Genomic DNA, 72,089 nt, shown 5'->3' with positions numbered 1-72,089 from the left:
AAAAACTGTCAGGAAAAGCAAATTCAACTGAAATGCCTGAACCACTCCCCCTCTGGTCACACTAGGCTGTCACTGACAGCATTCCCTACGGTCATAGCCCAAGCTATAAGCCCCAGTAGGAACCTTCATACACTACATAAAGTCCTACCCAGGCCGCTTGGTAGCATCAACACATATCCATATTCCCCTATCCCCTCGACATCAGCGAAGTTAAAACGCTGATGTCGATGAATATTGGGTCGAATATGGATTCTTCCATGCCCTCTCGATCTCTGTAAGAAGATCAGGAAGGAATGGAAGGTTCATCTGAGCTGATGATTTATGGCCAAGGAGAAATCGATCGTGCAATCTATCACGAGCGATCTCTCCTCTAACGCGCCAACATGGCAGCCGCAGCCTGCCTGCAGCACGTTCCATAACATTCATCAGCTCAGCATACATACTGGGGGCCAAGAAGCTAGCTCTGGGAAAACCCAGTCTCTTCGTGTATAAGCGAAAGACGGCCTAAACCCGCCCCACGACCACTGGTGCTATCAATTCTGCCTCAGCACCAACCTGCATTACTCAAAAGACCCCAGAACACAGAGAAGGGGGCGGGCCTTGGCCGGACGACTCTCAAATGAGAGGAGGCTGCCATTAGGGATGCTAAAAGCCTACATTCACTTAGTGAAGGGCCCGGGGCAACAGCGCTTTAACGAAATGCCTCCTGCAAGCATAGATCTTTACTCAAGGCTCGGAGGAGCAGCATCCTCACATGAAAGGAGGCACTCGGGCAGGAAGTGTCCGAAGCCCCGGGTGGGGCTGGACATAGATCTAACTGAAGTTCAAGCATTGGTCTGCACATACACTCTCCGATGTCTTTACACTGAGAGGAGACAAACAGCTTTACCCTGAGGTGGCTACCAGCCCAAAAGGCCTAAAGAAAAAACCTGCTGGAAACTAAGCGGCGGCATCAATCTTCCAATTTAGTCTAGGAGAACATCCACTCGCCTAGCAATGTGCTACAAACCAGCAGGAATGAGCGGTGGCCTCAAAACTACTCTCACACTGAGAAAAGGCCTATTCACTTGCGCACAGTGAACAGAGCGGCGGCAAGATCTCTACTAGCAATTCTAACAAGGAGTGCCAACCACTCAATATGGAGTTTTTTTTTTCTTCCCATGCAACTGGTGCTACTATAAATCGTTCTAACCACCTAACAGGGGAACTTCAGTGCCCTATTTCTTTAAAACATCCTCCTAAACGATCCAATGATCCAACAATCCCCACAACCCTATACAGGGAGCATAAGTCCTCATATAAATATTGAATAATATCTTTCACTCAAAGGCTTACCAGCTCACCTGCGGCGTGCAAATGACAATCACCCAAAAGCTTTATTCCTATCATATATGCTTAGGTGCGCCACTACTACAGGCCTGAAATGGGGCACTCTCACAGACCAAGCCAGATGGGCCCTAGAATATAATTTCCACTCTTCACGGGCCCACCACCGGCCTGATGTAAGAAGCGCCTGGGGAGGCGACGAAGAAGAGAAGTGAGGGTTAGTGTTATCCTTAGTTCACCCACAGGGAGGAAACCCATCACTGATGCTGACCGCGTTTGTAATGCACAGCTCCTTCAACTCATCCTTCTTCCAGGAGTCCGCCTCTTTGCGACCTACACTCAGCCGAGGGTCACCAGGCTGACCTGCTGTTGTGTATGCCCTACCATTTAAGCGAAACATCGTTTGAAAGGCTTAGATGGCAGGGTTGGAGCTCTCAGTGTCCTCGCCTACCCAGACAGGAGATTGCAAACATCCCGTCAATCAGTGGCGATGACACATACCCATATTCCCCTATCCTCCCGACATCAGCAACATCCCTAAGAGCACTTGCTCTCGTCAGCCGCCAGATCTTCTGAGTCAAAAACACCCTGTCACGACGATTGGCGAGCTTCATCCGAGGAAACCCATGATGTGCGTCAGCGCTTAGCCTCGCCGTGAGCGGACCGCATCACCAGTCTGAGATGCCAAACGATGTGGAGGAGCAGCGGCTCTACTCCGAGTTCCTCCCGAGTGACTGAGCTTCTCACCCTATCTCTAAGGGAGCGCCCAGCCACCCTGCGGAGAAAGCTCATTTCGGCCGCCTGTATCCGGGATCTTGTCCTTTCGGTCATGACCCAAAGCTCATGACCATAGGTGAGAGTAGGAACGTAGATTGACCGGTAAATCGAGAGCTTCGCCTTACGGCTTAGCTCTTTCTTCACCACGACAGACCGGTACATCGACCGCATTACTGCAGAAGCTGCACCGATCCGTCTGTCAATCTCCCGTTCCATCCTCCCCTCACTCGTGAACAAGACCCCTAGATACTTGAACTCCTCCACTTGAGGCAGGAACTCTCCACCAACCTGAAGTGGGCAAGCCACCCTTTTCCGACTGAGGACCATGGCCTCGGATTTGGAGGTGCTGATCCCCATCCCAGCCGCTTCACACTCGGCTGCAAACCGTCCCAGTGCATGCTGAAGGTCCTGGTTAGAAGGGGCCAACACGACAACGTCATCCGCAAAGAGCAGAGACGAAACCGTGTGGTCCCCAAACCTGACACCCTCCGGCCCTTGGCTGCGCCTAGAAATTCTGTCCATAAAAATTATGAACAGAACCGGCGACAAAGGGCAGCCCTGCCGGAGTCCAACATGCACCGGGAACAAGTCTGACTTACTGCCGGCAATGCGGACCAAACTCCTGCTTCGGTCATACAGGGACCGGACAGCCCTCAGCAAAGGACCCCGGACCCCATATTCCCCCAGCACCCTCCACAGGACGCCGCAAGGGACACAGTCGAATGCCTTCTCCAAATCCACAAAACAAATGTGGACTGGTTGGGCAAACTCCCATGAACCCTCCAGCACCCTGTAGAGGGTATAGAGCTGGTCCAGTGTTCCACGACCAGAACGAAAACCACACTGTTCCTCCTGAATCCGAGGTTCAACTATCGGCCGAATTCTCCTCTCCAGTACCCTGGCATAGACTTTCCCGGGGAGGCTGAGAAGTGTGATCCCCCTATAGTTGGAACACACCCTCCGGTCCCCCTTTTTAAAAAGAGGAACCACCACCCCGGTCTGCCATCCCAGAGGCACTGTCCCCGACCGCCACGCGATGCTGCAGAGGCGTGTCAGCCAAGACAGCCCCACAACATCCAGAGACTTAAGGTACTCAGGGCGGATCTCATCCACCCCCGGTGCCTTGCCACCGAGGAGTTTCTTGACCACCTCGGTGACTTCAGCCCGGGTGATGGACGAGTCCTCCTCTGAGCCCCCAGCCTCTGCTTCCTCAATGGAAGACGTGACGGCGGGATTGAGGAGATCCTCGAAGTATTCCTTCCACCGTCCGACAACATCCCCAGTCGAGGTCAACAGCCGCCCATCGCCACTGTAAACAGCGTTGGTAGGGCACTGCTTCCCCCTCCTGAGGCGCCGGACGGTTTGCCAGAATCTCTTCGAGGCCAGCCGATAGTCCTTTTCCATGGCCTCACCGAACTCCTCCCAGGCCCGAGTTTTTGCCTCCACAACCACCCGGGCTGCAGTCCGTTTAGCCTGCCGGTACCTGTCAGCTGCCTCAGGAGTCCCACAAGCCAGCCAGGCCCGATAGGACTCCTTCTTCAGCTTGACGGCATCCCTTACTTCCGGTGTCCACCACCGGGTTCGGGGATTGCCGCCTCGACAGGCACCGGAGACCTTGCGTCCACAGCTCCGAGCAGCCGCTTTGACAATGGAGGTGGAGAACATGGTCCACTCGGACTCAATATCTCCAGCCTCCCTCGGGATCCGGTCGAAGCTCTGCCGGAGGCAGGAGTTGAAGATCTCTCTGACAGGAGACTCGGCCAAACGTTCCCAGCAGACCCTCACAGTACGTTTGGGTCTACCGAGTCTATCCAGCTTCCTCCCCCGCCATCGGATTCAACTCACCACCAGGTGGTGATCAGTTGACAGCTCCGCCCCTCTCTTCACCCGAGTGTCCAAGACATACGGCCGCAGGTCAGATGAAACGACCACGAAGTCGATCATTGACCTACGACCTAGGGTGTCCTGGTGCCATGTGCACTGATGGACACCCTTATGCTTGAACATGGTGTTCGTTATGGACAAACTGTAACTAGCACAGAAGTCCAATAACTGAACACCACTCGGGTTCAGATCAGGGGGGCCGTTCCTCCCAATCACGCCCCTCCAGGTTTCACTGTCATTGCCCACGTGGGCGTTGAAGTCCCCCAGTAGAACGACGGAGTCCCCAGTCGGAGCACTCTCCAGCACCCCTCCCAGGGACACCAAGAAGGCCGGGTACTCTGCACTGCTGTTTGGCCCGTAGGCACACACAACAGTGAGAGACCTATCCCCGAGCCGAAGCCGCAGGGAAACGACCCTCTCGTTCACCGGGGTAAACTCCAACACATGGCGGCAGAGCTGGGGGGCTATAAGCAAACCCACACCAGCCCGCCGCCTCTCACCATGGGCAACTCCAGAGTGGTGAAGAGTCCATCCCCTCTCGAGAAGTGTGGTTCCAGAGCCCAAGCCGTGCGTGGAGGTGATTCCGACTATCTCTAGTCGGAACCTCTCAACCTCACGCACAAGCTCAGGCTCTTTCCCCGCCAGCGAGGTGACATTCCATGTCCCAAGAGCCAGTTTCCGTGTCCAGGGATCGGGTCGTCTAGGCCCCCGCCTTCGACTGCTGCCCGATTCGCTTTGCACCGGCCCCTTACGGTCCCTCCCGTGAGTGGTGGGCCCACGGGAAGGTGTCCCCACGTCGCTCCTTTGGGCTGAGCCCGGCCGGACCCCGTGGGGGAAGGCCCGGCCACCAGGCGCTCGCATACGAGCCCCAACCCCAGGCCTGGCTCCAGGGTGGGGCCCCGGCTGCGCCATACCGGGCGACGTCACGGTCCTCCTTTTATTTGGCATCATAAGGGTTTTTGAACTGCTCTTAGTCTGACCCGTCACCTAGGACCTGTTTGCCTTGGGAGACCCTACCAGGGGCATATAGCCCCGGACAACGTAGCTCCTAGGGTCATTCGGGTACTCAAACCCCTCCACCACGTTAAGGTGGCAGTTCATGGAGGAGCACGGCATACAATTTCGTGTGCATACAATTATGAATTTGGATTACCTTAACTTGAAGCATTCAGACAGATCAGTCCCTGAAGATGAAAAGATAGCGTCATGTTTGCAAGGCACCCTTATATACTTACTGGTCACACATTGATGACACCATAGGCTGTCGCCGGTCAATAGGATTGCCGTGATTCGATAGTAGTTCAGCGCCCTGTCACGCTGGAGGAGTTCCCCATATGCGTTCTAGGACGCAGTGCAAGTACCCTTTCGAAAGGGAACTAATCATAGCATTTGTGTTCCTGTCTTCAGACATGAGATGCATATTTATTTGAAAATAATGTCAAACTCACTTCAACTGAAAATCATTAAACATTTGGATTTGTATATTTAAATATTTGTTATATTTAATTTATATCTATTCTTTTATTTTGTCCCATTGTAATCACAGGAACTACTTATTTACAGGTTGAAGTCCTCACAGGTAGATCCTTCAGGGTATCTTGGAGGAGAAACTTCTGTCACATGAACCAGCCAATGGTGTATGTCAAGTCAAGTCACCTTTATGTATATAGCGCTTTTTACAATACATATTGTTTCAAAGCAGCTTTACAGTGATAACAGGAAAATAATGGAACAAAATATGTACAGCCGCTCTGGAGAAAACAGTGATGTCATCATCCAGCTCAGTTCAATTCTCATACAATGGTGTCTATGCAGGCAGATCAGTAATATAGTTGAATAAGGTTCAGTATTTGGCCCCCTCATTTTCTTAATGTACGCAACAAATTGGAGAAGACCCTTCTGTCACATGAAACAAACATTGATGCACCTCAAGGTTCAGTATTTGGCCCCCTCATCTTAATATACACAACATCTTGGAGAAGACCCTTCTGTCACATGAACCAACCAATGATGCACCTCAAGGTTCAGTATTTGGCCCCCTCGTCTTCTTAATATACACAACATATTGGAGAAGACCCTTCTATCACATGAACCAGACATTGATGCACCTCAAGGTTCAGTATTTGGTCCCCTCATCTTAATTTACACAATATCTTGGAGAAGAAACTTCTGTCACGTGAACCAACCAACAGTGCAACTCAAATTTCAGTATTTGGCCCCCTCATCTTCTTAATATACACAACAACTTGGAGAAGACCCTTCTGTCACATGAACCAACCATTGATGCACCTCAAGGTTCAGTATTTGGCCCCCTCATCTTAATATGCACAACATCTTGGAGAAGACCTTCTGTTACATGAACCAAACATTGATGCACCTCAAGGTTCGGTATTTGGCCCCCTCATCTTCTTAACATACACAACATCTTGGAGAAGAACCTTCTGTTACATGAACCAACCAACAGTGCACCGCAAGGTTTGGTTTTTGGCCCCCTCATCTTCTTAATATACACAACATCTTGGAGAAGACCTTCTGTTACATGAACCTAACACTCATGTACCTCAAAGTTCAGTATTTGGCCCCCTCATCTTCTTAATATACACAACATATTGGAGAAGACCCTTCTGCCACATGAACCAAACATTGATGCACCTCAAGGTTCAGTATTTGGTCCCCTCATCTTAATTTACACAATATCTTGGAGAAGAAACTTCTGTCACATGAACCAACCAACAGTGCAACTCAAATTTCAGTATTTGGCCCCCTCATCTTCTTAATATACACAACATCTTGGAGAAGACCCTTCTGTCACATGAACCAACCATTGATGCACCTCAAGGTTCAGTATTTGGCCCCCTCATCTTAATATGCACAACATCTTGGAGAAGACCTTCTGTTACATGAACCAAACATTGATGCACCTCAAGGTTCGGTATTTGGCCCCCTCATCTTCTTAACATACACAACATCTTGGAGAAGACCCTTCTGTTACATGAACCAACCAACAGTGCACCTCAAGGTTTGGTTTTTGGCCCCCTCATCTTCTTAATATACACAACATCTTGGAGAAGACCTTCTGTTACATGAACCTAACACTCATGTACCTCAAAGTTCAGTATTTGGCCCCCTCATCTTCTTAATATACACAACATATTGGCACATGGCACAACACAACACAACTGTCACATGAACCAAACATTGATGCACCTCAAGGTTCAGTATTTGGTCCCCTTATCTTAATTTACACAATATCTTGGAGAAGAAACTTCTGTCACATAAACCAACCAACAGTGCAACTCAAATTTCAGTATTTGGCCCCCTCATCTTCTTAATATACACAACATCTTGGAGAAGACCCTTCTGTCACATGAACCAGCCAATGGTGTATGTCAATGTTCGGTATTTGGCCCCCTCATCTTCTTAATATACATAACATCTTGAAGACCCTTCTGTCACATGAACCAAACATTGATGCACCTCTAGGTTCAGTATTTGGCCCCTTCCTCTTCTTAATATACACAAAATCTTGGAGAAGACCCTTCTGTCACATGAACCAGCCAATGGTGTATGCAAATGTTCGGTATTTGGCCCCCTCATCTTCTTAATATACATAACATCTTGAAGACTCTTCTGTCACATTAACCAAACATTGATGCACTTCAAGGTTCTATATTTGGCAACCTCATCTTCTTAATATATACAACCTCTTCATACAGATTTTCCTACCACTACTATACTGCCAACTCACAGTTTTACAACTTGCTGTCCCTTTTTTTTTGCTGTGACGGAAGTGATGAGTAATGACTCACTGTTCTTTTCAGAGAATAAAATGTCTATGTCCCGATATATTACATTAATGCATGTAATTCGTTTCTGCTGCTGCTTATGTACGATGCACCCTTCAAGACAGAATGAATTACAATGGTAAGAAAAAAATCTTCTTAGTGAATGCCTTTAGAAATGACCGTTCCACTGAAATTACAATGAATGTGATAAGTCAGTGGTGATACAATTTTAAAAACTACAATTCATTGCTAATATTAGGAGAAAAAGAAAAGCAATCTAACAGATTATTTTGTTTCATTAACTGAAACCCTGATGGAGACCAACAGGTGATTTCTCCTGGATCTACTCAGTTTTTACATAACCATGTGTTCGATATATATGCATGTCTGCATATGTAGATGTTTTATCACCACAAAATAATAAGAAAAGAGGTCTATTCAATTTAAAGCTTTAAAGAATTTCTATGTACAGTATAGGGTCAGTATGAGGTGTTTCCGCTCAAATTGCTTTGGAGTCTGCTCAGCAAGAACAAAAATTAGAGGGATAATAATTAACATGGGTCACAGTCAATTAGACATGGATCTGTAGGGAGGCTTCTTTGAACATTATTCATGCATATAAAGATGTCACATCCACACCCTGCATTTTTCACATGCTGTACACCTCCAAAGTCATTGGTTTCTATAACAACGTGCATATCTGTTTCTAATTAGCTAAATACTCAGATGACAAATATTTTTTTACTCTTTAGGTTTGATCACACAAGGCTTTGAGCATGAGAAATTACCTCAGAGACCACGACAATTACAGGCAACATGATATGAAAGTTCTTAAACATCTGCTCAAGATGGGTTATATTGGGTTTGATTCCCAGGGAATGCATGAACTAATAAAATGTACACTGCTTAAAAGCAATATTAGAGCACCAAAATGTGTTTCCAGCTCTCCCCCAATCATATGCATATGAATGGAATACAATACATGTAAACTTCTGCTAATCTTCATAGACTTCTTGTGCTTTTTTCTGGATTCTCTAACAAATATCTATTATTCCTATTATTTCCTTTAGCCATCGATCCTTGATGCTTTATAAAATCTTTAATGGTTTCCAATTCTTACACAATTGTCCTTCACAGCTAATGCAGTTCGATTTTTTAGTTTAAAAAGAAAGTTATTTTAGCGTTCTGTCAGAATCTATGAATTTCATGTCTTTGGCACTAGAGGAGGATGGCAGCACTCAACATCCTGTCATTTCAATGGACATGTTTCAGAGACATGGGCGGAGGGCAAGGTCAACTCTGCCTCAAATCTTGTCGAAACCACCAAGGCAATGGTGTATAGTGAATGTGTAGTGCCAAACATGAAATTATAGTTCATGAGATTTCAATGTCTTTCAATTATAGCAAATGCTTGACTACTTTAAATAAATAACAGAGGCTATTAGGGGCACTTTTAGATTCTCACTCCCTAGCATTATCTCCAAGTGAGAGGGCAGAGAACCTGTAATTGAGCTAGTAAGGGACTGTTCACACTGAACACGTATTTGTATTCCACTTTGCTGCTTTTTTAATGTGTTAGGCGAGACAGTGTTTGACCGTTGTGCTCAGATCTCGAATCTTTTGCAGCGTTTCACGTTAAAAACATAAGTTAATAGTATCCTTTACCTATAAATCTCTATGAATCGTGAGTTTTTTCTTTCCAATGCCTTGCATCTCATGTTTTAATCACAAAAACGTTCTAAGTGATTGTGGTGCTTGTAGGGAATATTTTATTATAAAAAGTATGTTTACATTTCAACAGATTTTTATATATATATTTTTTCCACCCATCATTTCAATGTATTTTCTTATTATATAAAAATAGGTCATAACAAATGGATAATGTAAGGGCCCACAAAAGCATTTTTGCATTTAACCCTTAAATGCATGAATCATTATTATGTATGAATGTTTCACTAATCAATATTACATATTCAGGTCTTTAGCGACCCGGCTTTATATCTAACACAGATGAATCTCTAACTGCCGCAGTAATATAAAACTCTCCCTCCACTAAAACTCTTTCTCCACTAAAAAGCAGATGTTTTTTACCATCATCACTGTCTTCGTCAGATCTCATTTCCCAGTACATTCAGCATATGCTCATATTTGCCATCTCAAACATAACTCAAACATAAACATCTTCAAAACCAATATTCCGATTGCTGAAGCCTTCTTAACCAGATCCACCATTAAATGACTGTGATACTATTATCTGATTGCGTTCAGAACTTGAGGTACAGTAAATCACTGAGTGTTTTCTGACGATCCTTCCTATTCTTTTGTTTTCTGCCTGCAGTAACTATGAGTGAAACGTCACTTCATCATTATGTATCAGACAACAAAAAAGCACTTGAATTGCACTTATTCAGTCATCAAAGATTCAATTATTGTTGTGCAGAAAAATATACTACACTATTACACACCTCGGGTCATTAGTGACCTATTCAAAAAAATTATAAAACAGACTTTATTATTTATTCTTTTTTTTTTTAAATGTTATATTGTTTATAATGAAGATATTTAGGGATTCTAAGAAGGTTGATGTCTAATTTTTAAAAATGAATGAGGGGGAGGGTAATGAATGATGTCCTGGGTCGATAAAGACCCGAGGTATTTTAAGGGTTAATAACGCGAGATGCAGGGAATGATGCATTTAGCCTATTTAAAAGATAAACTTTTTTAACTTGAGCACTGCATTTTTATAATGCTTTGACATGCGTGAGATGCGTCAAGACACAAGTGCAATGGTCAAACATGTCCATTTAGAGTAAGCTTACATTTAAAAAAAACTATGGAAAAAGAAGTGTAGAGAAATACAAAAACATGTTCCAGCGATCTAAATCCCTCCTGCGCGGGGACGATCTGTTTATATCTGCTCTGACGAATAGATCTGTAAAGCCTTGGTGGTGAGAGGTCAAACAGAGTAGAGATAGCCCTGGTGTTCCTGTCCAGGAAGATATGTCTATAAGGGTAATGTTGAAATGCACAGTTACCTGACAACTATATTTTAAGCACTCCCTCCAGTGCGAGGAAGACCCGTTTAGATCTGCTCTGATGGGTAAAACATTCTGAGATAGCCCTCCATTTAGGCCAAGAAGATTTGTCTGCAAGGGTACTGTTTAAACGCACAGTTACCTGACAAATATTTTTAAAGTAAACCTGACTCTCCATTTTCTTCCACTCCAGATAGGGGTTATACTATATATTCTTGTTTTATTTTATTCACTTACGAATATTTTAATTCCATTTCTGTGTAAAGCACTTTGAATTGTCACTGTGTATGAAATGTGCTATATAAATAAACTTGCCTTGCCTTGCCATTACAAGGCCATTCACACAATGCATTTTTTGCATTTTAAAAGGACAAAAGCAGTGCAGTTGAATGCAAAAACATGTTCTCTGCCAATCGAACAGAATGTGTTTCTGCATTTTAACCCTTAAATATCTAACACGGATGGATCTCTAACTGCCACAACAGTATAAAACTTTGTAATTAATGCGTTTGGGGAGTGGGATGAAAAAACAGGCCCTCAAACTGTATAATTGTACATGACTTTCATAATATGGGCTGAAACATTCCTAAAAATATCTTCTTTTATGTTCCACAGAACAAAAGAAAGAAAAAAGTTTGGAACAACATGAGGTTGAGTAAATTATACTTTTTTGGTTGAACTATCCTTTTAAGCACATGCTTTTGTTTCGCATTTGATTTGAATGAGCTCGGCTGAATCAGATGATCGGAAATAATTAGGGAGAATCAAATTTCCATTTTTCTTTCTGAATTTTCTAAATGCCATTGAAACGGATAAGATCACAGACAGACAAGAATGAAGGAAACAATGGCAGATGCTCATTATCTTTTGAGCATCGTTATCATCAGGGAAACCAGAGGTATGCTTCACCGTGAAGAGGGATCTTAATCTAATTAGCTCGCTAAATTCATTTTAGTTATCCAGCTTAATTAAACAGATATCTGCTGATGGTACAACAACACCATAGATTAAATTAGATTCTTAGTTACTGTGTTTGAGTAATCATATGAATGGATGAATGTGAGCAGACTGAAAGATGAAAAAAGACCAAACAAAATGCTCAATGCTTGTATAGGGTTAAACAAGACTTGCAATGACAGAAGGGGCAGAGAGAGAGAGAGAGAGAGAGAGAGAGAGAGAGAGAGAGAGAGAGAGAGAGAGAGAGAGAGAGAGAGAGAGAGAGAGAGAGAGAGAGAGAGAGAGAGAGAGAGAGAGAGAGAGAGAGAGAGAGAGAGAGAGCATATCTATGTTTCTCTGTATAACCAAGGAAACACTCCCATAATCTTTTAAACTAGAAGAGCAGTTGACCTGCAGCTATGGGCTTCTGAACTGTCAGTTTTCATTTCAAGTGTAAGCTGGTGTTTGCATTGTAAAAGGTAAGCGTTTTGTTAATGTTGCTGTATTCAGTGTTTGTGCGTTTCTATTCAAATACTTTTCATATTATTATTGCTCTAGGCATCTTGTCAGATACTGGAGGCACAATGAACATTGATTTGAGATGTTTCCTTTTAATTTAATTCTCCAGGGAATAAGTGTGTAAATTAGGTTTCAGACTCAATAAAATCCATTCTCAGGGAAAAATAAGTCAAATAATGGCTTCTTTTAATTGTATTGTTTTTTTTCAAATATCTGACACACTTGTTGATGCCTCATAATGATTATGCAGAATTATTGTTTGATTCATGCAAGCACTTGGCTATAAGTATGTGTTTGGTGTTACCAGTCAATGGAAATACAAACAGCAGAAATTAATAAATATGTTATTATATTGTGTTTACTTGCATATACCTCAGCCTGTTGCCAGGATTGAATTCGTGATTGTGTAACTCATTCATGTAGCAGAAGTGCACTTAATTTTATTGAATGTGCACTTTTTTAAACTGTACTTGCAGATAATGTAATGAATAAAAGGTAAGGTAACACTTTAGAATAATGGTCATCAGTTAAAATTAGTTAATGTATTACCTAACATGAACTAACCATGAGCAGTTCATTTGTTACTGTATTTGTTCATCTTTGTTAACGTTAGTTAATAAAAATACAGCTGTTCATGGTTTGTTCATGTTAGTTCACAGCGCATTAACTAATGTTAACAAGATTTGAATAATGTATTAATAAATGTTGAAATTAACATTAACAAAGATAAAGAAATGCTTTATAAGTGCAGTAACAGTGTAGTTAACTAATGTTAAATAATGACCATTATTCTAAAGTGTTACCAAAGGTAATATACACTCACCTAAAGGATTATTAGGAACACCTGTTCAATTTCTCATTAATGCAATTATCTAATCAACCAATCACATGGCAGTTGCTCCAATGCATTTAGGGGTGTGGTCCTGGTCAAGACAATCTCCTGAACTCCAAACTGAATGTCAGAATGGGAAAGAATGGGCCGGTCTGAGTATTTCACAATCTGCTCAGTTACTGGGATTTTCACGTACAACCATTTCTAGGGTTTACAAAGAATGGTGTGAAAAGGGAAAAACATCCAGTATGCGGCAGTCCTGTGGGCGAAAATGCCTTGTTGATGCTAGAGGTCAGAGGAGAATGGGCCGACTGATTCAAGCTGATAGAAGAGCAACTTTGACTGAAATAACCACTCGTTACAACCGAGGTATGCAGCAAAGCATTTATGAAGCCACAACACGCACAACCTTGAGGCGGATGGGCTACAACAGCAGAAGACCCCACCGGGTACCACTCATCTCCACTACAAATAAGAAAAAGAGGCTACAATTTGCACGAGCTCGCCAAAATTGGACAGTTGAAGCCTGGAAAAATGTTGCCTGGTCTGATGAGTCTCGATTTCTGTTGAGACATTCAGATGGTAGAGTCAGAATTTGGCGTAAACAGAATGAGAACATGGATCCATCATGCCTTGTTATCACTGTGCAGGCTGGTGGTGGTGGTGTAATGGTGTGGGGGATGTTTTCTTGGCACACTTTAGGCCCCTTAGTGCCAATTGGGCATTGTTTAAATGCCACGGCCTACCTGAGCATTGTTTCTGACCATGTCCATCCCTTTATGACCACCATGTACCCATCCTCTGATGGCTACTTCCAGCAGGATAATGCACCATGTCACAAAGCTCCAATCATTTCAAATTGGTTTCTTGAACATGACAATGAGTTCACTTTACTAAAATGGCCCCCACGGTTACCAGATCTCAACCCAATAGAGCATCTTTGGGATGTGGTGGAACGGGAGCTTCGTGCCCTGGATGTGCATCCCACAAATCTCCATCAACTGCAAGATGCTATCCTATCAATATGGGCCAACATTTCTAAAGAATGCTTTCAGCACCTTGTTGAATCAATGCCACGTAGAATTAAGGCAGTTCTGAAGGCGAAAGGGGGTCAAACACAGTATTAGTATGGTGTTCCTAATAATCCTTTAGGTGAGTGCATGTGTACTTAAAGACACACAACTAAGTCCTTTTTTTTAAGTTATCTTTATAATAATGTAATTACATTTAAATCACTATATTTTAATAATCTTTTGTGTAGGTTAATATATTAAGTGTACTAAATCAAAACTTTATCGTTATAAATGTGTAATTACATATATGTTTAAATACTTGACATACTAGTTTCAATAGAAATGCCATTAAAGTGTTTGTCAGTACATTCAGCAGTAACTTTAACCATATTTCAAAAGCAAGAAGTTACTATGAAATAAGTGGTTAAAAAAACACTATAAAGTTCAACTAACTGCATATAATATAAGTATACTATGATACGTTTTCATTTAATTGCTGTTAACATTATATTCAGTTTGTACTTACACATAGTCTTTTAAAGTATACTATTTCCATAATAAGTGCTTCTTTTTGAAAAAGATATCCCAACATCAGCTTTCTGTGAAATGTCATGCTTTCATCTTTGTATACCTGTCACATTGGATGGAAAGGAGTATACAGCACTTATATAATCCTGCAAGCTGAAACTAAAGGTGTCTAATTCCTCTAACTCGTCCTCTTCTACTAATAGCAGAGCCGCTCAACCAAGAGCTCCGATCCTGCTGGGAAATCAGCAGTCCTTCTCAAATTTGAGTGATTTCCATACACCTGCAGCTGTTCACTCTTTCCCTCCAATTCCACATATCCATTGGGGGCTTCATTGCTGTATCAAGAGGTCATGTTGGGATATAGCTTCCTTTTTACCTTCTTTCTTTCTTTTTTTTCTCCCCTTGAGTTAGTTTCACCCAATTACTTCCAATTCCACTGCTACAAAGTTTTAATAATGGGGTTATATGTTTTGGCTATCTATTTTATTATAATTATTCTTTTTTAACTGCCTTACAGTAGACTTGTGTGGTTTTCATCTTGTTTATTCATCCTGTATAATGAAAACCTGAACTTATATTGTAAAAAAAAAAAAAAAAAAAAAAAAAGTTAGCTGTCCTGACTTTAAACTTTCTTTGCATAATTACAATTAATCATAATTACTTCACTTTCTAGTCCATTTGTTTGTTTTTTTTAAAAAGTCAAAAGAAATTATGGGTAATATTAGCCGGAAAAGATGCATCTTTTAAAACCACCAGAAATAGACCAACCATGAGCTTTGACAAACTCTTTTTAGTGTATAACAATTTTGGATGAATGCAGCAAATTAAAATGATTTGAATTGAAATGCCACAACATACTAGCCCTGTGTTCTGTTTTGATCCTTTGCTGCTTTTCCTGAGTTCTGTTTACTAGTTAGTTGGTTTCTTATTGGATTACTTTGACCTGTTGTTCATTTCCACCGACATTACCCAGAACAATCTGTTCCAGGACCTTTTTCCCCCCAGCCCTGGTCCTTGCATTGCAGTCTAAATTACCGTGAAGATTAGGCAAATTAGTCAGGCGATGTTGGACAGCGCGAGACTTTCCAATTCCCGCTGGATTTCGTCCTCCACATATAAGCTTAATAAAGCCTGAACCTCATCGTCGGTCCATCGTCATATTTTTTAAACTCCATTGTTTATTCGATAAGTAAACAACTCTTACTGCACGCACCGCAACAGACTTTTAAAAAATGGTGGTTGAAATAAAATGCTGCGTAAATCAACCAATCAGCATGTTCAGCGCTCAAGCCCCACCCCCGAAAGTTCCTGAACTTTGAGAAATTACTACCTCACGAGCAGGGACTTTCTGAAAGGGAACTTCATTTAGACCCTGGTTCCTGTGGTCGAAACACACTGAGTACCAGGCCACAGTCCCTAGTTCCTGAGGAAAGTTCCTGCGGTGGAAGCATGGCTTATGTCTCCTTGTTATCTCTGTGCATTCATACCCTAAGGGTTCATTTACACAACAACAATGCACTAAAAACGATAAAAAAATACTTTTATTCTCTGATCATTGTGCGCTCATTTCATCCACACTTCGTTACAAGAGTGTATTATATACCACAGTGGTTTTCAAACCTGTCCTGGAGGACCCCCTGCCCTGCACATTTTGTATGTCTCCCATATTTGACACACCCACTTCAGGTCTTGCAGTCTCTAATAATGAGCTCATGAGTTGAATCAGGTGTGTTAGATTAGGGAGACATACAAAATGTGCAGTGCTGGGGGTCCTCCAGGACAGGTTTGAAAACCCCTGATATACCACATTCTCCTATTTTCTTTCCAAATGCATTTGTTTAAAAAACTGTGGACAAATTGCACCCTTTAAAAATTGTCTCATTTGCCTGCTTGCATGAGTTTTGCATTGCTTTTGAATGTCACATGAACCCTAATCAGATTCACCTCAGGGTGTCAATTCTGCCATGGGCCTAGCCCATGTGCTTTGAGTATAAATCAACGTCCCATTGTTTATGAGGATAAAAAATAATTTAAGTTTTGATAAAAAAGAAATCCCCCACAGTCCCTTGTTATATTTCCCTTCAGCCTCACGCTCAACTGCTGAGCTTCTCAATCTGTCCACTTGCCAAGTTCATCAAGCAAATCTGTTTCTCATCTGAAGTCTCCAACCCTTTCATTCACTAGGTCCAGAATGATTGCCAAACCCAACTGTTCCTCGACGGATTCCTCAAGATGCGTGCAGGATCTGCTGTGCAACACCAGTGTTGTGTTGAACCTCAGTGAGGTGGAGATGGAAGAGTTTTGCCTCAACCAAGACGAGTATCTGGAGAAATATCTGGGACCCAGACGTTCCCCAGTGTTTCTGCCCGTTTGCATCACCTACCTGATCATCTTCTTGGTGGGAGCGGTGGGAAACATTCTCACGTGCATTGTGATTGCACGCAACAAGGTCATGAGGACGCCCACCAACTTCTACCTGTTCAGTCTGGCGGCGTCGGACCTGCTGGTGCTTCTCCTGGGAATGCCTTTGGAGCTCTACGAAATGTGGAGTAACTATCCGTTCCTGTTGGGCAAGGGTGGCTGCTACTTCAAGACCTTCCTCTTCGAGACTGTGTGCTTCGCCTCCATCCTCAATGTAACGGCGCTGAGCGTGGAGCGCTACATAGCCGTGGTCCATCCGCTCCGGGCCAAATACGTAGTGACGCGCACTCACGCCAGGCGGGTGATCTTGAGCGTGTGGAGCGTGTCTGTGTTGTGCGCCATTCCCAACACCAGCCTCCATGGCATCGTCACCCTCCCTCTTCCCAAAGGGAAAGGAGCAGGAGCCATGCTCACGTCCGCCACCTGCATGCTGGTCAAGCCCCGCTGGATGTACAACCTGATCATCCAGATCACCACTGTGCTGTTTTTCCTCCTGCCCATGCTGACCATCAGTGTGCTGTATTTGCTCATCGGCATGCAGCTCAAGCGAGAGAAGATGCTGCAGGTCCTGGAGGCGAAAGCCAGTCTGGGACAGGACCGCTCCTCTAATGTGCGCAGTCAGCAGCAGAAAACACGTCGCCAGCAGGTCACTAAAATGCTGTGTGAGTAGGCCAGCTGGCCAATCCTTCAGTTCTTATGGCTGTTTTGAATCAGATTACACTGATATGATATGATTTATACAGTCAAACCAAAATGTATTCAGACGCCATTTTCTCACATTATCACATAGTTTAGAAAATGGTAATAAAATATGACAAAAACTCTGTGTCAGAATAAATTCATCTTGATAATATCAGATAACTTTGATAGAAAGGTTTGTAATGGATTACAACCAACCAATCAGCTGTTAAATTTGAGTACACAATTAGATAATATCAATTTAGGTCAACCAATGACCAAGCAACGCTTCATTTTGTTCATTTTGCTCCCACATTTTTATCAATTTTACTGGTAGTCACTGTATGAAGACAGTCACAGTTTACTCTATTTTGCTATCCTCGCTTACATAAATAAACTATAGTGTCCTGCACCCACTTGTAAAAAATTATATCTGGTGTCTGAATCATTTTTGGTTTGACTGTATATAATACCTCCAAAATATTTTTGGCATTTAACCTTTTAAATAGTCAGCCTGGTCTCATTGTTAAATGGTTACTTCAGTGATTTAGCGTTAAGCTTTGTATTTAAACTGGGTCATTTATGTAGTAGAAATGGGAAATTATTTTTGAATTTGGTGCCTTCTAGACTTAGAAAAGACAGAAAATTTATTTTTGTCTCATGTGGATGAAATACAACAACTCCCAGAATGCACTTGCCTCGCTGCCCTACGAGGCCACTCCCTACACCGCCCCCAGCGTCGTTTTGATCTTCATAATAATACAATAATTTTGTTCAGTTAGAGAATAAACACTACAATTAAAAACTGAACGTGTCTTTTCAATAAAGTGTGAGTGAGCCGAACGAAAGTCACAGGACAAACGCAGCAGGAGCACGAGAGGGAAGTAAGAGCTGAGCAGAGCTGAGGTAACGTTAAGCGCGGCTGTCATTCTCAGCGCGTGTACAGTCTGGCGCGTTTTCTGAACGCATATGGAAGCTAAACTTTCATAGGAATTCATTGAAAAGTTGAAACACTCACTTTGATCTGCACCGCTACGGTTATGAATGCCCGAGGCCAAGCCGAGCGCATTTACATTCTGTGCGTGAGATCTCTTCCCTGTGGGCAGGTTGAAAACATGCTGAACAGCTCCATCTTGTGGCTGTGGTCTTTAGCCTCTGGCCAAAAAATGACGATATTTGCGTCATCAGAGGATTTTTTTCAGAAATAAAATGCATAATTCTCTCATCTCAGGGGATATGAGGGGGGAAAGTACCATAATTCAAATATACTACGGGGTTTCTACAGATACAAAGCCTAATGCTAAATCACTGAAGTTACCCTTTAATACTTAGGTATTAATACGTAACATTTAGGGTACAAAAACATACTCTTTGTATGTTTGGATAGATGCTGAAACTTACAATATGGACTAGGGGTGTAACAATATATCTTGTCACAATATATCGCAATACAAAAAACTCAACAGTATGTATTGTAAATAGTGACCATCTGTATTGTATTTACTGTATTTAGTGTCAGAACTACATTAACTATAATGTTGACTATAATGCATAATATTTGTGGGTCCTGATCCCAAATGTCTTATGTTTCCAGTCAAAAGTGGCCTATATTATTTTACATATATCTAGTCAGTGACAGAGTGTAAGCATATTCATCTCAAATAATTCTGTAGTTTCGGCTTCAGAATCATGAATATTTTTATTCTGGTGTCATTGTCCAGTGCATTGGGTTACCAGCACCTAGTCCAAAACTATTCATTTCCACCCCTAATGTAATACCAAATTTAGCATTTAATCAACAGTACATTTGTTGTTAACCTTTTACCATATGTCTTGCGCAATAATGTCGTATTGTGAATTCAGTGATATGAATCGAATCGTGATGAGAGTATCGTTACACTCCTAATATGGATGTTTTGGCAACATTTAAACATACACATTATTATAATGATATTGTTTAATTATCCATTTTATAGACAAATGTTAGATCCCTAAACCCTGAACCTAAACATAACCATTTTATAGAGAATATAAAAAATATATATCTTAATGGACAGAAATGTGTAGGAAAATTACAATTTTAGTAACAGTGTAGCATTGAAATTATATTTTGAGCCACTAAAACGTGTTGCAAAGCTTCTTGAGGCAGCAATTTTTGAATCCTAACCAGTGCGGGATTTGACATTTACAGTCACTGTTGAGATTGGAGATGAAGATTGCTGAATATGGTCTTCGCAGTCGTATGGATTTTGCAGATTTGATTTGAAGTACACAAATTAAATCGATTGCTGTGATTTTATGTTTTTTTTTATGGTTCTATACTCAGTCACAGCATAGGACTTTACTGAGCAAACGCCTTTCTGTCCCTCTGCAAACCAAATGCATGATAAATAATGGTTAAACAATTACAGAAATGTTATATATTATCATTTCATATTAAAGGGATAGTTCACCCAAAAATGAAAATTAGCCCATAATTGACTCACCCTCAAGTCATCCTAGGTGTATATGACATTCATATGAGTTATATTACAAAAGTCCAGGCTAATCCAAACATTAGAATTTGATTCATAGTTGCTCTGTTTTTGAAGTCCATAAAAAGTGCATCTGCCCGTCAAATAACGTGCTCCAGGTGGCTCCGGGGTGTTAATAAAGGCCTTCTGAAGCGAATATTTAAAACTTTATCAAGTAAACTTTCGGCCCACCGCCTTCCGTGGAAAAGTGTTGAATGTTGAAAGTGAAACTCAAGATGCGTACATGACGTCATGACAAGCGTACCTGGTCTTTCGATCGGCAGGGGAACTTTCAACATTTTTTTCATAAATTGAACAGGGAAGGCGGTCGGTCGAAAGTTTACTTGATAAAGTTTTAAATATGGATATTTTTCTCACACAAACGCATCGATTCGCTTCAGAAGGCCTTTATTAACACCCCAGAGCCGTGTGGAGCATGTTATTTGATGGGCAGATGCACTTTTTATGGACTTCAAAATCAGAGCAACTATGAATCCAATTCTAATGCTTGGATTAGCCAGGACTTTTGTAATATAACTCCGATTTTATTTGTCTGAAAGAAGAATGTCATATGCACCTAGGATGACTTGAGGGTGAGTAAATTATGGGCTAATTTTCATTTTTGGGTGAACTACCCCTTTAAGTAGAAGAGTAAATTGACATGATATATAGAATACAATAGAATCAAAACATTAATGCCACAAATGTAATATTTATAAATAATAATTTGTACTCATTACTTATTATTTACCCATCATTTATTCATCCATTTACACATTTACTCATCACTTTCTCAACTATTTACAAATTTACTCATTATTTACACATCATTTACTCAGCCATTTACATAGTTACTCATCATCATTTACAACTAATGTATTCATCATTATTTACTCAGCCATTTACACATTTACTTATCATTTACTCAGCCATTTACACATTTACTCATCATCATTTACTCATTTTGACTGAGATTGCGGGGGTCTCATCATTTACATAATTCATAGCTTTTCCACACATTTACTCATCATAATTTACACATAATTTATTCATCATTATTCACTCAGCCATTTACACATTTACTCATCATCATTTACTCAATTACTCACTAACATTGTGAGATTTTGTTGCTGATCCAATAACAAGGGGTATTAAACTCAAAGGAAAATAAACATAATATTAAGAACGCCAAACCTCTTATGCACTATATTAAAAGTCTCCCATGGCCATAAATTGACCTGGATTTAAATCACATAGAGCAGAAAAAAATAAAACTGAGGATGCTGGAAATGTAGGCAAGAAGTAGAGTAACATTGCATTTGACATTCAATTTGGTTTAGGTGTGTGTTTTTGCGTGTGTGTGTGTGTATGTGTAAATAATCAGCTTCCTTCAAGCACTCTCAGTCATATCTATTTTTGTCTGTTATTAACTTTAAATTGGATGTCATTATCACTCCTCAAAGTGTGTGATAATTCATAGCCTTTCCACCTGATTTATCTTCCAGTGTAATCAGTGACAGATAAGTACGAGGCAAAACATACAGTATGCTTCACAGGCTGAAACGCTAAATAATATTTAACTTGTGTTCTATATGCGTGTGTATATATAACCCTATGTATGATTTTTATTTTTTTGCTATTCTGAATTAGCCAATATAAAGTCAGTTTTGACAATACCAATTTATATAGAAAATAAGCAGAAAAAGAAATGAATTCATGTTGCATACACAGGCAATTTGACTTAATGTCGACAAAACGATTTAGATTTTAAGTCCAGATTTTATGTGTAACACAGTATTTTCTCCTCAGTTGTACTAGTGGTCATGTTTGGCATCTGTTGGGCTCCATTCCACACTGATCGACTCATGTGGAGTTTCATGGACATGAAGAACAGTGAACACATGAAGATTTTCCAGATCTACGAGTATGTCCACGTCATCTCTGGGGTCTTCTTCTATCTAAGCTCAGCCATTAATCCAATTCTCTACAACCTCATGTCCACCCGCTTCAGGGAGATGTTTAAAGAGGTGATGTGCCACCACAAATGGCATCCCGCCCCAAGGAAATGCTCTCTGAGCATGACAAGGGTTACTGTGCGTAGCACTGTGAGTGAAGTCCCACCCTGCAATGGCATCATTACTACCGAAAGAGAAGAGTTTGATATGGATGAATGCCAGGAAAATAATAAATCTAACGTTTCCTAAGAAACTTGTAATTTTGTTACTATATTGTCAGTGCTTGAAGTTGAAATGAACACACATTTAAACATAAATTATATGTAGGTGTACAAATGTTTAGGCAACACTGGGTAAAAATACATGTTTTGGTGATTTCTAAACAAAACATAAAGAATCTGTGACTCCCCCTGCAGCCAAACCACTGGAACACATTATTTGCTGGATTCCCAGCACATTTTCCATTAAGTTTTTGCAGATTGGCTTCTTTTTACTTTCTGGAAATTGTCTCATTATACCATCATTAAGATCTCTTCACTGGCTGCCAATTTCTAACTAACTAAATTAAACTGCAAGACACCATTCTTGGTTTACAACGCTCTCAAAGGCCCAGCCCCCATTTTTTTCAATCTTTATTACATAAAAACTTGAATAAAAAAGAATTCCTCAAATTAGTTTCATATTTATTAACACTAGCCAACATGGTTAAAAGAAACGTTTCCCTTTCAAAGGGGAACTCGCACTGTGTCCTGAGATGCTATTGGGGAAAGCCTCAGCATGACGAGTATCTGAAGCAATTGTAGAATCACGGCAATCGTATTGGCTGGCGACAGCCTATGACATCACTAATAGCGCGACCAGGAAGTATATAAGGGGCGCCTAGAGAACATGGCATCCTCTATTCATCTTTAGGGACTGTTTGTTTAAAGCCATTGTACAAAATCAGGTAAGAATGGCTTGCGTAAGCAAACGTTTCAAGTGGTGTGTGGATTTGTGTTCAAACCTTTTTGAACGATCACACGCACAACTTGTGTGTTGTTTATTTGGGCGAGGAGCACAAGTTCTTGAGAGAGCTGTTTGCAGTGAGCGTTGCCCCGTTAGGAAACCCAATTTTATTCAAGTTTTTTATTTCATCCCAAGGGAAGAGGGACGGGCATCTGTAGAGAGCGGCTAGGTCCCTCTCACTGAGAGGAGACTTGAGATTGCAGGGATCTCAGATGAAGCTTGTTGAAGAGTTTGAGAGAGGTGTTATCGTCAAGGCAGGAAGAGCAGGAGATGGCTGTTGAGGGTGAAGAAGGCATCTGATGAGCTTTCCATTCCTCCTTGATCTCCACGCTGAGATCAAGAGGGCATGGAAGAATCCGTATTTGGCCCACATCCGTCGGCATGCAAATTATGCAAATGCCAAGGGGGTGCGTGAGCATGAATACGTGTCGATGTCCCCTATAGACAACATGTTTGTGAACTATCTCATGGCTGGAGAGGCATTGACTTTGAAAGCTCTGGCCATGCCCTTGTAAGTGGTAGCAGGTCATGCTGCACTGCACACTATGGCAGCGCTTCAAGCATACCAAGCCGACCCGCTGAAAGACTGGACCAGCATTTAAATCGTGTATACCGTGCCGGTCCGAGTCTACGCCCAAACATCCAGGGGGGTCCCGGCCTATCCCAGTTTGAGGACCGCTGACAGGGCCAGAGGGCTAGCATCACCTCTCGTGCCCCTCCTCTTCCGAGGAGCAGGTCGCGTAGAAGCCATAACACTAGAAGAAGCAGGATCTGAGGGAAGTGATCCAGTCCAGACTTGTTCAAGCATCCTGAAGACCAGTAACAACAGTGTGTTTGTACCTGCATGTCATGCACCACACATTCAACTGATGATAATTAATGTAATGAAGTGCATACATTGGAGACCATGTATGTTTCATCCATGCTTTGTTTTAAGCTGCATATATATATGCAGTTTTATTGTTTCAGATTCCCAAGACAGATGATGTATGAAGTTGCAGACAACCAGTACCTTGACCTTACCATTCCTACTATAATTCTTTCAAAACACTCATGTTGCAAGCCATCCATTTTTACTGTTATTTCAACAAGAGGCTGAAAGTCATGCATTATTAATGTACACACTTAAGGAATAAAGCCCTGCTATGCATTATTAAATGCTCTTGTTTTATGTCTGAATTTTCAAAGAAAAAGATTCAAAGACATTTGCTACAGTGGATGTATACATTTTAATAATTTGAAAGTTTCTGAATCCTTTGGGAATAAAACCTATATGAAATGACTTGGCCATGATTAAAGAGATAGTTCACCCCAAAATGAAAATATTGTCCATCTAGTCACCGTCAAGTTGTTCCAAACCTGTATAAACCTCTTTGTTCTGCTAAACACAAAGGAAGATATTTGGAAGAATGTTTGTAACCAATTAGATCTCAGCAGCCATTAAAGGGTTAGTTCACCCAAAAATGATAATCTGTCATTAATTACTCACCCTCATGTCGTTCGACACCCGTTAGACCTCCGTTCATCTTCGGAACACAAATGAGGATATTTTAGTTGAAGTCCGATGGCTCAGAAAGGCCTCCATTGGCACAATGCACTTTACACTCTCAAGACCCATAAAAGGTACTAAAGACATCGTTACAAAGTCCATCTCAATACAGTGGTTCTACAATAACTTTATGACGCGACGAGAATAGTTTTTGTGCGCAAAAAAACAACAACTAAATAACGACTTATATAGTGATGACCGATTTCAAAACAATGCATCATGAAGATTCAAAGCATTATGAATCAGCGAGTCGAATCATGATTTGGATCGCATGTCAAACCGCAAACTGCTGAAATCACATGACTTTGGCGATCCAAACCGCTGGGTGAACTAACCCTTTAACTACCATATCGAACTTCTTAGTTTCAGTAAACACTGAAATTAACCGATCAAACTGCACATACCTCTGCTTAGCCATTTGAACTGTGGTCAAAAGCTGATGACGTAACACCCAGGAAGGCTCGCCCTTACGCGATTATGATTGGTCGATTGATAAGCTTAAATCTGATTGGCTAAAGAGCACGACTGATCCGGGTGGGAGGAGAGCGCTGCCAGGAGAGTCTCAAAAATACACAAATACAAGGCAATTCACACGCGTATGACGATTTTCACATTCACATTCAAGGATGAACTTGTACATTTTAAACATTTGAAAGTTTTTGTGCACAGTTGTAAATCTATAAATTGTGTTGTGCATTTGTGAAATGTATTTTATGAATATCTAATTTTATTTTACGCACGTGAATTGTTTTTTGTGCACGTGAATTTGGTTTCATGCTTGTGAAATTGGCTACATACTGTATGTGCACACAGCATTTTCTTGTGGTGCCCCCCTGAGCACTTGGTGCCCTACGCGCAGTGCGTGATGCGCATAATGGGAGCGGCGGCACTGTGTGCACATCGTGTTTTTTGCATGAATTATTAACGAGACAATTATGCTTCCATAAGAAAGTGATATGATGAGTGCATCACTTGTGTGGCAATGTGAATGAGTATTCCAAGCTTACACATCACTGGTGGTTATCTCTGTTGGTGGTTATCCCTCCTCGGGCCGCTTTGATGCCGATCCTGCGGGTTGAGCTACATTCCTAGCACAGTTTGAGTGTCCTGGCTCCCCAGAATACATACTGTAGATTGAGTTCATGTTGCAGGCTCCACAGAAGCCTCCCTGATTCTAGCCCCAGAGCTTGGTTGATACTCTACTCGGTTGAGCCTAGGTAGTACTTCCCTCATTTTAGAAAGTCATTCTATAGAGTCCTTCACTCCCTGAGTCTGGTCAGAAGGTTGAAGGACTCTCGTGAGACCTCCCCGGTAGATCAGCTGTTTTAGAACTGTAAGTACTCCCTCATTTGAGAGGATCGCCCTATAGAGAACCTCGCTCCCTGAATTTGGTCTGAAAGGTCGAGAGATTCTTGTGAACCCCCTTGGTAGATCAGCTCCTGATAGACCTGGAGGTACTCATCTCATTAGGGACCCTATGTAGAGTACCCAGCCTCCATAGTGCTTTGAAAAAGAAGCGCTCTGTAAGTCCAGGGTCGAGCAGAGTAACTCCCCTCGTTTGTAAGGGTTGGAAAGTGCTATGCTGAGTCCTGCTCCCCAGGAAGCCTGTCTTTTTGTCCTGTGTGAGCCGGTTACAGCCTCTTGTGCAGTCCCTCTCATCTGGTTACCTCTCATGAGGCAAGTAAGGTAAAAGGCTCTGTTTAGGAAACAGACAGGTTTGTTGGCTAGACTAGGTCACTGGGTCAGCCTCCCTGGTGGCTCTGGGGGTTGACACAAGATCCTCCTAAAAGTGACAGGCCAGGGGGCTGAAAGGAGCGGAGCATATTCCCTTAAAGGAACCCCATCTTCCCAGTGAAGATGCTGGTTCCAAGCTTTTAACCGGCCTTTGACAAGTCCTTCTGTTAACTATACGAAGGCATTTCCTCATTGAGGCATGTAGCTCGGGCTGACCATAGGGAGTACTGTCACTGACAGAAGGGGTGAGTGTTTTTTGTCATTTCTGTTGAAACTGCCATTATTTGTGCTTAATCACAGCCATTTCTTGTCATGCACTCCCCTCAGCATGGTGGCATGGGTATTTCGTTCCCCAATAACGTCTCAGGACGCAGTTTGAGTTCCCTTTCGTCTCGTTCACTGTTCTCAGGGAACTAGGGTTACAGTCGTAACCCAGGGCGTTTTTCAACTTAAAAAAGTAAGTGTTTGTGCTGCCTTAAAATTCTAAGTTTAGTCAACTTGAAAAGTAAAAAAGTAAGTGACAACTTGGATATTTAAGTTTACAGTGTACAGTGTTTTAGCCTTTTAAATAAAGCCTGCATGAAAATGATTTTATGAACAATTGAATTATGAATATGGGCTATTACATGAGCACCAGTGCTGTAGCTTATTTCCGAATAACGGCAGTGATTGCATATATTTGAAAAAGTAACTCAGATATTTTGTTGTAAATTTAAAAGTAATGCGTTACTTTAATCATTACTTGAAAAGTAATCTGATTATATAACTCGTATTACTCAACACTGGTGACTTGTTTTGTTCGAATTAGCATTTTGAACAAATCGGTTGACACCACCTACTGGTGTACGATGTAACCTGCAGAAAAGGTAATTGAAAATCCCCATCACTTATGCAAAGACAGACAGTGTTATATATTGAATATCTGGAATGAGCAAACTCAGACAAGTGGATTGATTCCATCAGTGCCTGTTGGACTGTTATATTAACACTTGTGACGCTGCTCGACCAATCAGATTTGAGGAGCGGAACTAACTTTTAGTGAAATTCAGATATATACAAAATATCTGATAAAAAATCAAAATAAAAGTAAATTTAGCTTGCTGATAGTGTTAGTGAAAAAGTCTAAAGTGGCACAATGTTTGTGTTTTCGGAGATGAATATTAGGCTAGCTTTGAATTGTTGGCTCTATTGTGCAAGCAGCATAAATAATTCATTCAGCATGTTTGCTGTGCAGTTGCATGACCTAAAATATGACATTTGACGTTAGATATTAAGAACAATTTACATTTTCTTACAGGCTAAAGAAAGAGGAATAAGACAGAAAGCTAATTCATACAGCCCTGATGCACACATGATGTACGGACAATGTCAATTGAAACCACAGATCATTTAGAATGTATTATGTATGCTAATTGTGAAATTCTAGATACATTTATCTACTAAATAAAGAGATTCAAGACTAGGAACCTTGATGAAATGTAAGATTCAGCTTTTGTCATGCACTGTGGAATTGATAATTGAAGCATTTGTCACTGTTTTAATCATTTTTGTGAGTTAAAGCTATCAAAAGTGCCCCTATTTATATTCTTAAAAAATCCTGGTCTTATTGTTGATAATTCATCAGTGCATATTATTGTGCACATGAATGTTCATAGATAACATATAAGAAAATATTTTGATGAAATGTTTTGTTTTATGTCTAATGTCCAATGTTGTGCTATATCTCTAAATAAAAGAAAAGTCTCTTCTTGTGACAAGCTTTGAAAATAAAAAGTATTGGCCTGCAAACCACAGCAGAATATTTTCATACTGTTTGCTAATATACAGTAACACAAACACATCCACAGTATAATAACATTAAAGGAGTAATGAACTGCATTGATTTATTGTATTGTTGTTTTATAATCTTTACATCAAAAATTGTCATAATTTAGAAATAAAAGGCATTTTCCTGCCCTTATTTTAGCCTCTTATTTGAACGCTCTGTTTGAAGGGGCGTGTCTGCTGTAAGAATTTAGTGTAAACACCCACTGCTGTGATTGGCTGCTGTGAGACTTCAGTGTAAACGCCCACTGCTGTGATTGGCTGCTGTGAAACTTCAGTGTAAATGCCCACTGCTGTGATTGGCTGCTATGAGACTTTACTGTAAACGCCCACTGCTGTGATTGGCTAACATTTTTGCATAGGAAATAGCTAGTATTACATGTGGAACTCTCTCGAAAACGTCTCGGTTACGTATGTAACCCTCGTTCCCTGAAGGAGGGAACGGAGACGTACGTCGGAACTGACCGACGAATTGGGATCTGTCTTTGGAGACCAGTCTACTTCGAGTGTATTAGAAACGAGCCAATTGTATTGGCATGCGGTCCACGCACCGCCCCACACCGCGGGTATAAACACGGAAGTGGAGTACCGCATATTGCTTTTCCAACTGAGGAGCCGAATAAGTGACTCGGCCCTTCAGCGGAAGCACAGCACCTGGCGACGGGACGTACGTCTCCGTTCCCTCCTTCAGGGAACGAGGGTTACATACGTAACCGAGACGTTCCCTTTCAGTCGGTCACGTTTGACGTACGTCGGAACTGACCGACGAATTGGGATCCCTACCAACACGCCAGAGATGCTGGCCCTTCCAGCGCCCTGCCTGAGCTCACTGGACCACTCCTATGTTGGAGTGGGAGTCAGGGCTCCCGGCAGGGAAGGTCAGTCACTGCTGTTCCTGCAAGACCCACTCTGCGTGACTACTGGATAACGCTGGGAAGCGTGCCAGTCTCAGGGAGATGGAACGCTGCGGAGCCACGTCCTCCAAGGGAGGAGAGGTGGAATACTCATTAGGACTAACCTATCAGGGTAGTGCAACATATGGCAGTCTCTGGGGTGGATCCAACCTGGTCCCAGGGGGGGAAGAACACACCCAGAGACGACAGAGCGGGGCTCTGTCAAGGGAAAGACACGGGGCTAGCCGAGTAGGGTAGCAGGTACCGTGGAAATACACATATGGGGTCGCCGTGAGGGGACCAACACATATGGAACCCAGCCTACACACACGTTCCACAAGCATACGGGTGCAGGCCTGGCGTCAGACGGCCGCAACGTCTGACACCGAAGGGGTGACGGAGGAGCTCGACAGGGTTCACCATTTCTGGGGAACACAACTGGAGAAGATAAACGCACGAATCTGGCCATAGGCGGGAGTGGCGTAGCAAGCCGACACAGGAACGGGCACTTCACGTCTACCGGCCGTTGGAGGCGAGTACACGGGAAGAAACCGGCTCCACACGGAGGCTATAGAATCTAGCGAACGTGTTAGGTGTCGCCCAGCCCGCAGCTCTACAGATGTCTGTCAGCGAGGCGCCTTGAGCCAGCGCCCAGGAGGAGGCAACACTCCTTGTGGAGTGCGCTCGCAACCCGAACGGGCAAGGCACGTCTTTGATTGGTCCAGTGGGCTAACCTCTGCTTGGAGACAGCCTTTCCCTTCTGCTGCCTCCATAACAGACGAAGAGCTGCTCTGAGGTCCTAAAGCTTTGTGTCCGGTCAACATAAGCGCGAAGAGCGCGGACGGGACATAACAAAGCCAGGGCTAGGTCTGCCTCCTCCGAGGGCAGCGCTTGCAGGTTCACCACCTGGTCCCGAAAGGGAGTGGTAGGAACCTTGGGCACGTATCCGGGCCTGGGTCTCAGGATGACGTGAGAGTTACCGGGCCCGAATTCTAGGCACGATTCGTAGACCGAAGCGCATGCAGGTCCCCCACCCTCTTGATTGAGGCCAATGCAGTCAGGAGTACCATCTTCATAGACAGGATTTTTAACTCAACGGACTGCAAAGGCTCAAAAGGAGGGCCCTGAAGTGCTCTGAGCACCAGGGCTAAGTCCCAAGAGGGTAGCGAGATAGAACGAGGAGGATTTAGTCTCCTCGCACCTCTGAGGAACCTGACGATTAAGTCGTGCTTCCCTAAGGTTTTACCTTCAACTACATCGTGATACGCCGCTATTGCTGCGACGTACACTTTCAGGGTGGAGGGAGACAGCCTTCGCTCCAACCCATCTTGTAGGAAAGAAAAGCACAACATTAATCGAACACTTCCGGGGGTCTTCTGGCGAGAAGAACACCACTCAACGAACAGGTTCCACTTCAGGGCATAGAGGCGCCTCGTAGAGCTGAAGTGATGGTGTCTAACACTGCCTGTGGCAGGCCACCTAGAACCTCCGCGTCCCGTCCAGGGACCAGACATGGAGTTTCCAGAGGTCTGGACGCAAGTGCCATAGAGTGCCCCCTCCCTGAGAAAGGAGGTCCTTCCTCAGGGGAATCGGCCAGGGTGGGGCTGTCGCGAGGAGTGTAAGTTCGGGGAACCAGGTCCGGTTGGGCCAGTAGGGCGCAACTAGCAAGACCTGCTCCTCGTCCTCCCTGACCTTGCACAGAGTCTGTGCTAGGAGGCTCACTGGGGGAAACGCATATTTGCGTAGGTCCCGGGGCCAGCTGTGCGCCAGTGCATCTGTGCCGAGGGTACCCCCGTTCAGGGAATAGTACCACTGGCAATGGGACGAGTCCGGAGTGGCAAACAGGTCTACCTGTGCGGCTCCGAAAAGGTCCCATAACAGCTGGACGCTCCGGGGGTGGAGTCGCCACTCTCCCAGAAGTGGACACTGACGAGAGAGCTTGTCGGCTGTCTGGTTCAGCACACCTGGGATATGAATCGCACGAAGCGACCTCAGATGCTTCTGACTCCACAGGAGGAGGTGGCGGGCGAGTTGGAGCATGCGACGGGAGCGCAGACCACCCTGACGGTTGATGTACGCAACGGCCGGAGTGCTGTCCGTGCGGACCAGTACGTGTTTGTGCTGAAGCAGCATCTTGAAGCGACTTAGCGCAAGACGTACTGCCATTAACTCCAGGCAATTGGTATGCCAATGCAGCTGGGGCCCCGTCCACAGACCCGAGACTGCATGCCCGTTGTACGTGGCCCCCCAACCCGTGGCTGAGGCATCTGTGAATACCACAACATGCCTGGACACCTGTCTTAAGGGCACTCCGGCCCGTAAGAACGAGGGGTCGGACCAAGGGTTGAAGGTTTGGCGACAGTACGGGGTAACTGGGACCCGATACTGGCCGCTCTGGCACGCCCACCTCGGGACTCGGTCGTGTAGCCAGCGCTGAAGCGGCCTCATATGAAGCAATCTGAGCGGCGTTACCGCGGCTGCAGATGCCATATGCCCCAGGAGCCTCTGAAAGAATTTCAGTGGGACCGCCGTCCTGCTCTTGAATGTATTCAAGCAGTTCAACACTGACTGGACTCGTTCCTCTGTGAGGCGCGCAGTCCGATTGACCGAATCCAGCTCCATGCCGAGATAAGAGATCCTCTGCGTGGGACAGAGTTTGCTCTTCTCTCGGTTGACCCGAAGGCCCAACAGGCTGAGGTGACGGAGCACCAGGTCCCTGTGTTCGCACAACTGCTCCCGAGACTGGGCGAGTATAAGCCAGTCGTCGAGATAGTTGAGAATGCGAACGCCGCGTTCTCGGAGTGGAAAAATGGCTGCCTCCACGACTTTCGTAAAGACGCGGGGCGACAGGGACAGCCCGAAGGGCAAGACTTTGTACTGATATGCCTTCCCCTCGAACGCAAAGCATAAGAACGGTCTGTGTCGAGGGAGAATAGAGACATGAAAGTACGCGTCCTTCAGGTCGATCGCTGCAAACCAATCTTGGGGACGGATGCATTCGAAAATGCATTTCTGCGTTAGCATTCTGAACGGAAGCTTGTGCAGGGCCCGTTTCAGAACACGCAGGTCCAAGATTGGCCGTAACCCACCGCCTTTCTTGGGTACAATGAAGTAGGGGCTGTAGAACCCCGACTTCATATCGGCTGGAGGAACCGGCTCGACCGCGTCCTTCGCCAGAAGGACATCGATCTCTGACCGCAAGACATGGGCATCACTGCTCCGCACGGAGGTGAAGAGGATGCCCTTGTGCTTGGGAGGCCGGTGCGCGAACTGAGTCGCGTAGCCGAGTCTGATAGTACGGATGAGCCAGCGAGACGGTCTGGGGGCTCTCTTAGCCAGGCCCCCAGAAGCCGTGCAAGCGGGACCAATGGCACCACAGACGTACCCGGGGTGGGGCAGCGAGGTGGAACGCTCAGACCCAACCCGGACGGCCCGGAGGCGACCCGGAGTGGGTCTGATCGTTCCAGGGTGGGGCAGTGTGTGGGAGAGAAGGCCCGAGGGCGTCCTCTAGCCTCACACCACCCCCTGGCGAAGAAGAGAGGGGAAGCCAGGAGTGGCAAGGCCCGGGGGCGTCGCACACAGCCGGCTTGAGCCTCTCTGGGCCCAGGGACAAAGGAAACTGCTCTGAGAACGTGGGTACCGCTGGACTCCGGAGAGCCAGCGGCAGGACCGAAACCGAAAAATATATTCTCCCCCCGGTCCTCCTCCGGGGGAGGGAGGGGTGCGGACACCGACTCCCTGAGCAGTTCCCCTCTTGCTGGGCTGCCCGTTTCAGGGCCGCTTGCCCTTGTGCTTGCCAGCGGACTTTGCGGGACCCTGGACGGGTTGGGCGCCTCCCTTGCGCCCGGCCACCTGCTGCCTGGGTGGAGGCTGCTGCTTGGCTTAGCAGGGGCGGAGGCGGACGCAGGGAGACACCCTCGGCGACAAGCAGATGGAGGTGCTGCGGACAACGACTGGGTGGAGGCAGCAGCTGGTCGTCGTGGCAGGAAGTTTTTTTTTTTTTTTTATTATTATTTTTTACCTCCACCTGCTTCTGGGCCACCAAGAACTGTTGGGCACAGTTCTCGATGACGTCGCCGAAGAGGCCAGCCTGACAGACAGGGGCGTTGAGGAACCGAACTTTGTCGGGCTCACGCATATCTGCCAGGTTAGCCCCAGCTTTCTGGACCACTAGTGTGGACATCGCCTGACCCAGGGAGCGTGCAGTGACTTCCGTCACCCGGAGGGCGAGGTCCATCACAACACGCAGTTCCTGCATAACCCCTGGGTCGGGACTACCCTTGTGCATGCAGGACAGAGGGCAGTGAGAGAGGGAAAAAACGTAAACATTATGGCCCTTTTGGCGTTCCATATTTTGGCACCAAATAGTTCCACACTGCTAAGTTTTTCCAATGCACATCCGGGCAGCCACCCCAGAAAGCATGGCTGTCAACTCTGAATCTGATTCAGCATGAGCACACTATTATAGTGGGAAACTCAGCATCATCATTTCCAGCGCATAACAGCCCTCTCTCCGATGCAGCAATTGACATCTGTCCTCCGCCAGAGCCCCAAATGAAACGCTAAGTCCCCCCTTTTTTCAAAAAAGGACCAGCAATCCCATCCGTAAGCTACCAGCAGGCATGTGAGACAATGAGCGTGGCCGTCCGACTTGACGGCACACGGCGCGCTGAACACTCAAGCCTCCAAGAAGAGGCACGGTGAACAAAGCGCCGACGTGGTCATGTTCTCATAAGGGAACATGAACCACCCACGAACAAAGTCTCAGCATGCTTGTGATGCGATAGAGGAGTGGGGGCCCACGGGGAATGTACCCGGCGGGGAAGCCCCACTATAATCCTCAGGCCACCAAGACTTATTAGCCAAAGTAGACCTTTTCCGGTGCACCAGAAAAGGAACTAGATCGGGGAATAAGCAATGGGACTCAACCCCGTTTGAGGTATCACAGTCTCGACCGCGCACCAGAGGACCGAGTGACGCGCTGGGTTGCCGTGGCAACCCCCGCTGTCAGCCGGCGCCAGACGGCACACGGCGCGCTGAACGCTCGAGCCCGAACAACGCGCCGATGTGACCACGTTCTCCTGGGAGAACGCGGATCACCCACGAACGCAATCTCACATGTTTATATGCGAGAGAGATCGTGGCCGTCAAATGAGGACAGGAAACAACCGCATCCAGAAACACACGGTTTGAATGACATCTTGAAAAAGACGCAGGGTCAAACCGTGTTGCTCTTTTTAGAAGGAAATGCTCTTTTAGAAGTGCTGAAGCGCTCAGGGAGATGACCGCACCTCACAGCAGTCCGATTGCAAGCCTACATGTGAGCACTCAAGAAATGAAACGCCCAGCCAACCAACACAGGAACAAGTGTATGTTGCAGCGGCCGCTCGCTGACTCGCGCCGTCACACCAGCACCCAGGTAAGAGAGCGATCCTCCTCGAGACTCGTTTAAACACTCTTCGCAGAAACAGCTTGATACAGCAAACCGTTCGGCTCCGAAGTTAAAAGCAATATGCGGTACTCCACTTCCGTGTTTATACCCGCGGTGCGGGGCGGTGCGTGGACCGCATGCCAATACAATTGGCTCGTTTCTAATACACTCGAAGTAGACTGGTCTCTGAAGACAGATCCCAATTCGTCGGTCAGTTCCGACGTACGTCGAACGTGACCGACTGAAAGGGAACTTGTTTTTACTATTACAGGTTACTATTACTATTCTCAAGATTAACTAAATGTGAAAAGTTTTGATTATAGCATTATATTTAGATCTATGGCATTATATTTAGATCTGATGGGGGGGTCAAAAAAAAAGGTAAATATCTGGAGCGACCACCATTTTCCTCATGCAGTGCAACAAATCCCTTTCGCATAGAGTTGTCAGGTTGTTGATTGTGGCCTGTGGATTGTTGGTTCACTCCTCTTCAATGGCTGTGCGAAGTTGCTGGATATTGGCAGGAACTGGAACACGCTGTCGTATACGCCGATCCAGAGAATCCCAAACATGCTCAATGGGTGACATGTCCGGTGAGTATGCAGGCCATGCAAGAACTCGGATGTTTTCAGCTTCCAGGAATTGTGTACAGATCCTTGCAACATGGGGTCGTGCTTTATCTCGGCAAAGGAGAAGTGCTCACTAACACAGATTTAGACAGATTTGTGAACAATACTTGAGAAATAGGCCTTTTGTGTACATAGAAAAAGTCGTAGATCTTTGAGTTCAGTTCATGAAAAATGGGGGCAAAAACAAAAGTTTTGCGTTTATAATTTTGTTCAGTGTAATTTAATCAGTTTAAATAACAGATTATTTTTATCCTACTAAGAGAAACAATGGGAAGTTGAGCGTTTAGTCACTGGTTTGATTTACTGACACATACACAAAGAAATCTGACTGTACATGAATCATTACTACATATCAGAAATCACTGGTCTCAGATCAGGCATTAGAATTAACACAGTTACTTTACATGTTGTGGCATTACTGTCAAGTCCATATCATAAAAGTCTGTAAGCAAAGCCTGCGCAGAAATTGCAACTTATCCCAAAGAATCCACAGTGAAATGTAGCGAACACAAATAAATAATGCTCAACATCCCTAATGCGAGTAGGGATAAACCGAAACCCCGTCAAAAAGACCAATATTCGTCCGAATCCGAATCCTGGATTCGGTGCGTCCCTACAACTGAGACATTCACATTGTTGAAAATTAATAAGCACATTCCTAGCATTAGGATCCTTTGGAAGGTAATGTTATTTTTAGTCCAGTGATTCTGTATCGCTCTTCTCTCCTCGTCATCTCACTAACACTCCAGTGGTTGTGGCCAAAGTTGCAATGATGAAGTAAGCGTTGATCTTCTTCGGCAGAGGCGGTCTTTCACCATCTATTATAGGCTCATTCCACAACGAGTCGTTCTCTGAGCTTGGTTACAATAAAAGCTTTTTTTGGACTAACAAGGATGTTTTCAGTTCTGAAACTTACAGCATATTTTTAATTTCTTATAGTATGATGACCCCTTATGTGTCAAAAGCTCAAAGAAAATTTTATTTCTCATTCATGACCCCTTTAAAATACTTCAAGCTTCCTTATTTACGAAAAGCCTGGGTGAAATCAGGATAAAAGGGGAGCTAGATAATGACACAGGTAACTCCAGGGAAAGTAAATGAAGCCTGTGAAGCCAAACACAGGTCATTTTATCCCTGCAAATTTTAATAGGGGAGATGATAAAAGCAACAAGGCAATAGCTTGTATTCCTACCTGAATAATAACTGTGCATCAGAAGGTTTATTCCTAATTCTGAGTCTCTTTAATAATAATAATAATAATAATAATGAGGCACATAGGGTCTGCTGATCAAAGCCTCTGAGGCCATTTTTCATTAAAAGTATATTGTTTCCAATTATAGATACAGTTACTCCTTGTTTATGGGAGCATGATTTATTGTGGGGCAAATAATGTGGGGCCATTCACTGCATCTGAATATGCCTAATTTTACACAATATAAAAGGCAAAGTATACAGAGCACTATACAGTATTCTGAATGCATAGTATTCACAAAAAAGAAGGTGAAAAGTTCCTGGATGACGTACTACATCTGGCAAGATTCTGAAATGCGCATCTGATGGACACTTTACTGTCCCATGAGGCCAGGAGAGGATTTGTGAAGAGACATACTATATAGAACATCCTTCTATATGCAAAGTAAGTTTCAAATCCAATGTAGTACCTACTATACAGTGTGCGATTTCAGACACAGTGTCTTCAACTGTTTTACCTTTAGTTGTCAACCCATCAGCTAGCATCAGCTGTTTTTTTTATTGGTCTGTTCGGTTTTCTTTTGTTCTGTTTTGCTTTGTTTTGTTTATTCTGTTTGCTTCGTTTAATTATTTATTGTTTGCTTTGTTTTGTGTTTTTCTGTTTTGTTGATTTTTTTTTGTTTTGTTTTGTTCTATGTTTCTTCATTTATTTCAGTTTTGTTTTGTTTTGTTCTGATCTGTTTGCTTCATTTTGTTCTGTTTTCTTTTCTTTTGCTTTGCTTTCTTTCTTCTGTTTTGTCGATTTTTTATGGTTTTGTTTTGTTCTATTTTGTAGATTTTTTGGTTTTGTTTTGCTTTGTTGTTTTATCGGTTTGTTTTGTTCTAATTTGCGTTGTTCTGTTTTGTTGATTTTTTTGTTTAGTTTAGTTTTGTGTTGTTCTTTTCTTTTCAGTAGATTTTTTGGTTTTGTTTTGTTCTATTTTGCTTAGTTTTGTTGTTTTTTCGGTTTTGTTTTGTTCTGTTTTCTTTTCTTTTACTTTTCTTTTTTGGTTTTGTTTCCTTATGTTCTGTTTTATATTGTTCGGTTTTGTCGATTTTTGGGTTTTGTTTTGTTTTGCTTTGTTGTTTTTTTTCGATTTTGTCTTGTTCTGTTTGATTTTTGCTTTGTTCTGTTTTCTTTTCTTTGCTTTGCTTTTATGGTTTTGTTTTGTTTTGATTTGTTCTGTTTTGTCGATTTTTTTGGTTTTGTTTTGTTCTGTTTTGTTGATTTTTTGGTTTTGTTTTGTTCTGACCTGTTTGCTTCATTTTGTTCTGTTTTCTTTTCTTTTGCTTTGCTTTCTTTATTTTGTTTTGCTTTGTTTTGTTTTGTTCTGTTTTGTATTGTTCTGTTTTGTCTATTTTTTTGGTTTTGTTTTGCTTTGTTTTGTCTATTTTTTTTATTTTATTTTGTTTTGCTTTGTTGTTTTTTCGGTTTGTTTTGTTCTAATTTGCGTTGTTCTGTTTTGTTGATTTTTTGGTTTAGTTTAGTTTTGTGTTTTTCTTTTCTGTAGATTTTTTGGTTTAGTTTTGTTCTGTTTTCTTTTCTTTTGCTTTGTTTTGTTCTATTTTGCTTCGTTTTGTTGTTTTTCCGGTTTTGTTCTGTTCTGTTCTTTTTGTTTTGTTCTGTTTTCTTTTCTTTTACTTTGCTTTTTTGGTTTTGTTTCCTTATGTTCTGTTTTATATTGTTTGGTTTTGTCGATTTTTGGGTTTTGTTTTGCTTTGTAGTTTTTTTCGATTTTGTCTTGTTCTGTTTGAATTTTGCTTTGTTCTGTTTTCTTTTCTTTTGCTTTGCTTTGTTCTGTTTTGATTTCTTCACATTGATAATTATCATTTATTATCAATATTTTTAAACGAATTATACATATTTATCCTTACTGTCAATTAATTGGTATACAATAAATAAATAAATGTTAATATCCCATTATATAAAATTATCAATATCCATAGTTGATTGTCAATAATAATTATGCGTTTATTAACTATTAAAAATTCTTCATTGAGAAACCATCTTGTCTGTAAATCATAAGGCTTCCTTAAATATCCATTTGCAGGAATGCTGGCCTTTAAGTGTTTTGTAGTTTGTTTGTGAGAGTATGATCTGTTTGCATCTGTGGTTATTATTTTCACACCCATGGGCGTTATCTGCTAGTCCATCACTGTCAGTCCAACAATCTCACTGACTGATATTCAACCGCACACACACAACGGAAAAACAAAAGACCAATGAGACATCACACAATTATATCTCATTAGCATGAGGCTGGAACAGAGCAATGACATCCCCATTATTAGAGTCAGGGTTCCTACACAATTTTCATTTCAAAATTCCATACTTTTCCAGACCCGAATTTCCAGACTTCCTACAGATTTTTCCGACCATATTTAACTTGTTCGGATAAAATGTTTTCAAATTCAACTGCTAACAAGTGTTACATTCTAAAGATTTAGTATTGGCGTTTTTGCCTTTTATTAGGATAGGAAAGTAGCTAGACAGGAAGTAAGGAGGGAGAGAGAGGGGGGCGGGATTGGGAAAAGTCCATGAGGCAGGACTCGAACTCGGGTCTCCCGAAGCACAACAGCACTACATGGCGACGCACTTACCCACAATGCTATCGGCACCGACAAGTCTGTTACACTCTGAGTCAAAACCTCTATGTAGGCTATCTAATATTTAGAAATCCTATATTAAAATTGTGCCTTTTGTGACCTTAACGATCAAAATGCTAAATCAGTCACAATTTTTTTAAAGGGTTATTAATTTACCCAAAAATTAAATTTCTATCATAATTTACTTACCCTCATCTCATTCTAAACTAATAAGACTTTTGTTAATCTTGGAAATCTTGGACACATGAAGATATTTAAAGGATTAGTTCACCTCAAAATGAAAATGTCCTAATCATTTACTCACCCCAATGCCATCCAAAATGGCAACCAACTCAGTCGGTTGCTCAAATACTTAATTTATCTTTCACTGAAGAAAGTAAGTCATGGATATCTTGGATGGCATTGAGGTGAGTAAATGATTAGGACATTTTTATTTTGGGGTGAACAAGTCCTTTAATAAAGGGACTGAAATCTCTCAGATTTAAAATATTAAAAATGTTAATATAATAAAGTCTTATGTTCCCTTTCAGTCGGTCACTACGACGTACGTTGGTATTACCGACGAATTGGGACCACTTTAGAGAGCCCCTATCAGCTTCGAGATTTAGAGAACAGGCCAATGGGCCATTGGCGTGCGAGATTTGCATCTCACGCTCCGCCCCGCGCCGCGGGTATAAACAGGAAGCGAGAGCATCGCACTGACGTCATTCACTTCGGAGCCGAACGGCGTTGATGAAGCAAGCCTGCTTTTCTAAAAGAAAGCCTATCTGCAAGAGAGATGCTCCAGAGAACGAGAAGGACGCTCTTTGTTGGCGAAAAGGCACAATCAGTGCGACCGCATCAGCATAACAAACTGCTGTTCTCACAGCAACTGTCGGTCTGGTGAGGGCGTTTGTTTCAGTGAGCACAAACACAGGACTGCACTTACCACCTGTGTGTTGCCGCGGTCTTCCCCTGGGTGCTTCAGCACTGTTTAAAGAGCGTTTCCTCACAAAAGAGCAACACGGGTGTGACACTGCGTCTTTTTCAAGACGTCATTCCACTCGTGCGTTTCTGGATGCGGTTGTTTCCTGTCCTGATGGCCACGATCCGTCTCGCATAAACATGTTGAGACTGTGTTCGTGGGTGATCCGTGTTCTCTCAGGGGAACGGGATCACGTCGACGCGCTGGTCATCTCGCCTTCCGCGTGAGGGTTTGAGTGTTCAGCGCGCCGTGTGCCGTCTAGCTGCCGAGTGAAAGCGCGGGTTGCCACGGCAGCTCAGCGCGCGTCACTCGCCGGCTACGCATGTTGAGACTGTGTTTGTGGGTGGTCTATGCTCTCTAATGAGAGCATAGCCACGTCGGTGCGGTGTTCGTCTTGCCTTTTTCATAAGGGCTTGAATGTTCAGCGCGCCGTGTGCTGTCTCACGGCCACGCCCACTGTCTCACATGTCTGCTGGTAGCTTACAGATGGGATTGCTGGTCCTAAAAAATAAATAAATAAATTAAAAAAAATTACAAAAAAGGACCTAGCGTTTCGTTTGGGGCTCTAGCAGAGGACAGATGTCAATCGCTGCATCGGAGAGAGGGCTGTTATGTGTTGAAAATGAAGATGATGCTGAGATTCCCACTATAATAGTGGGCACTCGTGCTGAATCCGATTCATACTCGACAGCCATGCTTTCCCGGGTGGCTGAGGCATAGTGCAACGCATAAATCGCCTTGCCTGCCCCTTGCCTTTCCCGGATGTGCGTTGGAAGGCTTTTTTCTTGTTCCCCGCTGAGGAAGGAGGTGAGGCAGACCTTGTGCAACGCCACAAAGCCTTGCCACGCTCAGCCCCTCCTTCATTTGGAGAGCGCGCTGAGCGGTGTACAACGCTCCCATGCCTTGTCAGCCTCTGGTGCCTCTCCAAATCGCCAGCAGGGGGTGCCGGCTGTGGGAACGCACTCAAGCGGCCTTCCCACACTCGCGCACCCCCTCAGCGGATGCAGGTCGTGTGTCAGACCCAGACCCCTACACGGGCCACTCCCATGTCGTCCTGGGGTCCCTGCATTCCACCTCGCTGCCCTGCTGCGGGTACGTCTGTGGTACCGATGACCCCGCTTGTTCGGTCTCTGGGGGCCTGGCTAGCGCTCCCCAGCCCGTCTCGCTGGGTTGTCTGTACCATCAGACTCGGCTTGCGATTCAGTTCGCCCGGCGTCCGCCCAAGTTCGGGGGCGTTCACTTCACGTCTATTGCGTGGGTGGTTGCCCCCGTGCTTCAGGCGGAGATCGCTGTCCTACTGGCGAAAGGACGCGATAAAGCCAGTCCCTCCAGCCGATATGAAGTCCGGGTTCTACAGCCCGTACTTCATTGTACCCAAGAAAGGTGGCGGGTTACGGCCAATCTTGGACCTGCCTTACTTGAACCTTTCCCTCCACAGGATGCCGTTCAGAATGTTAACGCAGAAACGCATCTTCAGGTGCGTCCTTCCCCAGGATTGGTTTGCAGCGATCGACCTGAAGGACGCGTACTTTCATGCCTCGATTCTCCCTCGACACAGACCGTTTCTACGCTTTGCTTTCGACAGACGGGCATGTCAGTACAAAGTCCTGCCCTTCGGGCTGTCCCTGTCGCCCTGTGACTTCACGAAAGTCGCGGAGGCGGCCATTGCTCCCATGAGAGAGCGTGGTGTTCGTCTTCTCAACTATCTCGACGACTGGCTGATTCTTGCCCAGTCGCGGGAACAGTTGTGCGAACACAGGGACATGGTGCTTCGGCACCTCAGCCGGTTGGGTCTTCGGGTCAACTGGGAGAAGAGCAAACTCTGTCCCGTACAGAGGATCTCTTTTCTCGGGATGGAGATCGACTCGGTCGCCATGGCAGCGCGCCTAACCGAGGAGCGCGTCCAGTCGGTGTTGAGCTGCTTGAATACGTTCAAACGCAGTACAGCGGTTCCACTGAAATAATTTCAGAGGCTCCTGGGGCATATGGCAGCAGCAGCCGCAGTAACGCCGCTAGGGCTGCTCCATATGAGACCGATTCAACACTGGCTACACGACCGAGTCCCGAGATGGGCGTGGCACAGCGGGTCCCTCCGTGTCCAAGTGACGCAGAGATGCCGCCAAACCTTCAGCCCGTGGTCGGACCCTTCATTTCTACGGGCAGGAGTGCCTCTAGAACAAGTGTCCAGGCATTCTGTTGTCTCCACGGATGCCTCATCCATGGGCTGGGGTGCCACGTACAACGGGCTTGCAGTATCGGGTCTGTGGACGGGGCCCCAACTGCAATGGCATATCAATTGCCTGGAGTTGCTGGCGGTTCGTCTTGCTCTCAGCCACCTCAAAGGGTCGCTCAAAGACAAGCACGTTCTGATCCGGACGGACAGCACTGCGGCCGTTGCGTACATCATCAAACAGGGTGGTCTACGCTCCCGCCGCATGTCCCAACTCGCCCGCCATCTCCTTCTGTGGAGTCCGAAGCATCTGAAGTCCCTTCGTGCCATCCACATTCCGGGCCCGCTCAATCGTGCGGCCGACGAGCTGTCACGGTTGCCCGTGCTGCCCGGGAAGTGGAGACTCCACCCCCAGGTGGTCCAGCTGATTTGGAGTCGCTTGGGCCTGCACAGATCGATCTGTTTGCCGCCCCGACACGACCCACTGCCAGTGGTACTATTCCCTGCCCGGGGGAACCCTCGGCACGGATGCCCTGGCACACAACTGGCCCCGGGGCCTACGCAAATATGCGTTCCCCCCCAGTGAGCCTTCTTGCACAGACACGGTGCAAGGTCAGGGAGGACGAGGAGCAGCTCCTCTTGGTAGCTCCGTACTGGCCCAACAGGACTTGGTTCCCGGAACTAGTGCTCCTCGCGACAGCACCTCCTTGGCCCATTCCTCTGAGGAAGGACCTCCTGACTCAGAGACGCGGCACCCTGTGGCACCCGCGTCCGGACCTCTGGAAACTCCATGTCTGGTCCCTGGACGGGATGCGGAGGTTCTAGGTGACCTACCACAAGCGGTAGTTGACTCCATCACTTCCGCCAGAGCCCCCTCTACGAGACAGCTATATGCTAAGTGTCGACTTGCTGCGCCATTCCCTTCCCCATGGAACGGATACGTGCGCTTATTTTCTCCAGTCGAGTTCCCCAGGATTGGCGAACCCTGTTGAGTCCTCCGCACCCCTCGGCAGTCGGATGTGGCGGAGCGTCTGACGCCAGGTCTGGCACTTGTATGCATTGGTGGAACTTGTGTCGGACTGGGGTCCGTATGTCGTGACACCTACGGCGGTCCCATACGTGTATTCTCCACGGTACAGCTCCCTACGGTGAGCTCGTGTCTTTCCCTTGGCAGAGTTCCTCTGCCGTCTCAGTTCGGTGTCGTCCCCCGCCTGTATAGGCCGGGGCCACCTCTGGGACTTCCGTATGTTGTGCTGCCCACGGCCAGCCCATACGTGTTCTCTCCATATGGTAACTCCCTCCGGGCATGATGTGGCTCCCGCAGCGTCCTTCGGGCACGCTTTCCCAGCATTATCCAATAAGTCTGCTGCATGGGTCTTGCGGAACAGCAGTGTGACTCTCCCTGCGTGAATTTCCCCGCCCGCATCAGAACGGGGTCTGAGGGGCTCTCGCTGGGCGCTGGAAGTGGTTGTAACTGTGGCGTTTTCCATAGGGATCCCAATTCGTCGGTAATACCGACGTACGTCGTAGTGACCGACTGAAAGGGAACGTCTCGGTTACGTATGGTAACCCTCGTTCCCTGAAGGAGGGAACGGAGACGTACGTCCCGTCGCCACAGTTCCTTACCATCACTGCATGGCCGAGTCACTAGTTCGGCTCCTCAGTGAAAAACGTCAGTGCGATGCTCTCGCTTCCTGTTTATACCCGCGGCGCGGGGCGGAGCGCGAGATGCAAATGCAAAACTGTGAAAAGGAAGGAACACACAGGTCTGACCTTTACTGCCATAGCTAGGCTACAAGTTTTTCATTCATTGAAAAAAACGATTGTGTATATATTTATTATATACATTTAGAAATTCTTAATTTTATATTTAGAAAATGAAATAGGGACAATAGTCTGGAAACATAAATATTTTTCCATACTCCGATTTATTTTTTCCATACTTTTCCAGACCTGGAAATTACTCAAATCAAATTCCATCCTTTTCCAAACCCTGTAGGAACCCTGTAGAGTATGATGCCCCTTTCCAATTTTCCAAATGGGTTGCCTGAAAAACTGTAGCTTCCCTGACAACAACAAAACAAAACAGTAATCCTTGCAGGGTCAGAGGTCATTTAGGAATCCTTTCCACAGCGCGATCTCTAGCTACCTAGAGAGGTGAGCATGTGAAATATTGTCAATGTAATTCACCATTTCCCAGATGAAAGTGGATCATCTGACTCTAGTAACTCTCAGAAGCAGTAGGGGGCACCTTTCACATTTACGTAGATATTTTCATTAAGGCGACATTCAGGAATGGAATTATGATCTGTTTGCATCTGTGGTTGTTATTTTCACACCCATGGGCTTTATCTGCTAGTCCATCACTGTCAGTCCAACAATCACACTGACTGATATTCAACGCGCACACACAACGGCAAAACAAAAGACCAATGAGACATCACACAATTATATCTTATTAGCACGAGGCTGAAACAGAGCAATGACATCCCAATTATTACAGTATGCTAAGGAAAAGATGCCCCTTTCCAATTTTCCAAATGGATTGCCTGAAGAACTGTAGCTTCCCTGACATGCATAACAACAAAACAAAACAGTAATCCTTGCAGGGTCAGAAGTCATTTAGGAATCCTTTCCACAGCGCGATCTCTAGCTACCTAGAGAGGTGAGCGTGTGAAATATTGTCAATGTAATTCACCATTTCCCTGATGAAAGTGGATCATCTGACTCTTTTAACTCTCAGAAGCTGTAGGGGGCACCTTTCACATTTACGTAGATATTTTCATTAAGGCGACATTCAGGAATGGAATTATATGTTTAATTCGTAAGATCCAGACAGCATTGCACGTCAAAGCTATTGCCATAATATTTTGTTAGATGATAATAATATAATATTAACATTTTCAGCATTCACATAGTAATATCAGAAAAATATCATACAGAGTGGTATTCAGACCAACAAACATGAATGCGATTGATATTAAAAACTGAATGTGATGGTTGAAATAAATATCACAAAAATACTTTGTGATAATATTGTGAAAATATTTGTTCCTCAGCACATCTGTGTCTTCAGTAATAATACACACCAAATGCAGCGGCCACACAGAACAAGCTGTCCTATTAAAAGAAGAAAATTTAAGCTAAAAAAATAAGCTAAGAGATAAAAATCACATTTCAAAGTAATTTTAACGTAAAGTCATTAAAAGTAATTCCTACAGAAGAGGATTAGGGCCACGTAATAATAAAAAAATAAAACCATCTCGAGATTAAAGTCATTATTATGCAAGATTAAACTTTCAAGAAAAAAAAGTCGAAATACAATGTCATTACATTTTAAGTATAACGTTGTTGTGTTTTCAAGGAAAAACTCATTCAATTTCGAGAAGAAGTCTAAATAAAATGTTGAGAATAAACACACATTTGATCAGTGTCATGTTCATACTGATAGAGGACATGACAGAGTTGGATCACTTAGTCAAGCTATATTTTATGCTTTCAATAACAAAAAAATACTATCAGCTTTAGCTAATAATAACTGAATATAAGTAGCATACGAACTTTAAAGAGAATTCGGCAGGGTCTTTTTGGAAGAAAAAAAACAGTCTAATTTGAACAATATATTACACATGAAATAACAAATAACGTCATATATGCGTTACCCTCGGTTTCCGGTTTTATTTTGAAGAAACGCTTCACTCTTACCGCAGTGTGCAACAAGTGTCATAGCAGCCGCCGAGCGAACGCACAGAGTAACGTCATCATTTTCAACACACTCAAATGTATCTAATATGATAAACAGAGCTGCGTTACCTCATACTCTGCTTCCTACTACAGTAACGTTAATAATCGCATTCATGAACATGTCCTATGCCGATTCTTTTCCACCGGATGTGAGGTAAAGAACACATGTCCCAAGATTCTGCGTTCAAACTTGGCGTCATCAAACTACGCCTTTGTTTTGAATAGGCGACCTCTAGTGGACGGAAAAAGTTACATACACTGTAAAAAAAAAAGGTTCTATATGGCACCAAAAATGGTTCTTGGCTCATAATCATAGGAGAACCTTTTTAAGTGCTAAATAGCTGGTGCTTCAGTGGTTCTTCAGCGGTTCTTTGACTAAGGTGCTATATAGCACCGCTAACTAAGGTGCTATATAGCACTGCTACCATATACAAACCATGTTAAGATATGGTGCTATATAGCACCAAAAGTGGTTCCTCTATGATTATGACGAAGAACCATTTTTGGTGCCATATAGAACCTTTTTTTTTTTTTGAGTGTAGTGTACCTTTTATTCTCAAAATTTAATGATGATTTTATTCTCAACATTGTATTTCTACTTTTTTTCTTGAAATGTAATTTTTTTTTACTTAATTCTCAAAATAAATGAGTTTACTCTCGACAATTTATTTTGTCCTTTTTCTCACAATTTAAAGAGTTTTTTCTCGAAACACATGGAATTTATTCTCACATTGAATTTTGACGATTTTATTCTCAAAATTTTATGATTTTATTTGAAACATTTAGTGAGTTTATTCTCGAAACACAACTACTTTATTCTCAAAATTTTATTATTTTAATTCTAAACATTGTATGTTTGTATGTCATTGTGTTATACTTTTTTTTCTTGTTTCTAGAAAAAACGTGTTCAATTTCAAGAAAAAGTCTAAATAAAATGTAGAGAATAAACATTAAATTTTGAAAATAAAGTTGTGTGTTTCGAGAAAAAACTCGTTAAATTTCAAGAACTTTATTCTCAAAACATTTTATTTCGAATTCTTTCATGAAATTTAAAAGAGTTTTTTCTCGGAACACAATTACTTTTTTTCTAAATGTATTGAGTCAATATTTTCTAAATGTATTGACTCAATATTGTATTTGGACTTTTTTCCTCAAAAAATATTTCTCGAAACACAATGAATATTTCTTGAAATTTAACGAGCTTAATCTCACATTAAAATGACTTAAATCTCAAGATGGTTTTATTTTGTTTATTATTGCTTGGCCCTAATCCTCTTCCGTAAATTCCTCACTTACGTTCATATATATATCTTGAGCATAGCTGTCTGTGTCTGCATCCCAGAAGCAGCGTGCAGCCATCCTATCAAACATAGTTAGTGAAAAACATTTTCATTATGCTACAAACACTCAAACTGTATCTTAAAAATACTTTAACACAGCAATACTTTTCCTTCAGTAGTGATGGATGATCTTGAAATTATAGTACGTAACAATGCCTTATTGAAAAGATCTTGACGAGTTAGATCTGCAAATACACAGCTGGGTTTCAGATGCCCTGCGATATTGGTTTCATAACATGAGACCACAGTCAGTCAGATTATATCTAACTCGATGTGGGTGTCCTAGAAAGATCAGTACACTTAGTAGAAACCTCATATAAGTGACAAACAACCCAAAGGTCACAGCTAAACATCTGAGGGCATGTCTTGCATGTGACAATGTCTGTGGTCGTGAGTCTATACTGTACTGTACGAAGAAAACAGTACCAGTGCTCGTGCTTGCTAAAGACCATCCTGTTTTCACAACTCATTCATTTTCCTAAGAAGTATTACACTTACTTGACTCCCTCTCCACGCTGCTCTCCAACAACCACCTGCACAATCAGCTTGTATCTGTCAAAGCCCACATCTGGAAAGAGCACACATATCAGAGGCCTGAGCATGCTTAAGTATCAAACAAATCCAACATGTCTAGGACATACTTGTGTTTTGTCCGTCATTAGAATGGCAGTAAGTGCATCGCATTACTTACATGTTATAGAGTTAATTGTATTCATGTGGGAACTCATTTTTCTGTCATTTGGCAAAAACATACTTTTGCAAAAGTAAAAAAAAAGAAACAAAAAGGTGTTCAATGGACTACTTGCACAGTTTGTTCCGTTAACATGAACTATCTTGAACCTGCTGAAATGTTCCTATAAATATTTTTCTTTCCAACTGTGCATTCTGAATAATAAATAAATATATTTCCCCACTAACCTGCCGCAGTCCAATGCTCATCTTTGTTACATGTCTGCTGTTTTTGTGTTTTTCATTGTGACCTAGTTTCCCCCTGTCAGTCCTGTTTAGTCATGTCTTTCACCTGTGCCCTGTTAATTAGCTCCTTCATGTGTTCTAGTGTTTATACTCCTTGTTTCTGTCAGTGTCTGTCTATGTTAATGTTAACATGGTTTATGTGCCATCTATGCAAGTTTCCTGAGTTTTTGTTATTAAAGTTCCTGTTTCCAGTTCTTCATCGTCTTTGTGAGCTTTCATCACCACGTTACGTAACAGATAGATGGACCTACACAGTTTTTTATTTGAGGCATTTTCCCTTTGTTTGTTTCTTTTTTCCTGCCCATCATGGACCTCCCTGCTGTGCAGCTACTTTGCCTGGAGCAGGATGACAGTTCGCTGGATGCTCATACACGGGACTTTCTACATCTTGCGTGCCACGCACTACCCCAGACTGCTCGCTCTGTTTTTTACCATGCCAGCCTGAGCGAGCGGTCCAAAGCACATGTTCCTGCAAATGGTCCAAAGGAGGATTTCGCCGCCTTCGTGGAGTGGGTACTGGTAAATAACAACTCACCAGTCCCCCTCCACTGCCGCCTGAGACCAGCCATCCACCACCGACCGTGATCGGCGAGAGTGTGACCAGGTGCGTTAGCCGGCAACATTCAGTACATTTACATGGACAACAATACTCCGATATTAATCTGATTAAAACCATACTCTGATTAAGAAACGACCATGTAAACAGCATTTTCGAATTACCTTAATCCGGTTAATGCCATACTCGAATTAAACAAAAATCTAATTAAGACATGTGGAGTATGCCTATTTTAGTCGCATTATCAAAGTGCATTGTATACATGTACACACCTTAATCTAACTATTAACGTTGTGTATGAGTTTTCGCCGCATTTTGTGACAGGACACACACACACAACCAGGCAAGTGCAGAGGGGAGGGCTTTGGGGGCTCGTGCCCCTGCCCTTTTTAAAAATGTATCAAAAGTGCCCCTCTCAACAATCATCAATAATATTGTCACAAATAAAACTGAATTAAAATTATAATTAATATAACAGCGCGTTCAAAACAGTAACAAAGTGCTCAAATGTCCCGTTTATCTTTTACATATCTGTCAGTCTGAAATGTCGTTGCCATGACGTGTTGCTATGGTGCGTGTCTTGCTTGACTGCTCATTCTGACACTGCCTCCTCTGTATTTTTTTCTTTGTGTTGTTATAATTCTGCTCATTGTAAAAGTAAAATACAATAAGTTTGTATCTGTAATCCCAGATTCATAATTGTCTGCTTACAACAGCGGTCGGGAACCTCTAGGCTCGCGAGCCATATGGCCATTCAGTGAACGCCTGTGGCTCGAAGGCAGAAAAAAACAATCCAAACAATCACGATTTTGAAGCCTTAATTTTCATCATTAATCAAAGCTATTATACGAAATATAGGCTGTTAAGAAAGAGGCAAGATGGGCAGTGTCTCTTCAAAAAAAAAAACTGAAAGACAATATATCATATTACAAAAATAAAACTATATATATATATATATATATATATATATATATATATATATATATATATATATATATATATATATATATATATATATATATATATATGTGTGTGTAAAAACAAGAAGGGCCTAAAAATACATCGTGCTTGGATGAAGTGCTTGCAACCTGAACGTAATGCGCAACACACAGGGCAACCTGGTGAGACGGAGGAGAGGCCAGGGCAGGAGCCAAACCACATTCCCCGGAATCTCCATGCACATGACGAAGAGGGGAGTAGGAACGGCTCTACTGATGTATTAGAGGACACAAGGCATCAGATAGTGAGGGAAGGCACTCAGGACATGAGACAACCTGGACAGAACACCTGCACGAGAGAGGTCCGAAAAGAACGAGTGAACTGGCCAGCTGCAGGAGAAAGGAAGGAGTGGGAGAGGTTTGATCACGATGTGGACCATGTGCTGCAATCAGCTTTGGCAGGAGACGTGGGAAAGAAGCTCAAGGCCATGGCATCAATCATCTGGAGCATAGGTGCTGATCGCTTTGGAAAGGAAGAGCGAAGGGCAGGAACAAACAGCCAGTCCAAGGAAAACAGACGTTTGAAGAGCATAGCAATACTTAGAGGGGATCTGCGGAGGCTAAGTAAGGCATTCAGTGAAGCAGCGGAGGAGAAGCCAGCATTGACGGAGATCCGAGACAACTTGAGGGAGCGCATTAAGATATTGCGAAGAGCGGAATGTCACCGCAAGAACAGGAAGCGATGGATAAAGGAAAGGACAGATTTCACCAAGAACCCATTCAAATATCTTTCAACAATTTTGGGTGATAAAAGATCAGGGGAACTGAAAGCAACAAAGGAGGAGGTGGAGGAGCACCTCCGTCAGGTCCATAATGATCCCAGAAGGGAGGAAAACTTGGAAGAGATGGAGAAACTTATAAAACCAGCAGAACCAACTATCCCTTTCAAAGCTGAGGAACCAAGCTGGCAGGAAGTGAATACGTTTCTCAAGAAGGCCAGAGCGAAATCTGCCCCAGGACCTGACGGCATCCATTATAAGGTGTATAAGTACTGTGAAAATCTCAGGAAACGACTCTGGTAGCTTCTGAGAGTGGCATGGAGGAAGGACCTCCTTGCTGATGACTGGTTGATTGGAGAGGGATGCTTCATCCCTAAAGGAGAAAATTTGATGGGGATCAAGCAATTCCGTACTATGTCACTCCTCAATATCGAAGGCAAGATCTTCCTTGGGATTCTGGCAAGGAGGCTGACCACTTTCATGTTAGACAACGGATACATGGACACGTCAGTCCAGAAGGGTGGAGTTCCAGGGGTGCCGGGCTGTCTTGAGCATACCAGCGTGATCACAAAAATTATTGAGGACGCAAAGAAAAACCATGGTGACCTGGCAGTTCTGTGGCTGGATCTAACAAATGCCTATGGGACGATACCCCACAAGTTAGTGGAGCTGACATTGAAGACCTACCATGTGCCAGAGCGATTCCAGAAGCTCTTGCAGTGCTACTTCAATAAGTTCAAAATGCGTTTCACCTGTGGAGACTTTACCACTGACTGGCAGAGACTGGAGGTGGGCATGGTTACAGGCTGCACAATCTCAGTGATTCTGTTTTCTGTAGCAATTAACCTTCTAGTCAAGTCAGCAGAGAAGGTACGTCGGGGTGCAATGCTGGCGACGGGCGTCCAACAGGTACCTGTAAGAGCGTTGATGGACGATCTCACAATCACAGCGAAATCAGTACCCGAAGGCAGATGGATCCAAGAAGACTTGGTCGAGCTCACCGAGTGGGCAAGGATGGGATTCAAACCTGAAAAGTCCAGAAGCCTGGTCCTGAGGAAGGGGCGTGTACAGAACCGGTTCCGCTTCAAGATCAGAGATACCGTCATCCCCACGGTCCAAGAGAAACCAGTAAAGAGCTTGGGGAAGTGGTTCAGAGCAGACCTCAATGATAGGCAGAGCGTGAGTGAGATGCTTATCCAAACAGACACCTGGATGACATCACTGGAGAAGAGTGGCTTGCCTGGCAAGTATAAGGCCTGGGGTTACTAGCATGGGGTCCTCCCTAGACTGCTTTGGCCTCTGCTAGTCAATGAGGTACCTGTATCCACCGTCGAGGGGCTGGAAAGGAAGATTAACACCTACCTGAGAAGATGGCTGGGGGTCCCAAGAAGCTTTTGCTCCATCGGGCTGTATTGCACAGGCAGCAAGCTACAGCTGCCTGTGACATCAGTGGTGGAGGAGTATAAGGCGACAAAGACGCGTCAGGCCATGATGCTGCGAGACAGCAAAGATGAAAGAGTACGCCAGGCAGGCATTGTGGTCAGGACAGACCGCAAGTGGTCAGCTAGCAGAGCACTGACAGAGGCAGAGGTCCGATTGCATCATTCAGATATTGTGGGGACAGTAGCCCAGGGCAGACTTGGACTAGGCTGCTCCACTAGAGTGAGCTGGAACAATGCCGACCCAAAGAAGTGGCGTACCATGGTGCAGATGGAGGTTCGAAAGGCAGAAGAGAGGTTTGGCATGTCAAGGCTGTAGCCATGAAGAAACAGGGCAGCTGGACAAAGTGGGAGGGCGTACGAGGGAGGGCCCTGACCTGGCAGGACATCTGGAGTATAGAAGGACACCGAGTAAAGTTCCTGATATGTTCTGTGTATGATGTTCTGCCTACTCCATCAAATCTCCACACATGGGGGTTAGCAGAGAGCCCCAATTGTAAGCTTTGTGTAAAAACAGCTAACCTCGAACATGTACTCTCATCGTGTCGGTTAGGCTTGGCAGATGGGAAATTCAGGTGGCGACACGACAAGATTCTAGCCCAGTTGGCAGATGGCGTAGAGCAGGCGAGGAAGAAGGTGAAGAAGATTTCTAACGGGCCTAACTTTATCCACTTCGTCAGGCCAGGAGAAAGCACTGCAACAGGACGAAAGGGCAGAGGGATCTTGGCTTCAGCAAATGACTGGGAGATGAGGGCCGACCTGAAAAAGCAGCTAAAATTCCCAGAAGAAATAGCCCACACAAGCCTTAGACTAGGGCTGCTCGATTATGGAAAAAATCATAATCACGATTATTTTGGTCAATATTGAAATCACGATTATGTAACACGATTATTTCACATGACTTTGGGAATGTGTTGCATTTATTAAAAGGACGCCTTTCAACAATTCAATTGAAATTGTAACATTTGTTGTACTTTTTGAACTATTAAAATAAATAATATAACATATTCAAATTAAAGTATAAAAGTATTCAAGTAAAAATAATAACCACAAATAAATAAGATATAAAAGAAGATTCGGCTAGATATGCTTTTCAGGTTTTTCAGGTACGTCTAACATTAGTTTTCAGGTACAGAAATGTATCAAATGTAAAATAACATTGCATATTTGAGTGCATAAATTAAAGAATAATCCTATTAAACTTACAAAAGGTATTCAATCAAGTGCAGTGAGTGATGTCCTTGTCTTTTGTTGTTTGACATTAAACAGACAGCAGTAAAGGCTACTGCCCCTTTAAGACCTAAAGCATGGATATGCCTCGTCTTTATCGACTGTATAAAGTTTACTCAAGGCATATACATACTATGTCTGCTAGGATACTCACCAAGATGGATGTTGACATACGTTTTGTGTGAGTTTTGTTGAGTCCGTTCAAGAGCTAGCCTTGAAAGAGAACTCAATATTTGTGCGCTGTGAGACGTGTGCGCGCTCTCGGATGAGCGCACAGAGACACATTTTCTCACAGCGCGCGCCACTTCTCATTCGCGTCTTCTGGCACTAAACCCGGGTGATGAGGGGGAAAATTACTGGTCATATTCGAAAATATGGCAGCACTCGCATGCATTGAACAAAGTTTACAAAGAGAGAATTATTTGAAAAATATGAAGGAAAAAAAAGGATGTTTACACGGCACCCCTGCTCTCGTCAGTTTTTGTTTCTTTATTAGATTGTCATAGGTCACTCTGTGTTTAATTTTCAAGTGGTTAAACAAATTCGTGGTGTTCCCTTGCGTTGCAGCCACTACCATGTAGCAAATCTTGCACGTAGCATGTTTCTGCTCGTCGTCTGATTCCTCGAAGCCAAACTGTTCCCAGACAACGGAGTTGGTTTTGCCTTTTTTGCTCACCAAACGCTGCTGTAACTGCCCTCCTTCTGCCATCTTTACTCGCGCCGAGTTTTTAAATTTCATATGATATGGATGATATGCACACGAGACTCATGAACTGAGAGAGTTTGTGGCTTCGGGAGGGGCGGATGTGCGCGTGCGCGTTTCATTCAGAACGCAAGACAAAATAAGAGTGTTCTTGCAAAACTGAACATGGCAAAATAAAAGTTTTTTCTCGATTGTACTATTTTGGTGATCGTTGGGAGCCAAAATCGAAATCGAAATCGAAATTCAATTAATTGCACAGCCCTCCCTTAGACCAGACATTGTCCTCTGGTCTAAAGGTACCAAGCAGGTGGTGCTCATAGAATTAACAGTGCCCTGGGAAGAGAGGATGAAGGAGGCACAGGAGCGTAAGCTCAAAAAATACCAAGACCTTGTCCTCAAAAGCCAGCAAAATGGATGGAAGGCCTGGAACCTGCCCGTGGAGGTCGGCTGCAGGGGCTTTGCTGGGCAGTCACTCTGGAGAACCCTTGGAATACTGGGGATCGAAGGGCTGGCCAGGAAGCGGCTGGTAGGCAATGTCACCAAACAGGCGGAAACAGCATCCCGATGGATCTGGATACAGCGAGATGTGCGGTGGCGGAGCCAACCTGGGGAAGGATCAACAACTGCAGAGGCGGGTGGTGGTCAGCTGGGGTAGATCCAGGACGCTGGATCTGCTGTCAAGCCCTCCCGAGGTGTCATGGGCTTAAATTGATGAAACATCAAGGAAGGGGGGTACCCATCTGATGACCAGCTGTAGCCACCCAAATCTTGTTCAGGTATGCGGCCAAGGCCAGACTTGGCTCAGGGAGGAGGACGGCCCTGCTAGGCATAGTCCCGCTGGTGCCTTGGAAGGGAAGAAGGAGAGGAGAGTGGAGAGAGCGATGCCGCTGGCCCACAGATGGTGCAGGGCAGGGTACCTGTAAAGGTGGGTCAGGTGCGATGACCCACATCGTATTTTGCATATATATATAATATATATATTATCGTTTTTATAAAGGAACACTGTCCAACAGCGACACCCACAGGTAAAGTTACAGAGGGTTATCTGAGCCCATTGATTTTAACAGACCCACAGAAGTCGTGCTATGATTAGATGTCGAACAGCGTAGCGTGGCATGGGGACGTAATGACGTACCATTAATCGAGCTATGTTATATAACATGTAAAACGGGAACATGAACGGAATATTCTAAAAGCAACTCATGTAAACTCCTTAATCAGAATATTGTCAGAATAAGGGCAATAATTAGATCACTGCTGTCCACGTGAATGTAGTCATTGTGCATCATGGAGGGAGTACTCGTGGAGCTTGAGGGCTGGGAAGGAGCCCCGCCACGGTGGAAGAGATGGTGAGAACCTCTGGTGGATATTTCGAGGAACTGCTTGAATTTTTTGGGGAGAATTTGATTGACTTTGAGGTTTCTCCAGCGCCCCCTGTTTCTCCAGCGTCTCCTGTGTCTCCAGCGCCCCCTGTCTCACCACAATGACCCTCCGTGCCCTGCACTCCACAGCGGCCCGTTTACACTTCAGCTCCACCGGACACATTCAGCCATGTGGCTTCTCCGGGCTCCCTCGTCTCTCCGGCTCCGCCTTGGTCAGCCTTCGACCTGTCGGTTCCTTCGGCCCCGTCTGGCTCCGCCTTCGCCTTTGCCTCCGTCCCACCGGCTCAGCCTCTGTCCTGCAGTCATCTGTCTCCACCTCAGATACTCGTTGCCACGGTTCTACTTCGGTCTCCTGGGCCTCCGGTCGACCCAGAAACTCCTTTCAGTGGCGGTATCCTCATCGGTCTTCCCCGGGGTGTATTCCATCGAGTCGGCAACACCATGGCTCCTCCCACCACCGATTCCACCGTACTCCTTGTTTCTTTCAGTCAGTGTCAGTCTACGGTAATGTTAACATGGTTTACGTGCCGTCTATGTGAGTTTCTTGAGTTTTTGTAATTAAAGTTCCTGTTTCCAGTTAGAGCCCGACTGATAAAGGATTTTTAAGGCCGATACCGATACAAATATTTGGTGATTTAAAAATCCGATATTCCGATATATCGGCAGAGATATATATATATATATATATATATATATATATATATATACTCTGTTTTCCTGTTTAACATGTGTATATTTATATATACTCTGGTCAGGCCAATCACAGCGTGTGTAGAGTCGCTGGGCGGGCTTAACATTATGACGGTACGTCACGGCAGAGTTGCGGAGGGTCTGCATGCTACTCGTAAACACAGAAGCTGGCGAACAGCGGTCTTTTGAATCGGCTTTGGCCGCGACTCTGTTAGACTTGGAGTTAAGCTTTTATTTGAGAAAAGAACAAAGAACGGCACTGAAGTCAGTCTTAAGAAAAGAAGATATGTTCGAAGTTTTGCCGACCGGATACGGCGAAAGTCTATCAACTAACGTTAGCTCGGCTTCACCTTCTTCTTTGCTCTGGTTGGTTGTGGCGGTCATGGCGCTATCCAATTGCATGCAGAGGGAATTTGAAAGACAACAGTTTATCCCGCCCCTCGGATTGAGCCCTGCTAAGGGTGAGTTTCCAGACCCAACATCTTGATGTGGGTCTGGCTTGTCAGGCTAGTTATTTGTAGTTATTCATGAATCTCTAAAATAATATGATAATGCAGTTTAAAAATAAACTTGTTTGTTTTACTGTCACAACAGAACAGAGGAACATAAAAATATATTCAAATTCTGATAAATAAAATGTATTAAAAATACAAACTTAAGATGTGAAACTTAAAGTCCTTTGGATGAAAACACAATAACAAAAACAAAACAAAAAATCAAAGATACCAGTATTAATAGACGTGGTAAGCTTCATAAATATAACTTTGAGAAAGACTGGAAGTTAAGTTCTGATAAATAACAACAGCAAAATATAAGCTGCCTGCCTTCTAAAATGCAGTAAATCCATTATGTGACTCTTTAATACTGCAACGCACTTTCGTTCACTCGGTGTGCCTAACTTACAATGCAGGGACTGGAACTACAAATATACTAGTTATATAAAGACAGTAATCATTACTTTATTTAGGCACAATACGTTTGTTGTGATTCCCAAGCGCATTAATGTTAGCGGTCTTCCACTGATAGCCATGGCATTTGCTAGCTTTGTGGTTAGCTAAAGTCTATGATAAGACATAGGGATGAAGCGGTATGGAAATTCCACATCACGATTATAGTGACCCAAATTATCACGGTTATCAATATTATCACGGTTTTGTTCAAATGAGATGAAAGTGTTCAAAAAGAGTAGATGCACACACTTAAAACATTTCAACAAGTTTTATATTTGAAAATCAACAAACAACAAATAAATCAAGCAGCTCTATGCACTTTTGTAAGCTAGATTCTGTGGGATTTCCTTCCTTAAAATGGCCGTCGTCAATAGCAATGCATAAATAATAATAATTTGGTGTAAATTTAATCTCTAATATTATCTCTGTTAATATATTCTCAAGCAATATTCTCATCAGTGTTCAGCAATGATTCATTTAAATCTAGCACATTTTTTGTAAGAGCCCAAACAGTATCCTAGTGAAATAACGCATATCCATATTTCCATGATTTGACAGTTTATTTAATTAAATATCAAAATTTGTGCATCATACCTGACACCTAGATGAACACTTTACAGTCAGTTTTATGACTGTCATTCCCTTCAAATGCTATTGTAGTTTGAAACGTGTATAACGTTACCAATGTTGTATGTAACTTTAGCGACGGTCCCTAAATTCGCCAACTTTATGCCAGTCATATCAGATGCGCTGTGGTTCTGCTGTGTTTGTTTGAAACTATTTTCGCTGTTGAAATAGAACAAAAACAGTCAACCACTGTATGATGAATGAATCTTCTGCGTACATCGCATGTTTATCTCTGCTTTGAGTGTAGATTTCAGCAAGTGAGAGCGGCGCGCGCTCTGAACAAAACTCCGGCTAATCTGAACGCCTCTGATTATGAGACATTGCATTCACAAACTCAATAGAAACACGTGTGAGTGGTTATAATGCGCAACGCGATTATAACCGATGGCTTTTGAGAAGACTATAATAAGTTCAACCGCCAAAGTGGCTAGTGTGCAGCAGAATAATGTCACCCTAGTCTTGTCTGAATTTGTTCGTTTCGCTTCACGTTATTATTTCCCAGACGTATTGGTATTGAGGTCAAAGTCCACTTGCCTTGCGTTCGTTTTGAAGTGTTCCCCCTATTACAGCGACTTTCTTCTGGCATGTTCTGCAGACAGGGTGACCATCTTCGATTAAGTTTCCCTCAGGACTTTTGTAAAAGCCAAAATATGACCACACCTCAGATTTGGTCCTTTTAGAAGGCTGAACAGTGCTGTCACTGCCTTCTGCCATTTCTTCTCATTCAAAAAACAGCGTTGCGCGCTGTGCCTGCACCAGACTGATGCTGACTGGACAAGATTTACGCAAGTTTTCAAAATCGTGATAATCACACGCGGTTTTAATGATAATACAAATTTAAACAATATTACTAACCGTCACAAAATTTTATCGTGGTTTATCGTGAAACCGGTAATCGTTTCATCCCTAATAAGACATAATTTAGAAATGGACAACGTCATACTGCAAAATATTGTAAAACATACATTTTCAAAATAACGGGCAGGGGAGAGATGATACGTCTCATGCTGTGAAACTGTCACGCTATAACTTACTAGCCAATTCCGTTTAACTCTAGGCTTACACGTAACAGCAAAACTGGACTTGGCAGTCAGGCAATTTTGTCATGCCTATTTGAGTAAAGAGAATTGATGGGGATGTTCTTTTCAATGTTATTCAAGCAATGTACATGTCTCGTGCCAGCTTACCATGCACTTCACGGATGATCTCCATTGTGTTGTGAATGTTTGCGGTGCACAGCATGACTCAGCTGGATCAGCTGTGTTGCTAGCCGACACGTTGTAGAGTGCCCTCTGGTGGACAAACTATGAAACGCCAACACTCATAATGTGGTTGAGCGGTGTTTCGTCCATTAATTTTTTTTTTATATTCATTTATCGGCCATCATAAATGCTGATACCGATAGTTTGGAAAATGTCTAATATCGGCCGGCCGATATATCGGTCGGGCTCTATTTCCAGTTCTTCATCATCTTCGTGAGATTTCATCACCATGTTACGTAACAGTCTTCTCATTAACAGTGTTTTTCTCTTACTGATCATATTTCATACCTGTTACATTCTTAAACGAATTTGACTAATAAAAAGGATTGCATGTTTGCACTGGTGATCTTATTCCAGTCTTTTAAAATAGTTGAACGAATGAATGCACGGTTTGTGCCTTAAATAAATAAATGTAATGATGTTAAATATGTAATTAATCTTAAACAGTAATGCACACAGCGTAGAGGAGAATGACAGCGACTTTGAATATTAATTTACGCATTTTGGGCATAAACATGTAAATAACATTTAGTAAAATGATAGACAGTGAAAAATTACACACAATAACATTTAAATCAAATAAAAAAAAAATTCGTACTGATCCTATTCATCATGTCTCACTAGTTTAGAGGAGCACTGACATGCTGTGGTGAAATAGTCCTGTATGTTTACCAGCCGCTGCATTCTCAGATTGGCTTGGTTTGGATTAAACCTTGAAAACTCTTTGCACAATAATCATAAGAATATCTCTTCTCCTGTCTCTAAAATGTCCAGATTTTTTAATCTGTGCTGACATTCATTTTAGGTGCCGTTTAGTCAACTAGGTCACTACATCACATTAAAAATATACATAACCTGGAAATAAATTAGTTGTACTATTTCAAAACGGAAGTGCATCATGAAGCTCAGTGCAAGTAGTCCATTGTATTTCAGTATTTAAATGTAAAAAGCTTTGGGAATTGACTGATGAAGTTCATTAAGGTTACTTAACTGCACAAACCTTAATTAGGGTAGACGCTAGACACCATATTTAATTTTTCACAAATGAAAACGAGGCTATTTGCAGGATAGACACAGCTAGCCGCGTTTCCATTACAGATTTGCGCAAAACTTTTGCGATATTTTCTAAAAGTCGACAAAAAAATATTGCGAAATGACAGCGTTTCCATTATGCGACTAAAACCATTTTTTCCCTCTCGTGATAAATCATTCCAAAAATCATGCTACGTATGTTGTTAGGTTTATGTATATCCCAGCCACCGCACGCCATTATTTTTACTGGTAAGAGACGTGCGTGTTATCCAAGCACTGATGGCAAGGAAAGCACCTTATACTTGAGCGGCACATATGAGGTGTTATGATAAATTGTGGCATTTTGTATTCTATTGTTTTTTTATGAGTTTAATAAAGAACTCGTCTTCTGTCCAAACATACCATCATCTGTAAAGAATGATCCACTTTTACATACGCCGGTTATTGTGACGCATATCCACATACAGAGACGAGCAAAAAGTTTGAATTTGCATGGTGGTAACTCAAAGGGTTTTTTTTACCACTTCGTTATTTTGGCTCGCAATTTCGTTTTTTGGAAATATAAACTGAATTTAGAAATGCTTTTGAAATGAAAAACTTTGCGTTTAATAAACAAAATATATTTTTGAAATGAAGACAGCGTTTGGAGTGGAGTGCAAAATAATCTGTTCCCTGAGTCCACGGACTTTGCTGTTATCGTGAGTGTACACAAATAAAAGTAGAGAGTTTACTGTTTATAATTATGTCTTGCACATCTGTATGGCTAAAAATGAATCTGAATATTGAGAGTTTCCTGGAATAAGGAAAAAATCCATCAAAAGGCGCCAACGTCGGAAAGAGGGTTAAAGAAAACGTAGCCTATTTAGTTTCATATATAGTTAGGCTATGTCTACATATAATAATATTTATTTATAATATCTAAATATTTATTATAATCTTTTATATTATATTATATATTTCATATGTTGATTATGAAAAGTGAGCAGCATGAGTAAGGCAAATCAGATGCGCATATGTCTGGAGACATAGATTTTGAGCACAATTGAATTGTTTTCTGGAAAGTCTTTCTTTAAAATGAATTTCGTTTTGAATAAATTGTATTTTAATTTTGATCAATATTTAATCAACTATTTGGCTGTAGGCTATATTTAATAAATAAGAAGCAAACCAAGATCGTCGGGAATGGATTGACCTAGTCTTTGAGCAAGGCTGAAACTATAGGGTCTTTCTGTTTTAATACATTTCTTGAATATATGTCATAATTACAGGCCTATAGATAGTTATGATATTTGTGTTTGCACCGGGGTCCGTCATTATAAAGTTACGCCACTTTCCTTATTAGGAGAAAATATATGTTGTTTTAACGACATAAGATCTAGTACATACTTGAGTGGAAAAAAAATGATATGTTGGCCCTATGTGAGAGCAATGCGTGGCCGTACCAGGTGACCTGTAAATGCGAAAAAACTGTTTCCATTGCAGTTTTGCGAAAATTTCCTTTTTCGAATTGCCTGAAAAACCACCTCATGCGAGCGTAAAAACTTTTTTGCGATATATGGGAGTTTTTGCGAAATTGACGCGTTTCCATTGGGCATATTTTCAATTCGCAATTTCAATTTGCGCAATTTGAAGGGTAATGGAAACGCGGCTACTGTTCTTTGCGTTGTAAAGTTTTTAATGTTGTTGTCATTGAGCTTGATTATTTGATTAAAACAAAATCCTGGTGCCAATAAAACTGAAAACAGGTATTTTGAAAATTGTTTTATCATATTAGACATATTTGAGTGTGTTAAAGTTATGTTTTAATGCTACTCTGTGCGTTTGCTCGGCGCTACTATGAGACGCTTGTTCACACTGCAGTGACATGACATGTGAGGCCCACACATGACGTTCAAAATTTACTCATTTGTTCCCTCGATTTATAAATCGAGTGCACGATTTGGCCTACTAGTTTTTTCCTGCATGTCATATGCAGGGCTCTGTAAATATGCTACCTAAATGATCTTCCGGGTTTTTACAGCGCGATCTTAAGGAATTATGAATGAACCGCTCTGCCTATTGAGCTAGCTTGTTCGTGTGTTGTTTGGATTAGAGTCACTTTCCAGAACTTGCTAAAAGTTGCCAAATAAATTAAAAAATTGCTAAATTAGTTGCTAGGTGCTTTTAGAAAAAAAATTTGCTTAGGTAGTCTGAAAAGCGGCTAAATCTTGCGACAAAATTGCTAAGTTGGCAACACTGGTTGAAGGCTTGTTTATACTTTGGCAATTGGCATGGCTCTACGCCGCGAACCTGCTTACTGCATGCGCTCCTCAGTAAAGTATGCTTGACGTGCTCTCCGTTGTAAAATTCTGTGAAATGACAAAGGGGGACTCTGAGTAATTGTTCTCCAAACCATCAAAAAGCAGCGATGAGAGTAAGTAGTTTGCCGAATAATTTGTCAAACACTCGTCTCGTGAGAAGTTTGTGAATAAATGGATTTCTTCACATATAAACTGATTAGGTTGTGGGTCATTTTGAGGACACATGTGAAGTTTTTTAGCAGCCTACACTTCTTAAACCCTAACCAAATAATCAAGTTAAACCCAGTAAACTTGAAATTGTGACTTGTTGTGACATTAGAACAAAACATATTAATGAATAGACCCAGATAGATTTCAGCCTAATAGGGATACATGCACTGAATCGCCAATTTAACGTGTATTTTGTGTATTTTCAAAATTCAAAATACTGCATTTGTATTTAAATACATTTTTCCACACAGTATTTTGTAGTTGTATTTAAATAAATTTTTCCACACAGTATTTTGTATTTGTATTTTAAATACATTTGTATTTATGCCCATCTCTGCCTAATGGAACCTTATTCTAAAGTGTTACCAACTGGTCATTATAGTCCCAAGAAAGCTGATATTTCACCAATACCAATAGAATTAAACAGTTTCTATTTTCTAGTTTGTATTGTGGATCATTCATTGCTAAATTTAAGCTGATTCGCATGTTTAAGTATCCGTTATCAGGATGTACTTGACAAATAATGCATGCTATACTACATGGTTTTAAAGCTAATGTTATCCAATGTTTTGGCCCTCAAACATCTTAACACCTATCATGGAATTTTGAAATTTACCTTTCATGTAGTGTGTAACATAGATCTAAGTGAACAAAAACATCCTGCAAAGTTTGAAATATGACAGTGCACCGTATATATAGTTATTTTCTTTCAAAAGTAAGAGTCGACTCTGAGTCATTTTTAAGAATCGTTAGAAGACCGAAGCTTTTTCTCTGACTAGATGACGTCAACTTGTCAAGTTATATGAATACGATACGCCCACTTATTGCGCTCCAGTTAAAACTAGAAAACATCATGGCGACGAGACGCTGTGTTCTGAAGTACGACTCAAAAGCAAACTTTTTTCATCTGCCCAAGGATGAGCATTTGAAGACTAAGTGGCTTGAAGACAAACCATACATCGTCGCGATTGTGTGTTTATTAGTCTTCAAATGTCTCTATTTGCATGTTTCGCGATCTCAGGAAGCTTTTATTATGGACTTCTATTATGGCACATGGTTCTTCTTCATCTGTCTGTACCATATATGGACTACATGTGCACAGAGCGCCCTCCGGCTGCCAGTATGAATTGAAAACAACACATAAAGAGACTCAATCGCTCATAATTAGGCTATATCTGCGCATTTTGAGGAAGTATTGAATAAAAAAATACTCCTCTGTTTAGAAATTTGACACAGACATATGAGAATCTATCAATATGTCTCCTCATCTGCACACTTTTGAACTAAAAGCCCTGAGGGATGTTGATTTGTCGCGAGTCTTCGTGACGAGAATAGAGGAGTTTTTCTATGAATGAGATCAGCTGAGGCTCATATTACAATCAAACGGTACCGACGCGGTTTTCATATTCATAACTCCTGACCAGGGGTGGTAAAAGTACTCAAAAGTTATACTCGAGTAAAAGTATATATATATATACCTAAATAAAAAATGACTCCAGTAAAAGTAGAAAGTCCTCCATTTAAACATCACTTGAGTAAAAGTACAAAAGTATCCAATTTAAAACGTACTCAAGTACCGAAAGTAAAAAGTAAATATTCAAATTAACTGTAAATATCAATAATTAAGCAGATACATTTTTTGGGGAGTGATATGCAATTCTTTAATTGAACAAATTATAAGATTAGATACTGCAATTAAAGCTACACTGTGTAACTTTTTTAGTCTATTCTTAGCTAAAAACACTTAGTTCTTTCAAAAATATATGTGCTCATTAATGTATATTTACTTCTTTCAAGTAATAAAGTATTCTCGTAAGTTTATAATATGCCATTGAAAATACATAAGGTAATGGGATCTAACGGTGGTCGCCATGTTGCTCCTCCATCTTGAAAGTACATTAGCCAACGAGGGACATACCCGTAAATTCAAGCTTCGCCATTCGCGTTTTAACCGGTTTTAACACTGTGCGCGTCAACTTGTTCAGACTTGTCTGGTGCATGTGCAGAGAGTTTTCATCTCAGCAGCTCCAGTAACAGAGTTATACGGAGTTTTCCTGGCTTGTTTATTCCCCAAAAGTCTGTTTTTCCTTGTGTGGTATTTCTGTGCGTTAATAACTCAGTAAGTAATAATAGTTATTGTCATTGTGGATGTGTTTCAGAGTGTGTCATCGCGTAATTCAGTTGATGTCACCTCAGAAGTATTTTTGTGTCAACATACAATAGCGTAATGCTCACCTATTTGAATAATCATTCAGTTATTAACAATGTTTATTCGTTTATAGAAAATATTTGCTTGTAATGTATGTTGATGGAAATATGTATCAGGTCTGATCAGCATATTAACACTTGTTATACAGAGCTAAACCTGCGCACACACTTTTGTAACCGGACACCGCTTGTTAGCAGCGGCAGCTCCGCTCCTTTTAATGCAGCTGCATTTAGCGCCTATATATGGTACAATAAGCTCTGGTTTACGGTTACATTATACAAATGTAACTTATAAGTGTAGTTATACAGTTCTTAACTGTGTATATTCTGTCATGTCATTATCATGTATATTTACCATCCTAATTTGTTCTCTCACAGAAACCACATTTATGTACATATCCATGCAAACCTGTTTATGCCTTGCAATTGGATGACTGAATAAACATTACTATCATCAAAGTTCACTCTGGATTAGCTGCAGTTCTTTCTAGCCGAATAATTAGGCCAGTTGAGTTCCAACCATCCCACTGCGCACAGAATATCCCACAGGCACCGTGTCGAATGTGGACGAGGTCGAACAGGAAGCCATATTAATCTTGGACTAAATCGGCCACCGTAGGAGTTAAAACGAAATCGGAATTGAACAGAACAGAAACTAAAATTCACTGGATGGTCATATACCAGTTCACCACTAGATGGGGGAAAATATCACACAGTGTAGCTTTAAGAATTTGTTAGATTTGCAATCATAAGAGACAATGAAGCAACTTAACACAGTATAGGGGTTGAACTTAAAATAGACATGCTCCATAACATTAGCTGCATCAAACAGAAGATGTGCAAGATACTATTAAAAATGAATTAAAAAGCCATAACCATAATGACATATTACTTAACAATTAGTTAATAGTGATGTGCCTCAACAAGTGAAGTCATGACATAATGAAACCTTTGCAAATCGTTATCTAATGATTAATTAAAGCAGACAACTGGAAGTTGAAATACATGGCTTTGACCCATTGTGATAATTAACAGATTAATTTACATATATTAGTTAATATAATGTTATTAGGGAATTAATACATTGTCATATTTAATTAATAGAAATTCATGTATTACTTAACCTATTAATCAAATATAATGTTCATTAGTTGCTGATGCAGTAATCATTAATAAATGATTTAGTTCTTGATGAGTCATACATTAACTCTTGATTATCTGTGCATTAGTTAAGCATGAATTAATGCATATTAGTGCACACGTATTGTAAAGTGTTACCGATGCTTTCATAGTGTGCCGCGAAAGAAAAAAAGTTTGGGAAACACTGAGCTAACGTTAGTGTGGCAAACCTAGTCAGCTTTTCCAAGTCTAGCCCCGACTGGATCATCCATGACCGATCGACAGCATGCAGGGAGAACCAGCTTACTAGCTTGATTCTCTCCTGCACCCACGTTTTTTGTTGGTTTGGAAAGCAAGTGTAATAAATACTTGGAGCGGGCATGGGGAAATGTATTGGAGTAAAAAGTAAACTTTGTCTTTAATATTGTAGTCGAGTAAGAGTGAAAGTAGATGCAAATAAAACATACTCAAGTAAAGTACAGATCCCCGAAAAAAATACTTAAGTAAAGTAACAAAGTATTTTTACTTCATTACTTACCACCTCTGCTCCTGACACATATTAACAAATTACTGTCAAGACTTTGATGGGCGTTCCGTTTCCGAAAATATCTGCACAGACTATACCAATCACAACTGACTGGGTCATCGGACCAATCACCACAGATTAGCGTCACGTAAAGGCGGGGTTTTGAAAAGTGAATCACAGGAATCATTTGAGAATCGCTATCAAAACAGGTAAAAATAAATGCATATTATAAGAAAACTAAAGTCTTTTTTGTCATTGCATGCATGCAAAACTGTTGTTGGGGACTTCTAAAACAATATTTGGAACATTTTAAATGCCATAATAGGTGCTCTTTAAAACACACATATTTACACCAGGGGGATCTTTTTTTTTCTCGGGGACCTCTGTAATTATGAAACCCTGAGTACAGCCCTGATGGTATGATTGTTTGGTACACCTAATTTATGTAGAAAGTAAATGCTCAGCTGCAAAGACACACAAAAAAAGTAAAGTAGACATTTTTAACAAGTATTATTTTGTCATGTTTTTAAATGTGGGACACCCCCAAGAGCTTTGACACAATTCGAACACTGTTTTGGGTGAACTATGCTTTTAATGGGAACGTTAGCAAAACGTTTGAGAAAAGTATATTTTCGCCATAAACATTACTTAAGACTGCAATGAAGTAGATTCATTGTAGTATTACGTCCCTGTCAACCTCACCTTTCAGCTTGTTTTTAATGGAGTCCGCAAGAGATCTGGATAATGTGGGAACCTCCTCTGGGTTATACTGCACTCCATACAGCTGTTCCCTCAGGATTTCCCTGATACACTCCTTTGCCACCCCTGTCTTAAACCTACGACAGAAAACAAGGAACGAGGAAGGTATTTGGGAAACAGTTTAGCAAGTTTTAGGGCATTTTAGAGCTGTGCGTGTCCTGTTACAATCAACCTTAAACGTAGCTAACGTTAGCTGCTAAGTTAGTTTTAACTGGCTACGCTTAGTTTTAAGCGTTGAACAGTAAAGGCAGTTCGTCTTACTTGTCTTTATAATTCGGTCTGATGAGATATGTGTTGGCACCGGCATCCATGAGTGAAATACTTCGAGCGACACAGTGTGCAACCGTGCTTTCGCTTTACTGCTTTACCGTCGTTGTCATAACAACTAGCTTTCATCCGGGGAACGGTCTAACGTGATGACGCCACGAGCATGGACGGGTACATTTGCTGCGTCCCAATTCGCATACTATCCGTACTAAATAGTATTCGAAAAAAGAATTAGTATGTCCCAAATCTTAGTATGTTGAAAAAAGTATTCCAAAGATTCCCGGATGGTTTACTATTTCCGGTCAGAATCCGAAGTGCAGATCGATGCGCACTCGGCTGATATTGCCCACAACCCATTGCGAGATGGACGAGGATTCGATTAGAACTACAAACGCGGATAAAAAGTGTTTAAAAACTACAAACATGACGGTTACGCGAGTCTGACGGTTAAGTGGAGAGGATTAGATAAAGTGGTTTGAGTGAGCAATTATCAGTATTTAACCGGACGAAAAGATATTTATTCAATATTATCCACATTATATATCTCCTTCAGCAGCATTGAGAACTTTTGTAATGATGCGTTTGGCCATTAACTTTGCTAACACTTGAGAGGACTCTCTGCATTAAAGACCCACGAAAGGCAGATCAACGAGCGACTACATTTCTCTCCGATACGGTAGGAAATTAAATTGAATGATGATGATGATTGACAGGGCAGTTTAAACGGTGACGGGACGCACGTAACAGAGTCCGTTAAAGATGATGAAGTAGTATGTCCCAAAGCTTGCATACTCTTCTGCTACACACTCAAAAGTATGTACTTTTTCTTCACAAAAAGAGTACATACTTTTAGGACGTAGTATAAGTAGGCGAATTGGGACGCAGCCATTGCGTTTGGTTCAAACCACGTGCTCAGTGGGATTACAGAACTCTGGTAAAACATAACTAGTCTAAATAAATTCATATCGAGTCTGAAAGACATAATTAGTTAAACACAATAAATCCAAAACTAGCATACATTAGCTTATATCAGGGTTTTTAAATTGTTAAGATGCCATGGACCATCAAAAATGATCATCCTCATGAGAGGGACCCTCATCCTGAAATTTAAAAGACAGATATATAGGCCTATACATATTTTCATGTATAAATACATTAATACTGTGAAAAATGTATATTATAAATATGTATAAAATATTATTTGGTAACTAATTTTGGTATTTATTTCTTTAGTAGGCTAGGCTATGTTGTATTAGCCTATTTAATGGTGCGTTCAAGTCTGAGATGTTTGTATTTATGAGGTGAGAAATCGTGTTTACGACATCATGTGCGTTCAAGTCTCTTTGGTCGGAGCAAGATGGCAGTGTACCTTCTTTTAATGAATTTCACAAAAATACAGCAAGGTTTGTTAACTCTGCTTATAGAAAATGAAAAACAAAGAATGCGCATCAAGTGAGTTTTAATCTTACTTTTTTAATTAATCTATGAAGCCACTGTAAACTGTATTGTTATATATTAGGCTAATTGTTTTATTAAAATGCTAGCTTACTTTGTTGTAAAGTCACTGCTAAAACCCATTATATTCAACTACAGACGTTGCATTCCGCCATGTTTCACACTGACAAGCCCCCAACTCGTACAGATCGGGGCTTAAAGAAAATCCTGAACCCACTGGTATTTACGACTTCGTGGTGGCGTTTATGTGCGTTAAACTCGCAAATACGATCTTTACGACATGACTTGAACACACCATAATTGTCACTGTCCGGTGGAAACTCGCATCTCCAAAAAGGCTACTTTTCAAAAAATGACAAAACATTTATTTTTTGCATATATATATATATATATATATATATATATATATATATATATATATATATATATATATATATATATATATATATATATATATATATATATATAAATAAACACTGCACGTTCAAAGTTGATATTATGATTTTATGTACTCTGAAAAATGTATATTATAAATATGTATAAAATATTATTTGGTAAATAATATTTAGTTTGTATTACAGTATTTATTTCTTTATTAGGCTATGCTGTATTATTTAATTGTCACTGTTGGGTGGAAACTCGCATCTCCAAAAATGTTACTTTTCAGAAAATAAATTAATTAAACACTGCGCTTTTAAATTTGATATTGTGGTTTTAAGTACACAAAAAAGAAAGAAAAAAATTGTCAAAGCAAAGTCAAAGATGGTCATTGCATTAATAAAACTTTGCTACTGAATAGCTACATTATATTTCTCAGCAACAAGGGGGTTACATCTCTAGTGTTCAGCTCGGAGCCAAGACCCCTATTTATGCGAAGTACCACTGGTTCTTTCGTTTTTACAAGAGCTACTGGACACGGGTCGTACCCCCTCCATGCTCAAAGTATAAATGGCGGCCATAGCAGCTTTCCATGCTCCTGTGGCCGGCCAATCCCTAGGAAAAAACGACTTAGTCGTATGCTTCCTCAAGGGGGCTAGGAGGTTAAACCTGCCTCGTCCCCCCTCTATACCCGCATGTGACCTATCCACAGTCCTCACGGCTGACTTAAAGCCACTTTCGCTTAAGACTCCTGCTAGCCCTAGCATCGGTCAAGTGAGTAGGCGCACACCACGAATGCTTCCTGTCTTGAATTTGGGCCTAACGACTCAAAGGTCATCCTCAAGCCAAGACATGGCTATGTGCCTAAGGTGCTCTCAGTCAACACCGTTCAGAGCCCAGGTCATTTCAATGTCTGCTTTTCCCCCATCGGAAGACAACAGAGAACTAAACCGGGTGTCGAAATTATGCAGACAAGGACAATTCGGTATCGGTTCAGTAATAGAGTCCCGAAGTTATGACGTCACTTTGTAGGACAACCCAGAAGTTAGTGGCGCATGGGTTCCCTCGATTGAAGAGCCATGCATTTTCCCCATAGACTTTTGGAAAATCGCAAAAAATAAGATCTGTGTTCAACAAAGAGTTATGACCCTTACACGTTTTTGTCTATCAAGATAATCTTTACAAGTTAATTCAAAATGTATATATTTTGAAGCCTAAATAAAGCCGTCAGATATAAAATGCTAACGGTAGGCGATAAACGGACTATAGCACACCATGGTCGCGGATCAACGTCATCATCAAGCTTCCTCTAACTTTATTTAAAAAACACGCTCGCTCATTATGATCTGCGCTGTGTATGAACACTTATCCACTTTTTCATGAGAAATATTGCCCAATCGCTTTTTCCAAAAATGTTAGAAATTAATTTTGTTTATGCGTGCCTCTCTGAGATTTTTTATCTTTTGTTAATGTTTTTTCAGACAATATGATTATCACTGTGATAACATTAAATGACATGAAACACAACCCAGTCTCTTTTTGTTAAATGCAAGTTTATGTATGATCAATAATACAAAAGTATAAGTAAAAGGTATAATAAGCTATACATGAAATAAAGCAAACAATTCAGTCAAACATTCAAAGTCAGTGCTAGTCGGCTACAACGGTAACGTAAAGTTATAGCCTAAAAATAAAAAAGTAATGAAACTTCACTTTGCCCTCAGCCTAAACGATTTGCCAGGGAACAAATTATAGATCCATGAGACCAAAGATCGCCCGTTACATATACACAAGACGAATTATAGCTCGAGACACCACAGAGACATCAGAGCCAGCGGCAGACAGCAGAAGGACTGGCCGAGGAAAGAAAACTCTCGCCGGGTAAACAAGCGCGGAGCGCCGCTGATCCACTGGAGCTCACAACTTCGAAAACGCCAGATAAAATGTTCAAATAGGCGCTCTTCTTATAAATAAACCACAGATTTGAACTTTAAACAACTACATTATCGCCTGAAAAAGTCTTGAAACTACGTTGTCACACATTAACAGTAGATTTAACAAAAACAGACGTGTAAACACAGCCCATGTCAGCCATTTCTCAACGAGACGAGCCGGCTGGCAGAAGCCCCTCCCATGACGCGAATTCGCGTCTGTTGTGCAGTGAGTGTCCCACGCGAATGAAGCGAGTAAACTCAAATGTTCAAGCATCCAACTTCGCGCGAATAGCGCAATTTATTCACGCCACATAAGTTCTTCACAAGTGAGGCTGAAACGCGGGCTAGTGAGAGATTTCCTGTTTGTCACGATGACGTCTAAAGTCCCGGCCAAAGGATGTAGTCCCTTTTAGCAACTTGTTAGCAACCACTGTTTTTAAGACACAATAAAGTTTAAAAAAATCACAAGCAGGTTTTAACTAATGTGTTTTATGTCATAGATCAAAACGTGAAAATATTTAGAGGCTTTGTTAACCACAGACCTTATTTCAGGCGATTTAGCAAAAACCCATTCAAAAAAACCATAGACTTTAGGGCGAGGGAACCGGAAGTGCTAAAATGCTAACTCACTTCCACGTTTTGGCCTACAAAGTGACGTCATAACTTCGGCACTCTTTAGACCATAACCGATTATAATGTACTGATTATTTTCTGATGTCATTTGTCACGTATGTACGTTGTCGCGGTAGCATACAATGGCAGAGGGAGGCGAGACGCAAGTGAGAGTAACTAAAAATGCTCCAATTACTTTAAAAGCAGACATCTGGGCACATTTCGGCTTTTATGAACAATCTGGTAAGCACGACCTGGAGACCACACGCGCTGTGTGTAAATCATGTCACGCACAAATAAAATGTGCATGGAGTAATAATACCACTAACTTGATAAAACACATCAGCCGTTTTCATCGTGAGCTGTTAACGCCTGTCAGTGCCAAGGTGGACCCAGCTCAGCCAAAAATGGATCAAATTATATCAACGTTAGAGTT

At 42.4% G+C, this 72,089-nt stretch overlaps 2 protein-coding genes across 2 annotated transcripts; one reads left to right on the top strand and one right to left on the bottom strand.

Annotated features, from left to right (window-relative positions):
- Positions 1-16,826: 16,826 nt before the first annotated feature.
- On the top strand, positions 16,827-22,451 carry nmur1a (neuromedin U receptor 1a; the record flags this gene model as incomplete). Its single annotated transcript, XM_079807046.1, has 2 exons — positions 16,827-17,718; positions 22,057-22,451. 2 exons carry the CDS (start codon positions 16,827-16,829, stop codon positions 22,449-22,451), a joined length of 1,287 nt encoding a protein of 428 aa, XP_079663172.1.
- Positions 22,452-45,175: 22,724 nt separating this feature from the next.
- dynlt2b (dynein light chain Tctex-type 2B) lies at positions 45,176-67,403 on the bottom strand (the record flags this gene model as incomplete). Its single annotated transcript, XM_079807964.1, is given in 6 exon segments — positions 45,176-45,358; positions 47,279-47,342; positions 47,821-47,890; positions 66,951-67,084; positions 67,269-67,334; positions 67,336-67,403. Coding segments are annotated over 6 exon segments (450 nt in total). The 3' UTR covers positions 45,176-45,310.
- Between the last annotated feature and the right edge of the window lie 4,686 nt (positions 67,404-72,089).

The sequence above is a fragment of the Gobio gobio genome, assembly GCF_949357685.1.
Source record: "Gobio gobio genome assembly, chromosome: 24".
NCBI classification, from domain to species: domain Eukaryota; kingdom Metazoa; phylum Chordata; class Actinopteri; order Cypriniformes; family Gobionidae; genus Gobio; species Gobio gobio.
Note: the sequence above shows the minus strand (reverse complement) of the source record. Positions and strands in the feature narration are given on the sequence as shown.